Source organism: Argopecten irradians, chromosome 6 (assembly GCF_041381155.1).
Source record: "Argopecten irradians isolate NY chromosome 6, Ai_NY, whole genome shotgun sequence".
Taxonomy (NCBI): Eukaryota; Metazoa; Mollusca; class Bivalvia; order Pectinida; family Pectinidae; genus Argopecten; species Argopecten irradians.
In genome coordinates, this window is record NC_091139.1 from 16,641,475 (window position 1) to 16,696,070 (window position 54,596).

General features: G+C 34.2%; 2 protein-coding genes and 1 long non-coding RNA gene across 4 annotated transcripts; 1 reads left to right on the forward strand and 2 right to left on the reverse strand.

Annotated features, from left to right (window-relative positions):
* Positions 1-14,771: 14,771 nt before the first annotated feature.
* On the reverse strand, positions 14,772-16,276 carry LOC138326289 (uncharacterized). The gene is made up of 3 exons (XR_011208884.1): positions 16,227-16,276; positions 15,435-15,523; positions 14,772-15,027 (listed from the first exon to the last, which is right to left on the reverse strand). It is a non-coding gene; the product is annotated as an uncharacterized lncRNA (long non-coding RNA).
* Positions 16,277-21,393: 5,117 nt separating this feature from the next.
* LOC138325157 (transforming growth factor-beta-induced protein ig-h3-like) lies at positions 21,394-41,954 on the forward strand. 2 transcript variants are annotated; one of them, XM_069270631.1, is made up of 15 exons: positions 21,394-21,614; positions 32,686-32,781; positions 33,363-33,512; positions 34,545-34,639; positions 34,965-35,149; positions 35,743-35,937; positions 36,376-36,526; positions 37,825-37,962; positions 38,367-38,579; positions 39,157-39,290; positions 39,672-39,845; positions 40,214-40,303; positions 40,692-40,838; positions 41,010-41,103; positions 41,547-41,954. In XM_069270631.1, exons 1-15 carry the CDS (start codon positions 21,442-21,444, stop codon positions 41,774-41,776), a joined length of 2,265 nt encoding a protein of 754 aa, XP_069126732.1. In that variant the 5' UTR covers positions 21,394-21,441; the 3' UTR covers positions 41,777-41,954. The 2 variants fall into 2 exon arrangements, with proteins under 2 accessions (XP_069126732.1, XP_069126730.1); XM_069270629.1 differs by lacking the exon at positions 21,394-21,614 and adding an exon at positions 27,163-27,388.
* Positions 41,955-42,938: 984 nt separating this feature from the next.
* Positions 42,939-52,802, reverse strand: LOC138325158 (protein phosphatase 1 regulatory subunit 7-like). Its single transcript, XM_069270632.1, has 12 exons — positions 52,717-52,802; positions 50,290-50,531; positions 49,299-49,439; positions 48,340-48,529; positions 47,759-47,827; positions 47,455-47,586; positions 46,421-46,534; positions 45,749-45,885; positions 44,717-44,782; positions 44,499-44,595; positions 44,082-44,147; positions 42,939-43,511 (listed from the first exon to the last, which is right to left on the reverse strand). Exons 2-12 carry the CDS (start codon positions 50,445-50,447, stop codon positions 43,467-43,469), a joined length of 1,215 nt encoding a protein of 404 aa, XP_069126733.1. The 5' UTR covers positions 50,448-50,531; positions 52,717-52,802; the 3' UTR covers positions 42,939-43,466.
* Between the last annotated feature and the right edge of the window lie 1,794 nt (positions 52,803-54,596).

The following is a 54,596-nucleotide window of genomic DNA, read 5'->3' on the forward strand; positions in this document are numbered from 1 at the left end:
AAATCATGTTGACCCCTGACCCCTATACTAGGAGGTGTTACACCCTATACCATATGTCTTCTAGTTTGTATTGCCTAGGGGTACATTTGAGTAGGTAGCTATCTTAAATTAAGTCAGACGTTTTCTTTTTATAAAACTTAGAAAATCTACCACTCAATAAGACTATAGAAAAAGAGGATAAAAATCATGTTGACCCCTGACCCCTATACTAGGAGGTGTTACACCCTATACCATATGTCTTCTAGTTTGTATTGCCTAGGGGTACATTTGAGTAGGTAGCTATCTTAAATTAAGTCAGACGTTTTCTTTTTATAAAACTTAGAAAATCTACCACTCAATAACACTATATAGAAAAAGAGGATAAAAATCATGTTGACCCCTGACCCCTATACTAGGAGGTGTTACACCCTATACCATATGTCTTCTAGTTTGTATTGCCTAGGGGTACATTTGAGTAGGTAGCTATCTTAAATTAAGTCAGACGTTTTCTTTTTATAAAACTTAGAAAATCTACCACTCAATAACACTATATAGAAAAAGAGGATAAAAATCATGTTGACCCCTGACCCCTATACTAGGAGGTGTTACACCCTATACCATATGTCTTCTAGTTTGTATTGCCTAGGGGTACATTTGAGTAGGTAGCTATCTTAAATTAAGTCAGACGTTTTCTTTTTATAAAACTTAGAAAATCTACCACTCAATAACACTATATAGAAAAAGAGGATAAAAATCATGTTGACCCCTGACCCCTATACTAGGAGGTGTTACACCCTATACCATATGTCTTCTAGTTTGTATTGCCTAGGGGTACATTTGAGTAGGTAGCTATCTTAAATTAAGTCAGACGTTTTCTTTTTATAAAACTTAGAAAATCTACCACTCAATAAGACCATATAGAAAAAGAGGATAAAAATCATGTTGACCCCTGACCTCTATACTAGGAGGTGTTACACCCTATACCATATGTCTTCTAGTTTGTGTTGCCTAGGGGTACATTTGGGTAGGTAGCTATCTTAAATTAAGTCAGACGTTTTCTTTTTATAAAACTTAGAAAATCTACCACTCAATAAGACCATATAGAAAAAGAGGATAAAAATCATGTTGACCCCTGACCCCTATACTAGGAGGTGTTACACCCTATACCATATGTCTTCTAGTTTGTATTGCCTAGGGGTACATTTGAGTAGGTAGCTATCTTAAATTAAGTCAGACGTTTTTTTTTTTAAAACTTAGAAAATCTACCACTCAATAACACTATATAGAAAAAGAGGATAAAAATCATGTTGACCCCTGACCCCTATACTAGGAGGTGTTACACCCTATACCATATGTCTTCTAGTTTGTATTGCCTAGGGGTACATTTGAGTAGGTAGCTATCTTAAATTAAGTCAGACGTTTTCTTTTTATAAAACTTAGAAAATCTACCACTCAATAAGACTATATAGAAAAAGAGGATAAAAATCATGTTGACCCCTGACCCCTATACTAGGAGGTGTTACACCCTATACCATATGTCTTCTAGTTTGTATTGCCTAGGGGTACATTTGAGTAGGTAGCTATCTTAAATTAAGTCAGACGTTTTCTTTTTATAAAACTTAGAAAATCTACCACTCAATAAGACTATATAGAAAAAGAGGATAAAAATCATGTTGACCCCTGACCCCTATACTAGGAGGTGTTACACCCTATACCATATGTCTTCTAGTTTGTATTGCCTAGGGGTACATTTGAGTAGGTAGCTATCTTAAATTAAGTCAGACGTTTTCTTTTTATAAAACTTAGAAAATCTACCACTCAATAAGACTATATAGAAAAAGAGGATAAAAATCATGTTGACCCCTGACCTCTATACTAGGAGGTGTTACACCCTATACCATATGTCTTCTAGTTTGTATTGCCTAGGGGTACATTTGAGTAGGTAGCTATCTTAAATTAAGTCAGACGTTTTCTTTTTATAAAACTTAGAAAATCTACCACTCAATAAGACTATATAGAAAAAGAGGATAAAAATCATGTTGACCCCTGACCCCTATACTAGGAGGTGTTACACCCTATACCATATGTCTTCTAGTTTGTATTGCCTAGGGGTACATTTGAGTAGGTAGCTATCTTAAATTAAGTCAGACGTTTTCTTGTTATAAAACTTAGAAAATCTACCACTCAATAAGACTATATAGAAAAAAGAGGAGAAAAATCATGTTGACCCCTGACCCCTATACTAGGAGGTGTTACACCCTATACCATATGTCTTCTAGTTTGTATTGCCTAGGGGTACATTTGAGTAGGTAGCTATCTTAAATTAAGTCAGACGTTTTCTTGTTATAAAACTTAGAAAATCTACCACTCAATAAGACTATATAGAAAAAGAGGATAAAAATCATGTTGACCCCTGACCCCTATACTAGGAGGTGTTACACCCTATACCATATGTCTTCTAGTTTGTATTGCCTAGGGGTACATTTGAGTAGGTAGCTATCTTAAATTAAGTCAGACGTTTTCTTGTTATAAAACTTAGAAAATCTACCACTCAATAAGACTATATAGAAAAAGAGGATAAAAATCATGTTGACCCCTGACCCCTATACTAGGAGGTGTTACACCCTATACCATATGTCTTCTAGTTTGTATTGCCTAGGGGTACATTTGAGTAGGTAGCTATCTTAAATTAAGTCAGACGTTTTCTTTTTATAAAACTTAGAAAATCTACCACTCAATAAGACTATATAGAAAAAGAGGATAAAAAATCATGTTGACCCCTGACCCCTTTACTAGGAGGTGTTACACCCTATACCATATGTCTTCTAGTTTGTATTGCCTAGGGGTACATTTGAGTAGGTAGCTATCTTAAATTAAGTCAGACGTTTTCTTTTTATAAAACTTAGAAAATCTACCACTCAATAAGACTATATAGAAAAAGAGGATAAAAATCATGTTGACCCCTGACCCCTATACTAGGAGGTGTTACACCCTATACCATATGTCTTCTAGTTTGTATTGCCTAGGGGTACATTTGAGTAGGTAGCTATCTTAAATTAAGTCAGACGTTTTCTTTTTATAAAACTTAGAAAATCTACCACTCAATAACACTATATAGAAAAAGAGGATAAAAATCATGTTGACCCCTGACCCCTATACTAGGAGGTGTTACACCCTATACCATATGTCTTCTAGTTTGTATTGCCTAGGGGTACATTTGAGTAGGTAGCTATCTTAAATTAAGTCAGACGTTTTCTTTTTATAAAACTTAGAAAATCTACCACTCAATAACACTATAGAAAAAGAGGATAAAAATCATGTTGACCCCTGACCCCTATACTAGGAGGTGTTACACCCTATACCATATGTTTTCTAGTTTGTGTTGCCTAGGGGTACATTTGGGTAGGTAGCTATCTTAAATTAAGTCAGACGTTTTCTTTTTATAAAACTTAGAAAATCTACCACTCAATAAGACTATATAGAAAAAGAGGATAAAAATCATGTTGACCCCTGACCCATATACTAGGAGGTGTTACACCCTATATACCATATGTCTTCTAGTTTGTATTGCCTAGGGGTACATTTGGGTAGGTAGCTATCTTAAATTAAGTCAGACGTTTTCTTTTTATAAAACTTAGAAAATCTACCACTCAATAAGACCATATAGAAAAAGAGGATAAAAATCATGTTGACCCCTGACCTCTATACTAGGAGGTGTTACACCCTATACCATATGTCTTCTAGTTTGTGTTGCCTAGGGGTACATTTGGGTAGGTAGCTATCTTAAATTAAGTCAGACGTTTTCTTTTTATAAAACTTAGAAAATCTACCACTCAATAAGACCATATAGAAAAAGAGGATAAAAATCATGTTGACCCCTGACCTCTATACTAGGAGGTGTTACACCCTATACCATATGTCTTCTAGTTTGTCTTGCCTAGGGGTACATTTGGGTAGGTAGCTATCTTAAATTAAGTCAGACGTTTTCTTTTTATAAAACTTAGAAAATCTACCACTCAATAAGACCATATAGAAAAAGAGGATAAAAATCATGTTGACTCCTGACCCCTTTACTAGGAGGTGTTACACCCTATACCATATGTCTTCTAGTTTGTATTGCCTAGGGGTACATTTGAGTAGGTAGCTATCTTAAATTAAGTCAGACGTTTTCTTTTTATAAAACTTAGAAAATCTACCACTCAATAAGACTATATAGAAAAAGAGGATAAAAATCATGTTGACCCCTGACCCCTATACTAGGAGGTGTTACACCCTATACCATATGTTTTCTAGTTTGTGTTGCCTAGGGGTACATTTGGGTAGGTAGCTATCTTAAATTAAGTCAGACGTTTTCTTTTTTATAAAACTTAGAAAATCTACCACTCAATAAGACTATATAGAAAAAGAGGATAAAAATCATGTTGACCCCTGACCTCTATACTAGGAGGTGTTACACCCTATACCATATGTCTTCTAGTTTGTATTGCCTAGGGGTACATTTGGGTAGGTAGCTATCTTAAATTAAGTCAGACGTTTTCTTTTTATAAAACTTAGAAAATCTACCACTCAATAACACTATATAGAAAAAGAGGATAAAAATCATGTTGACCCCTGACCTCTATACTAGGAGGTGTTACACCCTATACCATATGTCTTCTAGTTTGTTTTGCCTAGGGGTACATTTGGGTAGGTAGCTATCTTAAATTAAGTCAGACGTTTTCTTTTTATAAAACTTAGAAAATCTACCACTCAATAAGACCATATAGAAAAAGAGGATAAAAATCATGTTGACCCCTGACCCCTATACTAGGAGGTGTTACACCCTATACCATATGTCTTCTAGTTTGTATTGCCTAGGGGTACATTTGAGTAGGTAGCTATCTTAAATTAAGTCAGACGTTTTCTTTTTATAAAACTTAGAAAATCTACCACTCAATAAGACTATATAGAAAAAGAGGATAAAAATCATGTTGACCCCTGACCCCTATACTAGGAGGTGTTACACCCTATACCATATGTCTTCTAGTTTGTATTGCCTAGGGGTACATTTGAGTAGGTAGCTATCTTAAATTAAGTCAGACGTTTTCTTTTTATAAAACTTAGAAAATCTACCACTCAATAAGACCATATAGAAAAAGAGGATAAAAATCATGTTGACCCCTGACCTCTATACTAGGAGGTGTTACACCCTATACCATATGTCTTCTAGTTTGTATTGCCTAGGGGTACATTTGAGTAGGTAGCTATCTTAAATTAAGTCAGACGTTTTCTTTTTATAAAACTTAGAAAATCTACCACTCAATAACACTATAGAAAAAGAGGATAAAAATCATGTTGACCCCTGACCCCTATACTAGGAGGTGTTACACCCTATACCATATGTCTTCTAGTTTGTATTGCCTAGGGGTACATTTGAGTAGGTAGCTATCTTAAATTAAGTCAGACGTTTTCTTTTATATAAAACTTAGAAAATCTACCACTCAATAAGACCATATAGAAAAAGAGGATAAAAATCATGTTGACCCCTGACCCCTATACTAGGAGGTGTTACACCCTATACCATATGTTTTCTAGTTTGTGTTGCCTAGGGGTACATTTGAGTAGGTAGCTATCTTAAATTAAGTCAGACGTTTTCTTTTTATAAAACTTAGAAAATCTACCACTCAATAACACTATAGAAAAAGAGGATAAAAATCATGTTGACCCCTGACCCCTATACTAGGAGGTGTTACACCCTATACCATATGTCTTCTAGTTTGTATTGCCTAGGGGTACATTTGGGTAGGTAGCTATCTTAAATTAAGTCAGACGTTTTCTTTTTATAAAACTTAGAAAATCTACCACTCATATAATAACCATATAGAAAAAGAGGATAAAAATCATGTTGACCCCTGACCCCTATACTAGGAGGTGTTACACCCTATACCATATGTCTTCTAGTTTGTATTGCCTAGGGGTACATTTGGGTAGGTAGCTATCTTAAATTAAGTCAGACGTTTTCTTTTTATAAAACTTAGAAAATCTACCACTCAATAAGACTATATAGAAAAAGAGGATAAAAATCATGTTGACCCCTGACCCCTATACTAGGAGGTGTTACACCCTATACCATATGTCTTCTAGTTTGTATTGCCTAGGGGTACATTTGAGTAGGTAGCTATCTTAAATTAAGTCAGACGTTTTCTTTTTATAAAACTTAGAAAATCTACCACTCAATAAGACCATATAGAAAAAGAGGATAAAAACTATGTTGACCCCTGACCCCTATACTAGGAGGTGTTACACCCTATACCATATGTCTTCTAGTTTGTATTGCCTAGGGGTACATTTGAGTAGGTAGCTATCTTAAATTAAGTCAGACGTTTTCTTTTTATAAAACTTAGAAAATCTACCACTCAATAACACTATAGAAAAAGAGGATAAAAATCATGTTGACCCCTGACCCCTATACTAGGAGGTGTTACACCCTATACCATATGTCTTCTAGTTTGTATTGCCTAGGGGTACATTTGAGTAGGTAGCTATCTTAAATTAAGTCAGACGTTTTCTTTTTATAAAACTTAGAAAATCTACCACTCAATAAGACTATATAGAAAAAGAGGATAAAAATCATGTTGACCCCTGACCCCTATACTAGGAGGTGTTACACCCTATACCATATGTCTTCTAGTTTGTATTGCCTAGGGGTACATTTGAGTAGGTAGCTATCTTAAATTAAGTCAGACGTTTTCTTGTTATAAAACTTAGAAAATCTACCACTCAATAAGACTATATAGAAAAAGAGGATAAAAATCATGTTGACCCCTGACCCCTATACTAGGAGGTGTTACACCCTATACCATATGTCTTCTAGTTTGTATTGCCTAGGGGTACATTTGAGTAGGTAGCTATCTTAAATTAAGTCAGACGTTTTCTTTTTATAAAACTTAGAAAATCTACCACTCAATAACACTATAGAAAAAGAGGATAAAAATCATGTTGACCCCTGACCCCTATACTAGGAGGTGTTACACCCTATACCATATGTCTTCTAGTTTGTATTGCCTAGGGGTACATTTGAGTAGGTAGCTATCTTAAATTAAGTCAGACGTTTTCTTTTTATAAAACTTAGAAAATCTACCACTCAATAAGACTATATAGAAAAAGAGGATAAAAATCATGTTGACCCCTGACCCCTATACTAGGAGGTGTTACACCCTATACCATATGTCTTCTAGTTTGTATTGCCTAGGGGTACATTTGAGTAGGTAGCTATCTTAAATTAAGTCAGACGTTTTCTTGTTATAAAACTTAGAAAATCTACCACTCAATAAGACTATATAGAAAAAGAGGATAAAAATCATGTTGACCCCTGACCCCTATACTAGGAGGTGTTACACCCTATACCATATGTCTTCTAGTTTGTATTGCCTAGGGGTACATTTGGGTAGGTAGCTATCTTAAATTAAGTCAGACAGTTTTTCTTTTATAAAACTTAGAAAATCTACCACTCAATAAGACCATATAGAAAAAGAGGATAAAAATCATGTTGACCCCTGACCCCTATACTAGGAGGTGTTACACCCTATACCATATGTCTTCTAGTTTGTATTGCCTAGGGGTACATTTGAGTAGGTAGCTATCTTAAATTAAGTCAGACGTTTTCTTTTTATAAAACTTGGAAAATCTACCACTCAATAACACTATATAGAAAAAGAGGATAAAAATCATGTTGACCCCTGACCCCTATACTAGGAGGTGTTACACCCTATACCATATGTCTTCTAGTTTGTATTGCCTAGGGGTACATTTGAGTAGGTAGCTATCTTAAATTAAGTCAGACGTTTTCTTTTTATAAAACTTAGAAAATCTACCACTCAATAAGACTATATAGAAAAAGAGGATAAAAATCATGTTGACCCCTGACCCCTATACTAGGAGGTGTTACACCCTATACCATATGTCTTCTAGTTTGTATTGCCTAGGGGTACATTTGGGTAGGTAGCTATCTTAAATTAAGTCAGACGTTTTCTTTTTATAAAACTTAGAAAATCTACCACTCAATAAGACCATATAGAAAAAGAGGATAAAAATCATGTTGACCCCTGACCCCTATACTAGGAGGTGTTACACCCTATACCATATGTCTTCTAGTTTGTATTGCCTAGGGGTACATTTGAGTAGGTAGCTATCTTAAATTAAGTCAGACGTTTTCTTTTTATAAAACTTAGAAAATCTACCACTCAATAAGACTATATAGAAAAAGAGGATAAAAATCATGTTGACCCCTGACCCCTATACTAGGAGGTGTTACACCCTATACCATATGTCTTCTAGTTTGTATTGCCTAGGGGTACATTTGAGTAGGTAGCTATCTTAAATTAAGTCAGACGTTTTCTTTTTATAAAACTTAGAAAATCTACCACTCAATAACACTATATAGAAAAAGAGGATAAAAATCATGTTGACCCCTGACCCCTATACTAGGAGGTGTTACACCCTATACCATATGTCTTCTAGTTTGTATTGCCTAGGGGTACATTTGAGTAGGTAGCTATCTTAAATTAAGTCAGACGTTTTCTTTTTATAAAACTTAGAAAATCTACCACTCAATAACACTATATAGAAAAAGAGGATAAAAATCATGTTGACCCCTGACCCCTATACTAGGAGGTGTTACACCCTATACCATATGTCTTCTAGTTTGTATTGCCTAGGGGTACATTTGAGTAGGTAGCTATCTTAAATTAAGTCAGACGTTTTCTTTTTATAAAACTTAGAAAATCTACCACTCAATAAGACTATATAGAAAAAGAGGATAAAAATCATGTTGACCCCTGACCCCTATACTAGGAGGTGTTACACCCTATACCATATGTCTTCTAGTTTGTATTGCCTAGGGGTACATTTGAGTAGGTAGCTATCTTAAATTAAGTCAGACGTTTTCTTTTTATAAAACTTAGAAAATCTACCACTCAATAAGACCATATAGAAAAAGAGGATAAAAATCATGTTGACCCCTGACCTCTATACTAGGAGGTGTTACACCCTATACCATATGTCTTCTAGTTTGTATTGCCTAGGGGTACATTTGAGTAGGTAGCTATCTTAAATTAAGTCAGACGTTTTCTTTTTATAAAACTTAGAAAATCTACCACTCAATAACACTATATAGAAAAAGAGGATAAAAATCATGTTGACCCCTGACCCCTATACTAGGAGGTGTTACACCCTATACCATATGTCTTCTAGTTTGTATTGCCTAGGGGTACATTTGGGTAGGTAGCTATCTTAAATTAAGTCAGACGTTTTCTTTTTATAAAACTTAGAAAATCTACCACTCAATAAGACCATATAGAAAAAGAGGATAAAAATCATGTTGACCCCTGACCTCTATACTAGGAGGTGTTACACCCTATACCATATGTTTTCTAGTTTGTGTTGCCTAGGGGTGCATTTGGGTAGGTAGCTATCTTAAATTAAGTCAGACGTTTTCTTTTTATAAAACTTAGAAAATCTACCACTCAATAAGACTATATAGAAAAAGAGGATAAAAATCATGTTGACCCCTGACCTCTATACTAGGAGGTGTTACACCCTATACCATATGTCTTCTAGTTTGTCTTGCCTAGGGGTACATTTGGGTAGGTAGCTATCTTAAATTAAGTCAGACGTTTTCTTTTTTTAAACTTAGAAAATCTACCACTCAATAAGACCATATAGAAAAAGAGGATAAAAATCATGTTGACCCCTGACCTCTATACTAGGAGGTGTTACACCCTATACCATATGTCTTCTAGTTTGTTTTGCCTAGGGGTACATTTGGGTAGGTAGCTATCTTAAAATTAAGTCAGACGTTTTCTTTTTATAAAACTTAGAAAATCTACCACTCAATAAGACTATATAGAAAAAGAGGATAAAAATCATGTTGACCCCTGACCCCTATACTAGGAGGTGTTACACCCTATACCATATGTCTTCTAGTTTGTATTGCCTAGGGGTACATTTGAGTAGGTAGCTATCTTAAATTAAGTCAGACGTTTTCTTTTTATAAAACTTAGAAAATCTACCACTCAATAACACTATATAGAAAAAGAGGATAAAAATCATGTTGACCCCTGACCCCTATACTAGGAGGTGTTACACCCTATACCATATGTCTTCTAGTTTGTATTGCCTAGGGGTACATTTGAGTAGGTAGCTATCTTAAATTAAGTCAGACGTTTTCTTTTTATAAAACTTAGAAAATCTACCACTCAATAAGACTATATAGAAAAAGAGGATAAAAATCATGTTGACCCCTGACCCCTATACTAGGAGGTGTTACACCCTATACCATATGTCTTCTAGTTTGTATTGCCTAGGGGTACATTTGGGTAGGTAGCTATCTTAAATTAAGTCAGACGTTTTCTTTTTATAAAACTTAGAAAATCTACCACTCAATAACACTATAGAAAAAGAGGATAAAAACTATGTTGACCCCTGACCCCTATACTAGGAGGTGTTACACCCTATACCATATGTCTTCTAGTTTGTATTGCCTAGGGGTACATTTGAGTAGGTAGCTATCTTAAATTAAGTCAGACGTTTTCTTTTTATAAAACTTAGAAAATCTACCACTCAATAAGACCATATAGAAAAAGAGGATAAAAATCATGTTGACCCCTGACCCCTATACTAGGAGGTGTTACACCCTATACCATATGTCTTCTAGTTTGTATTGCCTAGGGGTACATTTGAGTAGGTAGCTATCTTAAATTAAGTCAGACGTTTTCTTTTTATAAAACTTAGAAAATCTACCACTCAATAAGACTATATAGAAAAAGAGGATAAAAATCATGTTGACCCCTGACCCCTATACTAGGAGGTGTTACACCCTATACCATATGTCTTCTAGTTTGTATTGCCTAGGGGTACATTTGAGTAGGTAGCTATCTTAAATTAAGTCAGACGTTTTCTTTTTATAAAACTTAGAAAATCTACCACTCAATAAGACCATATAGAAAAAGAGGATAAAAATCATGTTGACCCCTGACCTCTATACTAGGAGGTGTTACACCCTATACCATATGTCTTCTAGTTTGTGTTGCCTAGGGGTACATTTGGGTAGGTAGCTATCTTAAATTAAGTCAGACGTTTTCTTTTTATAAAACTTAGAAAATCTACCACTCAATAAGACCATATAGAAAAAGAGGATAAAAATCATGTTGACCCCTGACCTCTATACTAGGAGGTGTTACACCCTATACCATATGTCTTCTAGTTTGTCTTGCCTAGGGGTGCATTTGGGTAGGTAGCTATCTTAAATTAAGTCAGACGTTTTCTTTTTATAAAACTTAGAAAATCTACCACTCAATAACACTATAGAAAAAGAGGATAAAAATCATGTTGACCCCTGACCCCTATACTAGGAGGTGTTACACCCTATACCATATGTCTTCTAGTTTGTATTGCCTAGGGGTACATTTGAGTAGGTAGCTATCTTAAATTAAGTCAGACGTTTTCTTTTTATAAAACTTAGAAAATCTACCACTCAATAACACTATATAGAAAAAGAGGATAAAAATCATGTTGACCCCTGACCCCTATACTAGGAGGTGTTACACCCTATACCATATGTCTTCTAGTTTGTATTGCCTAGGGGTACATTTGAGTAGGTAGCTATCTTAAATTAAGTCAGACGTTTTCTTTTTATAAAACTTAGAAAATCTACCACTCAATAAGACCATATAGAAAAAGAGGATAAAAATCATGTTGACCCCTGACCTCTATACTAGGAGGTGTTACACCCTATACCATATGTCTTCTAGTTTGTATTGCCTAGGGGTACATTTGGGTAGGTAGCTATCTTAAATTAAGTCAGACGTTTTCTTTTTATAAAACTTAGAAAATCTACCACTCAATAAGACCATATAGAAAAAGAGGATAAAAATCATGTTGACCCCTGACCCCTATACTAGGAGGTGTTACACCCTATACCATATGTCTTCTAGTTTGTATTGCCTAGGGGTACATTTGAGTAGGTAGCTATCTTAAATTAAGTCAGACGTTTTCTTTTATAAAACTTAGAAAATCTACCACTCAATAAGACATATAGAAAAAGAGGATAAAAATCATGTTGACCCCTGACCCCTATACTAGGAGGTGTTACACCCTATACCATATGTCTTCTAGTTTGTATTGCCTAGGGGTACATTTGAGTAGGTAGCTATCTTAAATTAAGTCAGACGTTTTCTTTTTATAAAACTTAGAAAATCTACCACTCAATAAACATATAGAAAAAGAGGATAAAAATCATGTTGACCCCTGACCCCTATACTAGGAGGTGTTACACCCTATACCATATGTCTTCTAGTTTGTATTGCCTAGGGGTACATTTGAGTAGGTAGCTATCTTAAATTAAGTCAGACGTTTTCTTTTTATAAAACTTAGAAAATCTACCACTCAATAAGACTATATAGAAAAAGAGGATAAAAATCATGTTGACCCCTGACCCCTATACTAGGAGGTGTTACACCCTATACCATATGTCTTCTAGTTTGTATTGCCTAGGGGTACATTTGAGTAGGTAGCTATCTTAAATTAAGTCAGACGTTTTCTTTTTATAAAACTTAGAAAATCTACCACTCAATAACACTATATAGAAAAAGAGGATAAAAATCATGTTGACCCCTGACCCCTATACTAGGAGGTGTTACACCCTATACCATATGTCTTCTAGTTTGTATTGCCTAGGGGTACATTTGAGTAGGTAGCTATCTTAAATTAAGTCAGACGTTTTCTTTTTATAAAACTTAGAAAATCTACCACTCAATAAGACTATATAGAAAAAGAGGATAAAAATCATGTTGACCCCTGACCCCTATACTAGGAGGTGTTACACCCTATACCATATGTCTTCTAGTTTGTATTGCCTAGGGGTACATTTGAGTAGGTAGCTATCTTAAATTAAGTCAGACGTTTTCTTTATATAAAACTTAGAAAATCTACCACTCAATAACACCATATAGAAAAAGAGGATAAAAATCATGTTGACCCCTGACCCCTATACTAGGAGGTGTTACACCCTATACCATATGTCTTCTAGTTTGTATTGCCTAGGGGTACATTTGGGTAGGTAGCTATCTTAAATTAAGTCAGACGTTTTCTTTTTATAAAACTTAGAAAATCTACCACTCAATAAGACCATATAGAAAAAGAGGATAAAAATCATGTTGACCCCTGACCCCTATACTAGGAGGTGTTACACCCTATACCATATGTCTTCTAGTTTGTATTGCCTAGGGGTACATTTGAGTAGGTAGCTATCTTAAATTAAGTCAGACGTTTTCTTTTTATAAAACTTAGAAAATCTACCACTCAATAACACTATAGAAAAAGAGGATAAAAATCATGTTGACCCCTGACCCCTATACTAGGAGGTGTTACACCCTATACCATATGTCTTCTAGTTTGTATTGCCTAGGGGTACATTTGAGTAGGTAGCTATCTTAAATTAAGTCAGACGTTTTCTTTTTATAAAACTTAGAAAATCTACCACTCAATAACACTATAGACAAAGAGGATAAAAATCATGTTGACCCCTGACCCCTATACTAGGAGGTGTTACACCCTATACCATATGTCTTCTAGTTTGTATTGCCTAGGGGTACATTTGAGTAGGTAGCTATCTTAAATTAAGTCAGACGTTTTCTTTTTATAAAACTTAGAAAATCTACCACTCAATAACACTATAGAAAAAGAGGATAAAAATCATGTTGACCCCTGACCCCTATACTAGGAGGTGTTACACCCTATACCATATGTCTTCTAGTTTGTATTGCCTAGGGGTACATTTGAGTAGGTAGCTATCTTAAATTAAGTCAGACGTTTTCTTTTTATAAAACTTAGAAAATCTACCACTCAATAAGACTATATAGAAAAAGAGGATAAAAATCATGTTGACCCCTGACCCCTATACTAGGAGGTGTTACACCCTATACCATATGTCTTCTAGTTTGTATTGCCTAGGGGTACATTTGAGTAGGTAGCTATCTTAAATTAAGTCAGACGTTTTCTTTTTATAAAACTTAGAAAATCTACCACTCAATAAACTACTATAGAAAAAGAGGATAAAAATCATGTTGACCCCTGACCCCTATACTAGGAGGTGTTACACCCTATACCATATGTCTTCTAGTTTGTATTGCCTAGGGGTACATTTGAGTAGGTAGCTATCTTAAATTAAGTCAGACGTTTTCTTTTTATAAAACTTAGAAAATCTACCACTCAATAACACTATAGAAAAAGAGGATAAAAATCATGTTGACCCCTGACCCCTATACTAGGAGGTGTTACACCCTATACCATATGTCTTCTAGTTTGTATTGCCTAGGGGTACATTTGAGTAGGTAGCTATCTTAAATTAATCAGACGTTTTCTTGTTATAAAACTTAGAAAATCTACCACTCAATAACACTATAGAAAAAGAGGATAAAAATCATGTTGACCCCTGACCCCTATACTAGGAGGTGTTACACCCTATACCATATGTCTTCTAGTTTGTATTGCCTAGGGGTACATTTGAGTAGGTAGCTATCTTAAATTAAGTCAGACGTTTTTTTTTATAAAACTTAGAAAATCTACCACTCAATAAACTATATAGAAAAAGAGGATAAAAATCATGTTGACCCCTGACCCCTATACTAGGAGGTGTTACACCCTATACCATATGTCTTCTGTTTGTATTGCCTAGGGGTACATTTGAGTAGGTAGCTATCTTAAATTAAGTCAGACGTTTTCTTTTTATAAAACTTAGAAAATCTACCACTCAATAACACTATAAAAAAGAGGATAAAAATCATGTTGACCCCTGACCCCTATACTAGGAGGTGTTACACCCTATACCATATGTTTTCTAGTTTGTATTGCCTAGGGGTACATTTGGGTAGGTAGCTATCTTAAATTAAGTTGTATGTTTTCTGCAAGAGAAATGAACCTGAGCACTTACTGGAGTTCCTCCTCTTGTACCATTGATGAGAAGTTCCATCTTCCTTGAAAACATTTCTGTGTCCTTGTGTTTAACTCGATCTTTAATAAAGATTTATGTAATTTTAATTGATAAAAATCTGTTGATTTTAATTATTAAAACTTTTTCTACAAGTATTAAGAAAATAAATATTGCTAGTATTATTAATTCCTTTAAATTTTACTCCAAACATAATTGAGGCATATGCTATTCACTAAAATTTTCACTGACTCTAATTAACTAATTATTCTCTAATCCATATACAATGATATGTAAATATATTGATACAAATTAAATTATTACATATATGCATAAAACCTAAAGATAAGTCAGTTGTTTTCTTTAAAGGTCACCTTTCTCTTTCTTTTCATAAATACAAATGTATATATATTGATATGGAAGATTTGTGAAAAGACAGGAAAGTTACAATAAAATTCAACTGTACACGTTTCGATATATCGCACCAAACCTGATTTTCATTACCACCACTGATACTGTCTCCACTGTTAATTGCCACACATCACTTCTGGCTACACTGCTAACCATGACAGGATCAGTCTATCAAAAAGGAGGGATCATTATAAATTTACTCAATAAATGATATACTGTATACAGTACAAATCTTAATATTAATAATATAACAAGTGAATAAGTGATTAAGATATTTATAAATACATGTACATGTAACCATGGTGCATTTAAATCTAAAGTATGTATTTAAAATTATTTTATGTAAAAGTAACGGCATAAATCTGATGAATTCATCAAAATTTATAAAACCTTTACTTCTATATTCTCAGAGATTTAAATATAATTATTTAAATATATTCTTAAGTAAATTTTAGATTAATTAATCATGGAATTATCTTCACTTTACCCAGAGATTTAAATATAATTACTATTTAAATCTCTGCTTTACCCTATCTATTTTGTGTCCATCCTCCAAGTATATATACATATAGGCCTATGTACAATGTAGACTGTGCCATTGTCCATTCCACTGCAGAAGTTAGTCAAAATGATAATATTCTTTGAAAATAAACAGAAATGTGGTAATAATTTAAAAGTATCTTGTTAAAGACTTTATGAGAACAGAGAAGTTGCATTTCACGAAAATTCGAAATAGGATCAATTAGTCTCAATGAAATAAAGTAAATCTGGCTTGCATAATGTAAAGTGATGTCACTTATAAGTGTTTGCTATTCAACTACATAATAAAAATAACCAAAATATCATTTTTCAAGTAATATTATTTGTTTACCTTTTACATCTCCACTTCGATTATAACGCTATATCAGACAAGAATATCCGATAAGCAAACCGCTCATACGCCCGCATGAAGAAGTACGAATAGGTCGACCAAACTAAAACTTGAGTTATTGCGGGCTAGCTACGATATCTGGAAGTTATCCTGTTTTGGACGCTGTCGAGGCTAAGAAATGGTTATCCGTGTAAAGCACGTGTGTACACAAAGTTTTCAATAATGAACAAAGAACCGGAAGTGAAAATAACCGCGCAAACACCAAACAAATCTTTACGAGTTTCCATTCCTAGTTTCTGTAGTGTGCAGGGAAAATATGTAAAATGTCAGTGTAAATAAAAATCACAATTTATTGGTATAAAAAGACGCTTTATTCTAATGATTTTAATTTTTTTTTGTTTTAAATAGTTAATACCGACCCCTAGCGGATAAACTTTAAAATGAAAAGGAGGTAACACAACTCTTTTATCATAACTCAGTAGTTTACATATTTGACGTAATAATCGGTATGTAAACTTGGTATTTATAATTATACTTTTTGATTTTGTTTTCATCTATTCAATTAATACCTATAGTATCTGTAATTCAAAAAATAAAAATATTTACAAGTACAAAAAAATGATTTTATTAGTTAATATTTTTTTAATAGTTAATAATTATTGAAAAAAATAAGGCCTACTTGTATGTATCACTATTTGAATAGATTCATTTGCTGCCTTTAAAAGTTGTTTCCAACAATAATACTTTTTGAAATATTATTAAATTATTGTCACACAGTTTTTTTCCTAAACATATAAAAACATTCCCAGGACGTCAAATGCTAATATCGTGAGGACGTTTGGAGAAAAACGTTCTCACAACATTGTCAGAATGTCCCCGACGTCGCAACCTAAATAAAACGTTGCCAAATGTTGTCCGGACGTTATGTGCCCACTGGATAAATACCTAAAAATGGTCTTTAATAAGCACTCCGTAGGAGTCCATAATTACAGAAACTAAAACTAATTATCAGTACCCTACGTGGGGAGCACAACTCAGACCTTGAGCTCAAAGGTCTCAACTAAAGGAGCCAAACATTAGGGGTATCAGGAGAGAATCGTGAATACTCATTGTACATAATTTATTTTAAGTAATTATAAATTCAAAAGCAGCAAAGTGATATTCGGTAAATAAATCTTGTTTTTGTATCATAATTTACTTTATATGTAATGAACAATATATCTCCCTATTTTTTATTTGTGTTGTGTGTTGTGTTTGGTGTTGTGTGTCTGGGGTGGGGTGAGTAATAATAATAAATTTAAAAATAAAGCTTGATAAGGTAATTACGATTAATGAGGATCGGGTGAAAATAACACCAATATGTTTTTAGTAATATGAACTATTTCAGTTTAGGGACCAATAATATTTTTCTTAATACATACATATAAAACCATTGTCAACGACATTACGACTGGCGTGTTTTCCCACGAAAAGTAGTCAGTGTTAGTGTGATATTGTTTTTTTCACTTCAAAAATAGCCAGGGGTGTAGCTTGCATTATAAAAAAAAGCACGGGCTTGCACATAAAAAATCCTAGTATGAGTTATTATCATGGCCTTGTAAAGTTAAAGGGACAATTTCAGTAAGGCTAATTCGTTACATAACCACGAAGCAAAATATGACATTAATGTATTGTTCTACATTTCTTATGAAACATATGACAAGAAATAGTGACAAATTCCACAACATTGTTAATTATTTCGATTAATATCTTTGAAATTCCAAATCGTTGATCAATACAATTAAGCAGTACAACATGTACGCTGTTCCCTTACCCGAGTCAAAGTCATGCACGTTAAACAAATGCAATACATAACCACTGAGGAGTTTGATGAAATTATGAGTTTTAGACAAGAACATGCATCTAATAATGTTAACACAACTGTAAGAGCGATTTGAGTAGTTCTAGATAAAAAAAATCCTTACTACACAGACAAGGGTCAGGGTTCGACATACAAGGCTTATGTGTAATGGCGATAGAACATTTCACATATATTTGACTGCAGTGGGCTTTTCTGCCATATCACAGTAAAACCAACTAATCTAATTTCCATAGAACTGGTTTTGTTTCCGAAATATGTGCACTAGTTTTAATATACTCTTAGAGCGAATTGTCCCCTTTAAAACATCTATGTCGATCCGTCAAAGTCTTGAATATAATGTAAAATCAAAGTAAAAAAATAACCTTAAACGTAGAATGATTTAACTAAAATTAATGATACATGAAATGTACCGGTACAGTTTTGGAAGTCCGGAAATGGAAACCTGAAGTACGATCAACCTACGGGTTCTGGGTGTTTTTATAGTGCTTGTGTTGTTTGGTGCGTTAATTCAAGCTTTAAACCGAAAATATCGAAAAGTGACACCTCGCAAGTTATAGTGACACAGAGTAGATTCTACAAAGATAGTCCGCTAAAACCTGCCTATATTATTAGGCTTTTATTTATTTATTTTTTGCCTAATAATAAGTCTATATATTTGGCCAAAAAAAATCTTATAATATAGGCATGTTTAGCGGACTAGATTCTATTCAGTCATCTAAATATCATCTTATCACTGTTCCAAAATCCGAATCCAGAGTAAATGTACAATGAAATAATTTCCCGTAAAGATAGACTTTAAGAAGACAAAATTTCGTATACTGTATTTTTCTATCAGTATGACTTTTATGCCTTATAATATGAGGCTCTGTTTTTATATTCATGTCACTTTTTTCACAAATATATATAATTCGATTTTTACACATGAAAAAAATCCGTAACGTAAGAAAGTTACGTCAAACCTCGAATCCCCTTAGAGTCATTCAAGATACATGTAGGACTTACCATGAGATTTTCATACACTTTGTACTAAACATTAACGCATAATAATCAGGTACAGGTAGAAAACAGACCTAAACATTTGATTTTAATAAATTTAGTTAAGCAATTCCAAGCATTATCAAACATCATTTTCGGGGATTAACAATTCCTTAAAACCATTCTCCGCTGCCCTGGACCCGCTGTGGGACTTGGCGGACCCATACCCCTCGCCTGGGCTTGCACATGTAAAAGCCTCTAGCTACGCCCATAATAGCTATCCTTCATCCTGACTTTCGGCAATGTTTACATACAAGTTGTGTATAACATGCATGTATGGAGATATATAACATATAGTATATAAAAAACAACTACTTAGTAAAGGAATTGTCCGAAATATATACCAGGTAACCAGAGATATATGAACGCCAGCTTATAATCAGTTTACGTTCATATCAGAATCACTACGGCAGTGAGCACATGTATTTTATAAACAACATACAAATGTACTTTAAATTTACGTTACACATTATTTGGATATGATTTCATCTCAGAATATTTTATTTCAGTATTACAATTGGGATTGGGCAACAGGCTATGCCTGAATAAGCCCTCTCTCGGATAGGATAAGAAAACACCATCAATAACAAGGGGTATTTCGTATAACAGTCATATATAATGAACCGTGAGTATACACTACACGTGCACGAGTCAGAGGTCAGTATCAGTATCACAACAACGCCAGCGGTCAGAAAATAGAACATGTTATCATGACTAACAGGTCACTCACGTGCCTTTGTACGTCACGCGGTCCGAGCGGGGAAACCCGTGTTTTGTAGTAAACATTATTCGTAAATTTCATACTTCTAATAAGGAATTCAGGGGCGTACCTTCGTGTACATGTATATGTAATTGTGTCTTAAAACAAGGAATGAAAAAAAATACTTTGCACTATTAAATTTTGTTGTACTAACGTTTAATTATGTATATTCGGTCTATATAACAATAAAATGTAGATAATTTTAGTCAGCTGTAAGTAAGATAAACAATGGAGAGAAAGGCAACTTTTATGGTCGAATTGAAACACGTATACGTACATGAGCAGCAATAAATTGGCCCAATTTCGCATGTACATGTGTATAAAGATTTTTAATTTCAAAAGAATCAAAATAATTTTCGACTACATATACATGTTAGTTTTCCTATTAAATGCGACTGGTTAATGTTATAAACATGAAAAACTGGTCAGAGTAAAATTAACTATACATGCATATGCGATTGGATTGCTTTGATAGATATGCTTTGATAGATATCGAGTTATAGGTACAACAGTATTTAGAATGAGTTATTCTCTAAAAAGCACATGTGATATTTTATAGATACACTGTAATATAAGCGAATATCGGATGAGGAAAGTTTTCTACTTTTCGTAGCTTTGCTTGATTGGCAATTGTTCTGGTAAAAGAAGACAGCAATATCCGTCAGTTTGAAATATTTAGGCTATATACGTTAATGATAAAACATCGTATACCGCCACATCGATATGCAAATACTATGTTAAAATTCTGTACATAAATGAAGTATTCGGTAAGCCTGGTATTAATTTCGTGAATTATATTTTGAGATGCGTCCACCCTTTTGAAGGATATATAAGTATAGCAATGGTTGTAAATTTTTACGTGTAAGACGTTATGCAGTTTTTGTTTTATAAGGACTTCTTATATCAAAAAATCTGATAAAATTGAATATGTTGCATCTGACCTGGTTTTCATGTTTAAATTTGTTTGACACTTAATAAATATCAAAATACATTATCATATCATACATCTTATTTTATATTTGTAAACTTATACTTGGAAGAGACATCTGCCATTTATGGTATCTTGCCGAGAAAACGACCATGACCAGTGGCGTGACTACAGGGAGGGGAGTCCGCTGGTCTTCGTGTTGGGGAGGGGGGGGGGGGGGTGACCTGTGACCTGTTTGCGGCGAGCCCCATATAATTATATTTATATAATGACGCATGTACGTATGTACTGTGGCGTGTTTTGAAGGGGGATGACTCACTTCACGAGGTCACACATGTAAATATAGCGTACCCATTGCTTCTCTGGGGGGTGCTCACTTAATTACTTTCACACAACCCTAATTAACTTATGTTAATTTTGATACCAGTAATCTAGTAACATAACACTAGGGTATTATTTGCAAAATTGACACTTTTCATGCGTGTTTGTACACAAGTACATCAATATGTAGGGAACTTACTTGACCACATAAACCCCTTTTTAAGGAACTTAAATGAACTCGCCCGCATCTGCCAAAATATCTTAAAGCTAAGCACGCGGCCGACATCCCAGTACACAAAGAATCAGCAACATGTCGAAGTACGCACTGATCTTCTTGCTGGTGCTGGTCGTGGTGTCCGTGTTGGCCGAAGCCCGTCGTGGTCATATGAATAGACGGGTAAGGCCTCAACGTAGACCAGGACGGAGGGGTCAGGGCGATCGTGCCCCGGGGTTAGCTTGGGAGTTCAGAAATTTCATGAGAAAGTAAGTATCACATTTTCTTTTCTTTAAAAATCCACCAATTAATGACCCGTATGTCACTGTATTCGTTAAATAAGGTTTGCACACACTGTCTATAATTGCATGTGTCCTTTACCCAGATTTAGATTTCATTATTGTATATTCTTTATAAAATTTCATTAGAACCAGCCGCAATCTATCCATTTTAGTTGCATGCTATGGCTAATAGTATATAGGCCATTCTTGATACTGTAAGTGCTCATCTCTCACTTTAATAGTAACCCATGGAGTTCGAGGAAGAAGGTCAAATGACCAAAGTGTATGCAACCAATTATTGATCAACTCACGATTTCTCTGATTGAAAAACGCAGTAAATTCATTATGTAATTTTAGTTTTACAAAACTTTGACTTATATCTGTTGTCGACTTAGGTATGTTTCGAGATATCTAGACCTTCATATGGTATTTCTATAGCTTGAATCCTTCGTATAGTTGTAATGCTCATGAACATTCATGTTTTTACTGCATGTCACTGGAAATTTTATGTTACTTTAAATAGAACAGGGACTTGTACCCAGCAAATAAACGAAGACAATTTTTCGTTTGAAATAGCAAAACTATTTGGTAGGCGATAAAAGTTATTTACATCAATGGCACCCATGATCGTTGTTTACAGTTATAAGTTCTAGACGATATTGAACTTCCTGTTTAGGTTTTTGTACGTGTATCATAGGTGGTTCCTGAAGTTTCCCCTGGTGCTCAATCATCTTGTCACGATCAGAATATTTACATGCATGATCAGCGTTTACAGTCTAAACTACACATCAAAACTTAATAACCGATATAACTGTTGGTGAAATGTATGAGATACATTTAACGTATATAAGATAAGATTAATAAAATCTGTTACCTGTAAGTGAACGAGATCGGGTTATCTCAGTCGAGGGCTAAGATTTTGTAACATAATCCCAACCGAGGCGTTAGCCGAGGTTGGGATGTTACAAAATCTTAGCCCGAGACTGAGATAACCCGATCTCGATCACTTAAAGGTAATAGATTTTTTTTCTCGCGCCTCTAAGATATAACAAAACCCATCTATATACGCGTTCCGAATGTAAAACTATCCCGTCATGGGCCTCCTGATTCAAAGCCGATTAACCATTACATCTGCGCTTCGATTTGGCAATCATTCCGCATAAAACTATAGTTCGATTATATCAAAGACAAACGATGATCAATCGGTAAAGATAAGCTATTATATATACATATGTATCTAATGTTACACTCAAAGTCTTTGAATTGATAATATGCGTCCTCGATACTATACCTTTATCCGTTTCTTGTCGGTGTCTTTTGGAATACGCTTCAGTGAGATAGCACTATAAATTGGATAGGAGACACAAAGCGAACATTCACCACACGCAATATACAGTTCTCAATCACGTTCAGATTTGTTCCTACAAATAGGCATAATCTTAAAAAATAAAAAATAATAAAAATAAAAACCCACATTTCGTATTACGTTCACTTCAGCCGGGTCATAGTAGCAATGGTAAAAGAATAAGACCCGTATGGCGCGTTGAATTTAGAATAAGGCGGCAGTGACGAGTGTATCCTTCGGAGTTTCAATGCGTCTTCGATGAATTCGAGTGGAAATTTTTGAAAGAACACTTGTTTTGCTGGTAGAATAAAGAGCTTTCGCTTTGTCAGGTAGGTTACATTCTTGAAAACTTTAGGTACTTATAATTAATTTGCATTAAGTTTCTTGATACTACAGGGGTAGATATTTCACCGCATGACCGAACAAAAAGCATGTTAGTTGATTCTACTAATATCACTCCAGCATCCGGACAATTTTGTCGAGTTATCTTCCCTTTTTTTGTCTAGATTTCCACCATGGTTACAGTACAATATATATCTACACCAACATAAGCCTTCACACACGAATGCACAGGCCGATTTGATATTTATCAATGTATGGACATATCTTTATTACTGTGTGATTATTGACATAGAAAAACACCAACTGGTATCAGTTAGGAAGTGTAAACTTTATAACTTAGGTACAACCTTAACCCGAAAGGGTTTGTAGTATGTTTATCATGTGAATATTACCATTAGATCTATACATTATGCCATTACTACATAAGAATATTGTACAACAATAATATAATACTTCTATTTCATTTACAGCTGTATGAGAGACAATCTCGATAATGAAGAGGTCGATGAGTTTGACGACCTGACGGAAGAGGGAGAGGAGAACGTAGAGGTAGGAGGACTTACTCCTTTGAACTCTGCCCTAGAGATTGACCCACAACCTAGGCCTGTTGATGATACCGAAATCGTCAACCCACGAAGACGCATGCGTCTCGAAAGACGCCAGCAGCGCCAGAATCGTAGAATCGCAAGACGTCGAGGACGACCAGATCGACTCAACAGACGCATGAATCGTCGACAACACAGGCAACAGCGAAGACAACAGCGACGACAGCTACGACGGACGAGATGGTGCGAAAAAGTAGAGCGGAACGGATGTGCTATTCCGGAACGCCTGGCTCCATTTTGTCAGGAGGAGGAGGAGGAGGAGGTCGAAGTCACCGCCTCCCCAGTAGTTCTGTAAAATACTGAATACATAACAGAACTCTTAATTCTTTATAAGTTGGCATTCTCATAGTTTCATCGAAAATTCCCTACCTCATTATCTCAAACTTCGAGGCATCAAAATTAATAATGGCATTCACTGAAAATATTTCACTTCATAAATTAGTTCTGCATGGAACTGGTCGAGTACTTTTCGTCGATTAAATGTAATTTTGTAATATGTTTAGTGTTTGCTTGTTTTTTAACTTGATAATTGGGTTTTTTCTTTGAGGTTACTTAAGCACTGGTTTGCATATTTTGACATGCATTGCTGTATAAGAAAGATTTCGTTATGTGTTCTCTATATGACGTTACAAACGAATTCAACGTTAATTTTTATATGAACGTCACTTTCTGACGCGTATTAATACAGTGGAGGGGAAAGAGACCAAGGCACTGATTCGGCAAATACACGCCTTTACTATCCTTATTAGAAGTCATCCCTAAAGATCCAGCTCTAATATATATATATATATATAATTGGAACATGCAAATTTCGCATAGACACCGGATAAAGGCGACGTTATTGTAGAACTCTTTTTGTTACGCTCCGGAAGATAACATAGTTTCTCGCGAAATCTTGATCGAAGGTTACATCATTCATTAAGTTCCAAGGCTATTCCATCCATGCGAATAGCTTCAAATAAATATATCATTTCGATTCAAAGCTTTGTTATGATAAACCTGTTGAAGTATAAATAGGTGTTCTAGCATATCTATCATGGCGGACTGATAGAATACTAAATGCATGTTACACACTAATGCATGTCAAAATATGACAACCAATGCTTATATGTACATTTATATAGTTATTCCCATTTATAAAGAAAAAAGAAGAAAAATAAAGAATAAAAATAAAACTAACACGTCTGCATAGAGAAAAATATCATTTGATGGAACAGCCGATGATTACAGTGTGTTACCATGGACAACCGATAAAACGGGATACGCCACGATAAATACGTCACTTCAATCCATTTAAAATATTTTACTATTGTTCAATTATTTAAGAATATATTATATTCTTCAGTTAATTATCACAATGACGTAAAACCCAGTCTTTTCTTGAACTTTGATGAATCGAGCCTAACAGCCAATGTTAAAACTGGAAAGTATTATACATCAGGCTTAGCTTATAATAGCAACATATAGGTACTGTACAGTGACAATGTAAATATTATCGATTGATATTACATGAAGCATATCCTACTGAGCGTGAACTTCTTGGCTATAGATTACTGTATATCAGTTACATTTTGTATAACAAAGGAAGAAAATCACAGACGTTAGGGTAGCGAAGCACAATAGCATAGGTACATAACAGCCTAGTCCCGAATTCTCGAAACAAACTTCAAAAAAAAAATTGAACTGAACAAAGCCATAACTTTTCACACAAGTTAAAGGAGAACACCTGAAGTCTGCACTTTTTATTCGAGAATTCGGAGCCATGCTTACGAATAGGACTAATTCACATACCACTTTATACTTGATAATGTTTGTGCATTCATGGAATTGGCAAGAGTACATCTGAGAGTGAAGAGGACGGGGTAAAGTGATCAATTCACAGTGTCCAGATGATTAGGGCACAAGTTGTGGTTTCGTTATTTATACCCCATTCCGACATGACACCCATTGTCATTCCCAAATCTACATGTACAAAAGAAAAGGAAAACGAATTGGCACGCCATTTATATAAATGACAAAAATAAAACACAGACTGGCACAGCAATATCTATATGAAAGAATTATAGGACATTATTTAAGTTGTTACGACGTGATTTAAGTGACAAGATTATAAGACACAAATTGTTATTACTTTTCTCGCTCCTGATTAACTGAAACTTTCCCGCCACGTTATCCAGCAGAAGATTCCGAACTATGCATTGTGACGTCATCCCAGGTTGATATGAGATTCCAAAACCCTCAGGTTGTACCCAAATTTAGAAATTTTGCATTATGACGTCATATAAAATGACGTCACATCACAATCATTTCACAGGTAGATATAAGATTCCAATGAGTTCAGATCGTAGGCAAATATAGCATAAAGGGAATATCCGCGATGTCAAAAAAAAACTATTGTGACGTCATCATTCAGCGAGATATGACGGAGAGCAGAGGGCTTATTGGAATCGATGTGACCCTGCTAATATTTATGTGTACATTTTTGTCAGATTTTTTCAAATATTAAGTAACATGTATTACGTGGTGTTTTCTCTATTTCATTGATATTATCAGTCTTTATTTTCTCATCGAAATTACTATTGAGTACTGGGAAGAGGGGCTACTAAATATCATGAAGGGAACTTGCATGACCCTATATACCCCATTTTAAGGAAATAAAATGTACTCAACCGCATCTCATATTATACAATTATCGACCTATTTTCAGGTGGATACGGTGAGTTATCAACCCGAGTAAGTGATATATCCCGAGGCCGGAGGCCGAGGGTTATATCATTTTCGAGGGTTGATAACTCACCGTATCCACCTGAAAATAGGTCGATAACTGTTTTATTATATGACATTTACAGGATATTAACCATGTTCTTCAAAAAGACTTAACTACAATAAACAGGATGATTTTTGCAGATGTTCCTTTTACAAAACTTCCGCCAAATATGTTGCCGACTATGTATAATGACGTCACAATAGATTAATCCGACGTATTTGAATAAGGAAACTCCCGTAACGCTATATTTGGGTACGACTCGACGTCAAAAGTGATTATGACGTCACATCTAAAGGGAGTTTCCCTCGATCTATTTTTGACACAGGTTACTGGACTCGCGAGAGGTATCTGGACTGAGTCCAGTAACCTCGCGTGCTTTTCGCCGCCGATTTCGGGGTTGATATCGCAGTTGATGAATACTTATGAGAAACGTATCAGCCAATCAAAATACAGCAAAAACACCAGTCATATAATAAAACATCTTAAAACTAAGTACGAGGCTGACATCTTAGTACACAAACAGCAGCATAATGTCGAAATATGCACTGATCTTTTTGCTGGTACTGGTCGTGGTGTCCGTGTTGGCCGAAGCCCATCGTGGTTATATTCATAGACGGGTATGGCCTCAACGCAGACCTGGACGGAGGGGTCTGGGGGACTGTACCCCGGAGCTAGCTTTGGAGTTCATAAATTTCATGAGAAAGTAAGTAACACATTTTCATTTCTTGAACAAACTTCCATCAAAGACCTATATATATATATAGCTATATGCTGTTCCATAATTGCATGTACCCATTTACCCAGATAAGCAGGTTTCATTATTGGCTTTGATTTACACACTTTGCAGCCACAGTCAAACCATGTTAGTTGCATGCCAAGACTTCATTTTATAATAATATATAGCCACCATCCTCGATACTGCAGGGGTTACTATCTCTTAACGACAGCAATTGTAACCCATGGAGATCGAGGGTGAAGACGAAACCATCGAAGTTTATGCAATCAATTATTGTCCTAGCCACGATTTCTCTGGTTGAAAAAACGCAGACTTTATCAAGTCAGACACTTTAAGTAAATTCATTATGTAAATTTAGTTTTAAAAGCTTTGACTTATATCTGTTGTTGACTGAAGTATGATTCAAGAAATCTAGGCGTTCAAATGGTACTTCTATAACTTGAATTCTTTGTATAGTTGTAATGTACGTGAAAATAAGGGTTTGGGCTACAAGGGAACGTTTTACTGCATGTCACTGAAAATTTTATGTTACTATAAATAGAACTGGGATTTAAACTAAGTAAACAAATGAAGATACTTTTTCGTTTGAATAGGAGAGCTACAAATAGCAAATCATTGATGTTATTTACATGAAACGTACCTATTATCTTTGTTTAGAGTTACAAGTTCTTGACTCTTGAACTTCCGGTTTGGGTTTTGTACGTTTATCATAAGTGGTATCTAAAGTTTCCTCGGTGCCCAATCAACTTGTCAATGTCACGATCTAGAATATTTATATGCATTATCAGTATTTACAGCCTAAACATTAAAACTTAATAACTGATATCATTGTTGGAGAAATATATGAAATACGTTTAACATAAATAAGATAAGATGAGTATGTATCTCCAATAGTACATCCATAGTCTATCAATTGATACTATGCGTCCATAGTTAACGTTCAACCCAAAAAGAGTGGGACGACTGCTTCGTCTATTGCTTGTCAGTGTCTTTGGGAATACGCTTCAGTGAGATATCACTTAATTTTACAGGAGTTCCACTATCACAAGGCGACACAAAGCAAACATACCGAAGACTCCCAAAACACACTATCACAAGGAGACACAAAGCAAATATACCACAGTCTCCAAAACACACTATCACAAAAAGACACAAAGCAAATATACCACAGTCTCCCAAAACACACTATTACAAGGAGATACAAAGCAAACAAACTGCAATCTCCCAAAAACACGCAAATCATCTCACCACACACTCTACTGACAGATCCATACAATGAGAAGTTATTACTGTGTTTACGTAATAAATGTTTTATAGTTTTTTATTCTGTATTTGCATATTACATATTTATCTGCCCTTGTGAATAGGTATTGATTGTGACGTCATGTTTTCGCAAACGTAACGTCATACGACGTGATCTTCGCTTACAAAATTATAACATCATAATAGATACCTACCAGTAACTTTGTAATTTGTAGTAAAACGGAGCAAAATACTTCACTGATGTCTTATATAAACATACGTTTTAGGATATGTAAAACCGTCACATTCAGACTTGTTTCCAAAAATAGTGCATAATCTTAAAAGCGCACTATTTATAACGTTAACTACAGCCGTTTCTATGTAACCATAGTAAGAAATAAGACCCGTATGGCGCGTTCAGTTTAGAATAAGGCGGCAGTGACGAGTAGTAGTTTCAATGAACACTTGTTTGTTAGTTATGTCGACATCTTCCCTCTATTTTATGTCTAGTTTTCCATCCTGATTACAGTACAATATATATTTAAGCCATTTAAGACATAAGCCTTCAAACACGTATGCACCGGTCTATTTATCAATGAATCTTTATTAATGTGTGATTGTTGATATATAAAGACATCAATTGGTGTCAAATATTTCAAGTTTGGCACATAATGTCTAGGACGTGTGAACTTTATAACTTAGGTACAACCTTAACCCGAAAGGGTTTGTAGTATGTTTATTATGTGAATATTACCATTAGATCTATACATTATGCCATTACTACATAAGAATATTGTACCACAATAATATAATACTTCTATTTCATTTACAGCTGTATGAGAGACAATCTCGATAATGAAGAGGTCGACGAGTTTAACGACCTGACGGAAGAGGAAGAGGATGATGTAGAGGTAGGAGGACTGACATCTTTGAACTCTGACCTAGAGATTGACCCACAACCCAGGTCTGATGATAACTTTCGCAGACGCATGCGTCTCGAACGACGTCAGCTGCACCAGAATCGTAGAATTGCAAGACGTCGAGGACGAACAAATCAATTCAACAGATGGATGAATCTTCGACAACACAGACAGCAGCTACGACTGCTACGACGGACGAGATGGTGCGAGAAAATAGAGCGGAACGGATGTGCTATTCCGGAACGCCTGGCTCCATTTTGTCAGGAGGAGGAGGTCGAAGTCACCCCTCCCCAGTAGTTCTGTAAAATACTGAATACAAAACTGAACTCTTAATTCTTTATATGTTGGCATTCTCATCATTTCATCGAAAATTCCTTATCTCATTATCTCTTAATACGAAACATCAAATTAATAATGGCATTCGCTGAAAATATTTCGCAAATTAGTTCTGCTTTGGATTGGTCAAATAAATGTAATTTTGTAATATGTTGAGTGTTTGCTTATTTACTTGTCAAAATGTGTTTTTACTATAAGGTTATTACCAATAAATACTACCTTATCTTACTGAGCGTGAACTGCTCGACTATAGATTACTATATGTCAGACATGACAAAGGAAGATATCCTAAATTCTCAAAGTTCTCGTATCATCACAGCCGAAAGGATAGCGAAGGACAAAATCATAGGTAATAACATGGCCCTGAATACTCGATAGAAATTTAAATAAAAATTGACTTACCAAAGCCGTAATTTTCAGATAGGGAACAGAATGTCACAACCAAATCTAGAAAAGAAAAGGACACAAATTGCCACGACAATTATCTAATTGACAAAATAATAGGACACAAATTGTCCCCGACAATTATCGAATTGAAAACATAGGACACGGATTGGCACAGTGTTATCTAAATGATAGGATTATATGCTATACTTTAAGTTATTACGACATTATCTAAGTGACAAGATTATAAGACACAAGTTATTACGACATTATTTGAATGACAAGAATATAAGACACAAGTTATTACGACATTATCTGAATGACAAGAATATAAGACACAAGTTATTACGACATTATCTGAATGACAAGAATATAAGACACAAGTTATTACGACATTATCTAAATGACAAGAATATAAGACACAAGTTATTACGACATTATCTAAATGACAAGAATATAAGACACAAGTCATTACGACATTATCTAAATGACGAGAATATAACACACAAGTTGTTACGGAGCTATCTCAATGACAAGAATATAAGATACAAGTCAATACGACATTATCTAAATGACAAGACTATAACACACAAGTTGTTACGGGATTATCTCAATGACAAGAAAATAAGACACAAGTTTTTGCGACATTATCTTAGTGACAAAATTATAAGACAACTCATTACGACATAATAGCGGTATGTTAAATTATTCCATAGCTGTCATAGGGCATCGATTAGCACAACAGTTATCTAACTGAGAAAAGAAAATAAGGTTATAGATTGACACAGCAGTATCTAAGTGACAAGAGAATAGGACACAAGTTATCCTCATATAAATACATCTCAAAGACATTGAATTAATGGGGTGAAATGTAATAATGAGCCACCCAAATTTATGTTAAATGCCTCATAAGTGTAACGGAGAAATACCAGTAATGAATGTTTTATTATACTTATTAACTAATCAGCGGATATAGAAACAGTTGACATTCAACTTTAATGAAAGCTGACTTAGCAAAAATATCCCCACTCGATAATATACACGTTTACTGTACAAGAAAGTTATGATGACTTACGGGAATGTTCTGTTGTTTAACTTAAGACATTTTTTCAAAGTTTTTTTTTAATGGACACGATCTGAAAAACTTATTTTGCGATATCTGCCCAAAAAGCATTTGATAATTATGACTCCCTTCTACTTTATATGAAAAGCTTTATCACAGCGTAATATTGAGTTTAGGGGGTTGTTTTCTCTGAACAGCAACAACACGAAATTTTACCCATTAAATGAACTTTACATGACCACTTCATGTAGACTTTGACCTCACTCAACCGCTTGGGGTTTTCTGCGTATATATACTAACAATGTACCTACTTGTGACCCGACACCGTCTACTCAACCAAGAACGTTAATTATTCTATATCATATATAGGATGGTATGCTAAGCATGTGCATTATATAGATTATATGTCGTTTGGTGCATCTACTTCTAAATATACAAACCCTCAAGTAATTGGCCATAATTACTTTATTTTGCTTTAGAACAATAACTCATTTCATCTTAGATTGCTTTCTGTAGAGTTGTTAAATTTCGCGGTGTAAAATTTCGCGATCTACTGTTTTCAACCTATTCGCGGGGGTTATTTTCTCAAATAATCTTTGTACCAAAAAGCGTCATTTCGACGACGGGCTACAATAAGTAAAACCATGATTTTTGATAAATTCCACGAGTTTGAAGCGATCCGTGAACATAGCGAAATTAAAATCTCTGTGAATATTAGCATTTATAAAGTACACATGTGCACATGTAAATTAAAACAACTTTTTGTGAACGCATGATCTAATTTCATCATATACAGTCAACCCTCTTATGATTCGAACACCGATGAATCGAAGTTTTAGCTGTATTGATTTTTGCTTGGTCACAAATTTCTTCACTCTATAACATTAAAAAGTTTTATGAATCTAAGTTTTCAATGTAGCGAACGTTTTCCATCAACTATTTGTTGTAGAATCATTGGTAATTGACACTCAATGAACCGAATAAAGAAATTACCTATACAGATCACTTGTAGGTGATAAATATTGTTTATACTCTGTCGGCGGTGGAACGTCTTTAAATGAAAATATCACACTTGTACTGAGGTTTAGATATTGTGATGTGTTTCTCCAAAAGAAAAAAAATATCTAAATATCTCCTGTCTTGATGTTTTATCGGTTTATAGTTACAGAACATAATCACTGAAATGCTGCAAGCGAATTTGGCAGCCTGAATTGCTCAAAGAATCAACTCTGCCCAACCAACCGAAATCGTCTTTTGCAGTAGAATACATCTTTAGATGGCAGTATATATAGTGATTAACATTAGGAGTATCATTTTAGTTTCAGATATCCCGAGTTCAAGGTCGGCGTAGACAACCGCCCAGCCTTTGAATTCAGTATCAATTTTGGTGGGAAGAATAGCAACTGGTGGGACGGGTAAGTCAAATAATTTACATTTTTATTCTATGTTGTTCGTTCAGAAAAGGATCCAAGCTTCTGATTTATATTTCATTGCAAGTGGAAAACCCCGAAATTACGTTACGTTACGTTATAATTAACATTTCGGTATAGAAAAGCATTACAGATGTCAAGGGAATATATTAAGTGTAAGTAGCTCTGAAAAGTTAAGGCATGTTCGTGAAACTGGTCCCAGGTTTTTAAAGTTTGACAAAATTATGTATTTATATGAACATGCTGTATGTTTATCTGCCTAATTTAGGTAAAACAAGGATGTGACATTATATCTTAAAGTGCACATTGAGAGATATTCCACTCACATCCTTCTTGCACTAGATTGCATCATTTTCAAACTTGAAGTGTATGAATGTATCACCAAACTTTAAAAACGAAAATAAAGTAAAAAGCATTGAGAAGTATGTATAGAAAAATTAGCCTCCTCATGCCAGTGCGTGTTGATCAATTTTATGTTAATTCCAACTTGTATTTAAGGTTACTTATGTATTTTAATAATCCCTGAACATAATATCATCCAATTTGATGCAATTATATTACTACAGCCCTAACGTATGCGAGACGACTACCAGCGATGAGCCCGAAGAGTCGGAGGAAGAGGAGGTCGCGTTAGACGAGAAGGAAGATCATCATTATATGTACAGTGTCTCCGAGTCATGTGATGTAACACAAACGGTCTATAAATGCGTCAGAAGGTAAGTAGAATGACATTGAAGTAAGCTTTGTATTTTAGTAAAGTTACACTGAAAGTGTTATGTACACGTACGTTTATTAGAATATCTGATATAATGCTCCAGTGACAGTATTACAATTCCATTGACCGATCGCCAGGTGTAATATATCCACGTTTCGTGCTCGCAAGCGGACGTGTACCTATTCATTGTCGGAGCAAACATCGTAGCATACACAATACCAAATGCAAAGTCACGCGCGGTTTGATTGACAGCTGGCGATCCGTCAATAAACTATTTGTTATGAAGTTCAGTTAATCATGTGATGGATTACTAAACACAAACATGATCTGCTTCACAATACATTGAATCTTTATTGTTTGGTAAGGGATTTTTGTTATTTAGTGATTAACTAGTAAAAGTAAACTATTAGGTGAGAAAATGTAGGTATTTCTATACATTCTCTATCTTGTCACATTAAAGAGAACAGTCGGGCAAGGATGGCTAAAGTCGGTAAAAATGGTGTGAATGTATCCAGTATAATTTCTTATGAAATAGAAAAATAAAATCTCTCGCCATCTGTCTGCGTACGAAGAAATTGATTTAAAGTATAGGAATCCTAAAACGTCCTCCCGGCTGACTATGTCCGTGGTTACATTTACACGCAGCCTCGCTTTCAACACTCTCAACTTTCCTTTACTTTAATGGTCAGAACTGGGAAACGTAAGCAGAACTTGGCCGTCGTATCAATATGTGAGAATTTTTGGAAGGCCAATGAACGCATTTAGACTGGTTTTCTTTGCCCGACTATTCACTTTAACAACAACAAAAATGAAATACATGAAATAAATAAGACATCATACCGAATATAGCATAGCATTATACTTATCAAATAAAGATAAAAATATCAAACCTAAATTCTTCTTTTCAGATTCCAAATAACGAAGTTATTTCACACATTAATTTGTAGGTGAAAGCAAAATAAACAGCCATACTATGTAATATTATCATCTTATTTCATATATTACCATTAGACGAACACAATTGATATTCCAGTAAGCGTGCGGATGGAGTTGAGACTACAACAACCGTTTCAAAGAAATGCTGTGACGGCTTCTCCAGAAAACCGTCCGACTTCGGATGTCCAAATGGTAATTAAAAAGCTCTAATAAGGTACTATTACACGAAATAGTTATGCATTTGCCAATATCTAACATTAACAAGCTTTACAGGTTATCTTACTTACCATTCTCTCTCTTTATTTTTCACAAATATTTAAGTTAGTTGAAATTTACTTTGCTGCTAGTATCACAAAATGTAATTCCTAGCGAACAAAAATATACATACAGTATGTGTTTTATAAATTAACATTTGACAAAAGCAGCATCGGAAGGATACTTTGAGAAATAAATGTTACCTTTGCTATCACGACTTTGAGAAATAAATGTTACCTTTGCTATCACAATGTATCTGCAGAGATTAACCTCCAGAGTTTACAAGAGACCGCCAACACTCTCGGACTTCAACAGTTCCTGGAAACCGCTAACAGTGTAGATCTGACTGATCAGCTCACAGCCGGAAACTTCACAGTGTTCGCGCCAACCAATGACGCCTTTAATGAATTCGGTAACGTCCTGCCGGCCTCAACTGGAATCAACCTGGTACACGAATATACTCATATACTTTAAGAGATTTTCAACGACCTATCTGTTGTAGAATCTGCTGCTTATTTTACTATAAAGTTTCTTCAGTTTTCTATCATTTTGCCACACAGCCAAGTGCTGATATCATGTAGTGACTGATATGCTTGTGTTTTACGATGAAAGATGTAGGATGAGAAATAATGAGCGGTGTGATATCATTACATACCACTGTGTTTCATTTCCCGTGTTTGTCGTGTAACATCTATATTGTGATACAAACATTTTTTTATAATATTTTGGTTCACAGTGCACTGTGTATTAAGCTGAGTTTGATGGGGTAAAACATTCGATATTGTTAATTCACTAATTCAGATGTTAAATTCACTAATTCAGATGTTAAATTCACTAATTCAGATGTTAAATTCACTAATTCAGATGTTGAATTCAACAATTCAACAATTACATTGTTAATTAAATTGTTAATTCAACAATTCAATTGTTCATTGCTCCGCGCATGTTTGCTAAATGTCATACAATATTCATTGTGTCTATTTTAAGTATAACAACTAAATCTAAAATTATTTGAAATGAATATTGTCTATTTGATCTAGGACATGGGATCGGTCCTGGTGGTGTCAGAGTCGATGATAGAAGAACTAACGTCCAAGGTGTCTAGAGTGATGCTGGGACATCTCAGTACCGACATCCTCCCGACATCGTCCATGCAGGACGAGCAGCTCATCGATACGCTTAGCCCAGTGGACTCGAAGATCCGTATCAACTTCTACGAAAACACTGGCACCAGGGTGAGCAAGGATATACCAGTCTATGACTGTGAATATTATTTTTCTTAAATGCAAGAAAAAAAAGTATCTTGTATTTTTTAGTAGTATAATTTGATAAGAGGCTTGTCAGCAAGATGCTTGTCGATAGCTGACCAACAGAATTTCTAAAAAAGTAAACCTTTATTACATGGCCCTTTCAAGAAGATAAGGATATCGAAATTCTTGTGAATTATTTTTGCTGATAATTTCTCGATTTGCTTAATAATATATATTGCAATAAAACATTTATACTTATCCCATAACCTATTCGGAAAAGTTTAATCGTCAAACATACGATGGAAATGTTTTCCAATAAATATTATTTGTTAAAATGGGGACATAAAGATGTGCAATTCACATTTTTTATTTTATTTCAAATTTTAGAATTAGCCAGTTTATTTATATACATTCGTGTTAAAGGTGATGATGGCCAACTGTCAACGAGTGACGTCATCAGACAACCTAGCCACAAACGGGGTCATACATGTGGTGGACCAGGTGCTGACCCCTGTCACCATGACAATTATTGACATCATTTCCAAGGACCCTAATCTCAGCTACCTCAAAACCGGTAAGATTGGTCTTATTGTATATAGTATGACAAGTCGCTAGCTAAACCAGATCAGGAATAAGCTAAAACTGTACGAGTACTTAGTTATTCTTGAGATTCCACAACTGTATGTTATGAGGAACAACTTCATCAATGTAACAATCATATTTTATAATTTACTTTCATATTGGTAGCCAAATTACAAAATGTCATTTTTTTTCCTTTTTTTCCACTCAGAGTTGAGAATATTAAATTTTTTGAGCATTTTCGTTTATTCTTTTCATTTTCATAAAAAATACCGATTCATGCAACATACATACATACATACATACATACATACATACATACATGTACATACATGCATACATACATGCATACACACACACATACATACATACATACATACATACATACATACACACATACATACATACATACATACATATATATATACATACATACACACACACACACACACATACTTACATACCTACACACACACCATCACACACACACACACACACACACACACACACATACATACATACATACATATTGTACACATTTATTATCTACATCTAAATACTCTATTAACATGTACATGTACAAATGTATGTAACATTTGAACATAATCACTCATTCATCAAATAATATAATTGATTAGTTTAATTTGCTCACTTAATATTCTCGTTTCATCATAGTGGGTGAACAATTATTATTTTATTTACATATTTTTCAAATATTAATAAGTAAAGAAATAATTACAATTCATCCATCATGGATGCTGATAAGTAATGTAAGCACATAACGAAAGCAGGCGGAGGCGCGCGGAGCCTGATCAATTGCACAGAGAGCCAAATTTCCGTGTTGGTCTTATCAACTCTAGCCACATCGATCTGGCTATCTGTACAATTGACCAGGCCTTTTGTAATTACTTAGTATAAATTTTGTAGAGTTGAAACGTTACTAGCTTACCGGTCACTGACTTGGATCTTTTATCTCATTTATTTGGTGCTGTAACCTCATTTTAGGCCATCAATATTAATTTCATATTTTTGGTTTTAAGAAACTTATTTTTTTGTATCGGAGAGGTAGTGTGCATTTAAACCTTAAAAATGTTATTTCACTGCTTGTCAATATATTTTTTTTTTATTTTTTTTTTTTATTTTTTTTTGCCATTTTTAATTATGACTGTATTTCAACCACAATAATTGTATTCGTATTATATACTTTTAATATATCAATATATTTTCTTAGTTTGTACTGTGCCAGTAGTGTATTATCGTTATAAAACATATTTTGCCATTTTGCATTTGCAGCTCTTGGTAGGACTGCGCTGAGTTCATTACTTCGTGAAGAAGGACAATTCACCATTTACGCACCAACTGATGCGGCGTTCAGGAAGCTGGAAAGTGGTGTTCTCAATAGGCTGTTAAACCAAACATCCTGTCTCAAAAGTAAGATATATTCCGTGAATCATGCGCTCTAATTTTGTTAATGCTGATGTTTATTTATATACCAAAATGAAATTATATGCATTACAACGTAAAGCCAGTTATTAATGATACTAGAATGTGACCAAATAAATAATAGGTTCTCACTTTGGGAATCTTTTTTTTTTTTGTTTTGTTTTGTTTTTTTTTTAATATTATTATTACTTGTACCTTTTTGCAAAGCCTTTGTTATACTCACTCATCTGCAATTAATAAATCACACAGTATTGGTTAATTCTGGATAGCATACGTGTTAAGACTTTATAATAGTTTGTTACTCTGATAATATTTAAAAGAATACATTCCATGCAATAAAAGCCACAATAAAACATTTGCAACTTCATTTGCATTAACCATTTAACTTCCAGAAGTGCTGAAGAATCACATTCTTCCCAATGTGATTTGCTCTGGTGCTGTACAGGGCCGATCTAGAACGAAGACCCTGTTAAACTCACACCTGTACCTAACACGGGACGAGGACGATAAAATATTTGTTCAGGATCATCAGGTGGTCGCCTCGGATATCATGGCCACAAATGGTGTCATCCATCTCGTCGACCAAGTCCTCTTCCTAGACAGAGGTAGAGTAACTACGATGAACCATGATATATATGACGTAAACATGCTTTTTAAACATAAATAGGTTTGTGAAAAAAGACCACATCCCTGTTAATACTGTGTTTTTTCCTTTGTCTTTGAAGATTGTTATTGATAGGGTTGACCATACTCTCATCATCTGTAATGCATTTCTATTATACTGAAAAAAACCTCAAAGCACATTATAGTAAAAGTGGCTATAGATATGGAAAATTAAATAGTATCTTAAAACACCACTTGGCTTAATTATGATTTAATGATCAATAATTCAATACAAAGCATACAGTATAACACAAAACAATTTACTTGTAGTAACCAATTATCACATATACTTTCAGTACTTATTTAAATATTACATGTAAACATCTTTACCTAAATCTGTAAACAAAATACAAAAGAAATAAAACATTTTAACGATATTCGCTTTACATTCAAATTGTACACTATTTGTTATTTTAAATTTCCATTTTCGATCAACACATACCAATGCACTTGTACTTGTAAAGCCCCTACCTTGAGTCAGTATCATCAATCTTTAACGATTTCTTGTTGCATCCACAGCTAAAGATGTGCTGGATATCGCTAGCGACCAGGTACCGGAACTGATGGACTTGGTTGTTAGGGCTGGCCTGGAAGGCGACTTACGGAATGGTGAAGGCATCACACTATTCGCTCCTACAACTGCTGCACTCGCAGTATGTCTTTGATATCTATTTAATGAATGAAGATAGTTACTAGATAACACAATAATTTTCTTTAAAAAAGAAATATGCAAAAATTCAACGAAATAAAACTACAAATGGTAAAACTGAGTTGCTTACTGTAAACGTTGATATTTTCACTACATTAGTTTTCAAATTGTTTGCGGTACAATAAATTTGCGCTGTGTATGTATAGTCTCCTTATTTGTTTATCAAAATTTGAACTTGTTGATATACATTCGAAATTAAATGAATGCAAAATAAGTGTAAGGGCAATAATAAGCTGTAACTGCATTGCAACATTTTAAAAAATTACCCTTTTCATTTAACTGGATCAGAAATGTGTATACCCTTGAATTAATCATTCATTTACAGAAAGTCGACCCAGAAACTATGAATTCTCTAATGGACAACACTTCCGCCCTGAGGGATGTCCTTGCCTATCACGTGACATCCGGTGTCCACTCGGCAAAAACGTTTTACAATGATCAACGTTTGGACTCCTTTTATGAAGACAACCAAATCCGAATTAACAAGTACATGGAAATGGTATGCAAACTTTGAAAATAATTAAACATTTAAATGAAGGAAAATATTATTTCTTAACCGATGCTACATATGATGTATGTTCCATAAATAAATAATAAGATAAGTGGTCATCTTGAATGATTAACCCTGGATAAAACAGATGCCAGGGGAAATTGACAAAAATGCATGAAATTATTGAGAGAGGAATTGGATTCGAAATCGACTAACAGGGAATGTAAGAAGTTATTTTATGTCTTAATTAAGCTTGAAAATAATATGTTAAAATTTCTGGTTGCAATTGGTGTCAAACTTTTTTTACGCTTCCTGCAAAAACTGACACATTGATGAGATACTTTAGACGACTTATGTATGTTGTTCTCTGTTCTAAGCGCCACGGTTCAGTTGGACTGGCACAATGTGTACCAATAATTAGCAGTTCGGCCAGAATCTGCAATGGCATCGTCCATTACGTCAACAAGGTATCTATGTAAATAACGACTTAAACATATTGTAACTGATGACTGGTTTGTTGTTTTTTCCTTATTTGTACAATATGTTCTCTTCGTCCAAGCCATATATTTGATACGATATTTTTTTCACTCATAAAATTAACTTCCCCTTGCAGAAGTACGTACTGTAAGCTACATGTATTTTCTTGTGTGTCTGTGTCCCTATAGCAACAGTACCATTAACTGTTGACGTCTTGTTGATAGGTACTGACTCCCCCTAGTGCAGTGCTTTATTTGCTTGTTTCCCTAGCAACAGTACCATTAACTGCTGACGTTTTACTGATTCCCCCTAGCGCAGTGTTTTGTTTGCTTGTTTCCCTAGCAACAGTACCATTAACTGCTGACGTTTTGTTGATAGGTACTGACTCCCCCTAGTGGCAGTGCTATGCAGGTTCTCCTGAGTGATCCACGCTTCTCAAAGTTCGTAGAGTTATTACGACAGACAAATATGGAGCAGATTATTGATGAAGATGACCCACTAACCGTCCTAGCGCTACCGAACGAGGTACGTTTAACTTGCAAATGCCTTGTCTTGTAGACTTTAATTTCAGAATGCCATTAACCTTGATTTTGAACGTATTATTAATGCTGTATATTGCATCAAATTTCATAAAACAGTTCTTTATAAATGTTATGAAAAATAGGCATTATCCTACTTTTCGATACAATTTTGCAGGCGTTCGCTGATCTTCCTAGAGGCATCAAAGATATCCTGCGAAAAAACGACACGAGCCAAATTGAAAAGCTGATCCAGTCAAATATCATTAGAGGTCAGTACTATTAACACGTAGTGCAAAGCAAGGCAACAGTTGCATAAATATTAAGGAGGTTCATTTTTTCGTTAATCTATTTAGTTCATTTTCTTGAAGAATATTGCAGAGAAACCGAAGAATTTTTAGATAAATCTAAAAAACCAAAATACTTATTGTAGTTGATTGACTACTGGCCATTCGATAAATTTCTAAGTTAACCTTCATTGTTTATTTCCATTCTGATCTACAAGAATTGTTTCCCATCGTTTCACTCCGTCGGTGAACTGAACTTGTGTACGAAAAGCACTGATCCACGTGACGGAGAATCGCTTCAGTTAAAGTCACCGGGAAAATCAGAGGTACAGAGACGGCGTGAAAAGAAGGGAGGTAACACTGATAGATCATAATGCGATTTTAAAGTTCGAAATCATACTAACATCACTATGTCGTAACTATTTCAGGAACCCTTTGTTGCCATGCTATCACGAACTGGTTTTACACGGGACGGTATGTACGACCTCTGGCCGGTTCGTTACTGACGCTCAGGTCCATGTACGGAACCTCGTCCATCGGCCGTGCCACCATCACAGAGTGTGATCTCACTGCTACCAATGGTGTCATCCAGGTGGTCGATGGATTCGCTGCCAGAACGCAGAACCGATGGAACTTCAACTTCTGGGACTTCTTTTAAATGTCCAATCTTGTCTTCATTGCGATCTCCAATTTCTAGTCATGCGAGTTTGAAACGTTTATTTTCTATTTTTCTATTTTATGTATACATGTATTTGTAATGATGACGATCCCATTTCTGATGATTTTTCAGAAATCATTTGTTTTGTATGTTTTGCAATTAAAATGAATTTTCATAATTGAGTGTCTGATATTTCTAGTGGGTAATTGTTCGGTGGACTAGTTTATTACGAAATGTTTCGTTAAGGTTGTGTAACTGTTGATATGTTTCGTTAAGGTTGTGTAACTGTTGATATGTTTCGTTAAGGTTGTGTAACTGTTGATATGTTTCGTTAAGGTTGTGTAACTGTTGATATGCCCAGGTTTGCATTTTTTAACTTAACCTCATAGCTATTGGAATAATCTATTACTATCATAGGATTCGACCTACCCAGTGACTCTACAGAAGATTACGTCGTTTTTGTATGACTTAGCAAGTCTTATTGACCACACAGAACTATTATCAAACTTAAACTTGGTTCAGACAATGGTTAAGATGGTGGTCGATGGTAACACCTCAGAGTCAGTTTTAAAGGACGACTCAGTCGATTGGTGCAGTTGGATTTTCAAATGTGCTTATCTTGAAAACTTTTTACTTTTATACTTCTTAATATGTAGATAAAATGTACTGCATACACGATACCTTACATTACGAGCTAAGATGTTTTCAGATCATTTATGATAGCGAAACGTTTGGGTCGGATACAACAGTGAAGAGACCGTTAAGATATGTGGATTTGCTGTATTAGATTATGACTGGGTGAAAAGACTACGCCTTATATAAGTCGGTTATAATGCCATAGTACAGATATCAATTAAAACCTCCTGATACATCCATTAGTGTCTCGCTAACATGGCCACTAGACCTTCTATCATTGCATCCATGAATGCACAATAATTTGGTTTGTTAAATGTTTGTAGTAACAATATGCATATTGCTATCACCAGGTAAGGGATTGAAATCCTGCCGACTATTTCATGTTTACATAGTCTAGTAACTGTATGGTAACAATTCAAATGTGATTCTAGATATCTTCAGCCTTAAAGATTATGAATCCATTCTACAATCTGGAGAAGATAGGAAGAAAATTTTTCTTTTCAATTCATAAAATCAACACAGAATATCATCTTTGTCAAAGTTTATTTATAGCCAACAAAAGTATATTAATACAAATGGACGGAAACGCTACTGTCGTTGTATCCAAACTACATGCATGTCATTCTACCGAGCAAAATGAAGTAGCTTCAGTACAGTACAGTACAGTAGAGAGTACACTTGAAAAATAATTCCTGTGGCAGGCAAATATCTGTACAGATCACATGTCGGGCACTAAGCAGAATGGTGTCAAACATATATTCATCAAAGCATATCAAAACGAAAATGAACCAAATGAATTTTATTTCCGATTAGAAATGGTCTTCGACACGAGAGAACTTTAATTCAAAAAAATAAGTCGATGTTGTAAGTAAAACTGTTTTGGACGGGCAGATGATAACAGTATTCTGGTATATGATGTACACAGTATAAACAACTACATATAAACATTGGTAGTAGTAACCAAATCAATAAAAAAATAAAATCCAGACGGAATGTCTTCATTGCGGTGATTGCATATACACATAATATGGAATGTTGTCACTGTACACACAGCTCATTCAGGATACTTCCCCAATTCTTGTTTGGCAAAGCGTAGTAACTGAAATGAGAATTTTGACATCATTCAGCGAATTCTCACAAAAGTTTGCAAACAAAATTCATTTCACAACCCGATGAAGTTAAAAAAAAGTGACATCAATGCTATTAACTAATTTTCCAGACTACTTAATAAAATAAAAAACATGCTGAGAATTTTCCAATCAGAAAGTCATATTTAGAATGAAAACAATTAAAAATTGATGATTTAAGAATTATTCTCAATATTTTTGGGGGTTATTTCATAACCCTACTTCATAACCCAAAAAGATACTGAGAATAATGCTTATAATTTAATTCAGATAACTCACTCAGGTACTATAATTAGGCATAAATTTCAATAATTTTACTTACTCTTTCAATAAAACAAATTGAGTTGTGGCGCAGTGATATCTTATCCAATAATTCAGTTTGGCCAATGACTGTGCTGCTTTTAAACTTCCCGCGAAACCATTTTGTATATATGACTTCATAATACTTTTCTTTTGGTCTATGGAAAGATAACCTCAAAGATCTAACCAATAGAAATGAGTGTAACATATGAAATTAAATTATTAACAGATAAATGTCTTACTTCATCAGTCTTCTTAATGTCACTGTAGTCCCTCCTCTCTTTTGGCCTTTTGCTTCTTCTACCACCCTGTAATTAAACAAGATAAAAATTAGTTACCAAGGTGTATATATATTCTCTCGTTCCTACGATTAATATTTTTTTCTCTGTTTGATTTCCTGAAAGCTTTTGTCTATGCTTGGTTTATGAGGGTGAGTATGAATGTAAGAAATTGTGTAATTACATTCACTATCATCATCATGACGACGACAATGATGAAGATGGCAGCAACAAATCAACAACATTCTCATCGATCATTGATCATGATGAGTAGACAATCTATGTAAACAGTACTTTTTACAAGCTGTTTATTACATAGTTAGTATTGCAAACCAATAAATGCTGTCTTTGAACAAGGCAGCTCTAAATAATTTAACTTACATGCCAGAATTTCCCATCCTCTGGTGAGGTTATCTCATCCCTTAGTTTGGCCTTGTCCATGTCACTGAGATCAGGGATACTTAATGAGTCCAGATATCTGTGGACAAATCAACACAATATCAAAGTCAGGTGTCATGATCAAAGAACAAACTCTCATTTCATCTTCATATAACATCAATTAGCATGACTGTATTTCATTGGTTGCTTGCAAGACTCACCTTAAGCAAGCATCCAGGTCATTACGGAGTTTGGCATCGTATGCAGTATACTCATCCTGTAGGTCTCTGCAATATCAATAATACAACTGAGAAGATGACAATACATTTTTGTATTTTAAGGACATTTAAAAACAGTTATCCGTATCAAAAATCAACAGTATTATAATACAATTCCTTGACATTATTGGAATTGAATAAGGCTTCTGAAGAACTCAATTCACAGGTGATCCTTGAGTGTCTTGGGTTAAATATGGAACTTATAATTTTTATCTGTAACTATTCTAGCCTTTAATGGAAACTGTTGGAAGTTTGGGGAATCCTTTATTGTCTCCCTTTATTGTCACCTTATTTAATCTAGAGCAACTAAATGTAATTGGAGAGTCTATGATTTTCTTTCGAGACTCTCAACCTTGATCATTCAGGAGTCCAAAATTATAAATAACATACCAAAGTCGATTTAATAAGCACCCCCATCCCTATGAGTGCCCCTCCTTACTTTTGCAATTTTTAAGCACCCAGAGTGCTAATTGGGTCAAATACAGTATTTTTTACTTCTTTTCCTAAAGATGCTCCCCTGCTGACAAATGGTATTTTTTCACTATCGAAAATAGGAGCAGACGATTTAGTATTTTTCTTCTGTTACAAAAGTAACTTACTTTACACCATTACCACCATTGAAAAGTTTGAGCTTCTAATTTTACTTCAAGTTAAAAATATGAAAAATAATTAATTGCAACCCGAAAAAATTCTGTGGCACTATATTCTATACGAAATGAAGTACTGATTGCGCACACACCAAAGGCGAAATAAATTATTTTACATTTTTTTTGTGTTAATTAGGCATATATACTGTGTTAATTAGGCATATATATACACGATTAAACACAAATTATTGTTCGAATGATGAATATCATTTATGCTCTGTCTGCGGTCAGAGATTTTTATTGTCTTCAAATGCTAACGAAAGTAACATTTTCGTACATGGTACCATTAGTACAGTCTGATGTTATGTGTATTGTATATTTAACTTACAGGATTCGTTTTTGAAGGAAGCGGACATTTTCCTGCATGTTTTGTTTGGACTCTTTCATCCTCTCCTCAAACGCCTGTTGAGCTGCCTGCTTAAGTGACTCAATGTTCTTTTTGTGTTTGACATCACTAGAGTCATACTGAAATCAAATTAATGGTATCATTCATTATCCCATTATATTATAGTTAGACAAATGTCTTGTCAGGTTAATATTATGAGTTCAAAAATGAATTAATATGATTATGTAAATATAAACTCATTCACTCCTGGAGACACATTTAGACTCTTCTAAATCAAAGACTAGACAAGTCCATTATGAATTTTCAGAGGTGAATGAGTGAAATTGGGTAATTTCATATTGTGTATATAGAGAAACATAAAAGTATTCAATTTGCATTGCAGGAATTAAAATTCCCAAAAAATCACAAAAATACTACATGATCATATCCTGTATGAATTATGATTTAATAAGTACTATAATTCAGATGAATTCAGCTTCATAGAATATGCTTTACAGAAAGGTTACAGTGTAACCTGTAAAAACTGACTCTTGTCTAATCTGAATCTCAGTCAATTCTGGCTTCATTGTGATATATTACTACAGTGCTTAGCCCAATACATGACCTGTTACATGTAAATTAGTGTAGAAGATTTTTGTCCCTGCATATACTTACACTAGGTACAGGTTGTCGTGGAAGCGGTCGTATGGGGATGTTGTCCAGTGTCATTATATTGCTGTTTTTGAGGATATCATTCTGGTACATAGGATCTCTGTCCACTACATTACCCTGTCAAGTACAAATTAAAATCCCTGAAAAACGGTTTCTTATTGGAAGATAGGACTAATCACACTCAAACTATGTCCTTGCAATATCTTTATAATGTGTACATTATTTCATTACCAAATTAATGTTATAGATCAAGCCTTGGTTTTTATTTGTCTATTTGTTATGAAATCACAGATCTGAAGGCTGCTTATCTCTACCAATTCATAAAGAAAGATTATCATGGTTTTTACAGAAATGATGCAGAACACAGGATAGAGGTATATTTAAAGGCTGTTCTGCTGAATGTATCTCCTCCTAATGAACAGCCTCATTAATTGTTAGGTTCAGTGTACAAATGTATTTTAGTGATGGCATGCAATATTCACATTGCCTGTCAATTTTCATCTTAAGCAATTAAAGTTCAGTTTCTGTCCGAAATTAGAACCTTCACAGTCATGTCTTAAAAGTCCATTTCTCAGTTTTTAGAGAAACACAATTCAACTCGCATAGGAATATCGAATATTGTCAAATCACACATACCCAGATCTGGTTTGCTATTGGCCTACTGTATATCATAACTGAATGAGCTATCAATAAGTATTTTCATATCATTTCATAGCTGAGAATATGACTACATAAAAGAAAGGATTTTGTACTTTTTTTTGTAAAATAGATCATCCCCTAAAATGTACCTTCAATATTACGAAGGAAGTAGTTTGTTTGCCAACTCTAAAAGGTCACCAGAATGTGACCTTTAATGGAATGTTGTAAGATCCTCTAACATGAACGAAAGTGAAATAAAGATCTGTGTTATAATCAGATTGTCATAACATCACCAGAGTTAAAGATGTGTGCTGAAAAGGGTAAATGAATGATGAGAGGCCAGCCCCATGTAGAGGTATAAATATAGCTGGTGTATCAGTGAAATTTAAGATACTCACATGCATGTTGAGCACCTCTAATTGTTTGAGCTGTGATAGGACTCCCACAACTGTATGTAATACATGTATACTGTTACTGGACACATTCAAAACTTGAAGGTGGAAACAGCCAGTCAATGGTAAAATATGTCTCTGAAACACAGGGAGAGAACACAGAAACGTAACACCATGGCATATTTGAGATACACAAAATAACACAATATATTTCAATTCTTATTTTTCTATAAAATATCCGAGTTAGAATCTAAAGCATCATGTGCAATTTATTTTATACTATTTTATCATGCTTTCAAAAAAAACTTACAATTTCATTACGCTGGGCATAAAGTTCCTTCAGCTTTGGAAGACCTTGGATGCCATCAAGAGATTCTAACTGAAAAAATAAGAATACTATGGAATTAAATAAATGAAGATAAAAAAAGAAAATACCAGTAGATTTAACGAGTATTTTTGTGCAAATATCATTAAGAGCACAACATCTGACTACATCTTGTATTATTTTTTGTAGACTCTAATGCATACTTGGAGAAAGACTGTGTCATTCGCAAGTTGTAAGTCCAAGTTCACCAAAATGTTTATTCAGATAAATTTTGTGCTGCAATAATAAACATATATCTGTCACTATGTCAATTTCAAGATAACAAAATAACTTGAGTGAAATACAATTTGCCATCAGTTAGACCCTCTTCTGATGATCATATTTTGACATGATTTTTATGACGTCACAATCACTAAAAGGTGGGACAAAAATTGACTGTAATTGAACTACACCCACAACGTTTTGGTATCTCAAAACCCCTGTTTATGTATATTTGTTAGAATCAAATCTTCTTCGTACCTTTTTTTGTTGCCAGGTACAACATTAAATCGTCAGTGATATCTCACCTTGTTATTGCTGACATTGAGAATCTCCAGGTTGATGAGACTGGGCATGAGAGAAATGTCCCGGAGTTCATTCATGCTGAGGTTTAGCTCCACCAGGGAAGGGATGGCAACAATATTCTCTACTCTTTTGATGGAATTGTGGGATAGGTTTAGGGTATATAAGTGTTTAAACACTTCCACTCCTGAAAACCTGTTTTAAGAATGAGTAAAACACACATGTATATTTACTGCTCAGTTTTATCTATTTGAAGAATAACAAAATAAACATTATAGCTAAGTATTAAATATCATTTCAAATATCACTGACTGATATTTTTATCTGCAAATATGCACCTTACTAGTATGTAATTCAGATTTCATTTATCAAAATAACCTTTGAATTATTTGTGCAATTTTTACCAATTTCTTCTTTATCTATTTTTTTCTATTTTTAAAGATGCTCCACCGCTGACAAATGGTATTTTTTCACTATCAAAAACAGGAACATACGATTTAGAATTTTTCTTCAGTTACAAAATTTACTTACTTTACACCATTACCACCATTGAAAAGTTTGAGCTTCTAATTTAACTTTAGGTTAGAAATATAAAAAACAATTAATTGCATCCCGAAAAAATTCTGTACCACTATATCCTATATGGAATAAGTACTGAATGTGCATGCACCAAAGGCAAAATAAATTATTTCATATTATTTTTTGTGTTAATTAGACTATTATATACACAATTAAACACCAATTATTGTTCAAGTGATGAATATCATTTATGCTCTGTCGGCGGTGGAGCATCTTTAATTGAATTATTTATGTAGGTTCTTTTTTCATTTATTTGGTTTTTTCTGTTTTGCTTTTTCCTTGTGGTAAAAATAAGTTTGAGTCTTCTTTACCTCAGCAGATATATTATTTACCTGTTAATTTGGTTACATGTAAGTTGTACTTTACCCAAAAAAATCAAACTTACTTTGTGATTCTATTGAGGGATGCATTGAGCTCTCTGACATTTTTGAAAGGCACAAAACCATCATGTTCCAGTGCTGTCAACTCATTAAGCGATAAATCTATTTTTATGATTCTTCTCTGTACATCAGCTGTAGCGCCAGCACTGAAAAACACAAATCTCTCAATAATATGATATTAAAGACAATTGATGTCATAATCAAAACTTTCTTGTATACTGTCTAAATAACACTGTGTGATAAAATCTGAATATCTATAACCTTACAGACACAGTCTAATTCATCATTAATTCTGTTTTTTTTAGGACTGTGTGTTGTCATCGAGAATTTATCACTTTCAAAGGTTGATAAAGCAATGTATCTACTTGAAATCAGGTCAATATTTGTATAATGTCTCATGTTGGAAAAAAAAACCTTCAAGGAATTTTGAGGCATTAGATTCAGAATTATACAGTATGTATATGTCTTGTAGGATTTAACTTCATGTTCTGTAAAACCTAGCTGTATAAGCAACACACACATCTGTATGAAGACCTGTTTATAAAGGCCATGTGGTTGTGAAGACATTTTCTGTCTTTTAGGTGGTCTTTTTAGATAGGTTACTGCACAATATTTCTAAGCTTCTAAACACACATATACATATTCTGTATTTGCAAATTTCAGAGTTATCTGATCTTGTGGGTAGGTATTGATTAATTGTGACATGAAGGATTTGCAGAACTTAACATATCATACTTTTCAGATAAAACAATGTGAATTTCCCTCATAAAATAATGACCAGGCCCCGATTTCTCGAAACAATAGTACAGACTTAAGTCAAATCTTAAGTTTTTCTCCTTATGTATCAAATTGACTTAAGTCGGTTTTTGACTTAAGTTTGATTTGAGAAATCGGGGCCAGGTCACTATGGATACCTACCCGCAAGGGAGGTAACTCTGTAATATACAAAGACGGAATTAGCTCAGGTGAGGTCATAAAATTTTATATAATGTTTACCTGTCTTTTGCCCAACTGAAATCATATGTCAGAGTTTTTAATTGGCACATTTTGAGATCGAGTTCGTAAAGGGCTCCCTGCAGGTCCAGTCGCCATTGTGACCTTGTGTAGGACAGCGGGTGTGTGTGATGGTCAACAAACTCCTGTGATAGGGCCATGTTGGAGGTTAAAGGTCAAGAATCTATACTCATACTGTGTGGCACATTGATTCTCATTAAAGCTGTACAGATATACGTCTTAATCTAAAAAAAAAGAAATATTCCAATAAATATTTAATTACTCATAACAATGACCAACTTTTGGCAAAATACAGGCTTTATTCTATAGAGTAAGTAAGAAAGTATAAAAAAGGAGTTAGGAGGTGGAGTCTAGGTGGGTGTCAGTCAAATGAATGTCAACAAATGAAAAGGACTACATGTACATTGTATGATATAGAGTCAGTCATGGTCACAATCTTTTTACATTCAAGTCATGAAACATTAGATGTCTGATGACATGTCGCATGTAAATATAAAAAGGAGTTAAAAGCATTGGATTTTCCTTAATGAACATGTACTTGTACATGTATTTTTACATTTAAACAAGATAATATGATAATTTAGAATAAATTGAGTTTTGTGTGTGTCTGGGGTTTCAGGCCTCTGGGGCCTTTTGCGGGCTTTGTGCGAGGATGTAAGAGTGATATCCCTTCCCGCATCATGTGCTTTTGGCGCCAAAGCTGTTGGCTTGTAGCAAGGATGCTCCCTGCTCAAAAAATTTTAAACCCTCCCTTGATCCCTCCACTAAAATTCCTGGCTACTGGGTTGCCTGCTCCTATTGCAATTAGTAGAATTACTAGATAGGTTTGCGGTGCTATCATACAATATTTACATGTTACAAATGTCAGTTATGTCTACGATATGTCTCATGATCTCCTTTCTTACAAATATTCTAGTCATTGTCAATAGGCTAGTCAAGGGGATCTATTTTACATATAATTTTTGTACTTCTATATTTTAATGATTTTTCTCTTCATGACGGTATCATAGTTTGTTATTAATTGTAATGTTATATGTTGTGATGTTATTATGTCCATGCCAGTTCTTGCTTGTTCTGTTTTTATTACTATTAGAGACAGGAAACAAAATCTTGTTAAGTGTAAAATATATATGATAACAACCTAAATATTGTATTTCATAACAGGGACATAATTTGTAATTTAATACGATTTAATACGACATATAATGGATGCAGGCTTTTAGCCTCTATATCCATATCAATATTACATGAATTCAATGATACAGTGATTACTACTTCTAGTGTAATTATAAATGTTCTTTGTATCCATATTCTTCTAATCGTTCTATGTAGAGTATACAGTATACATATAATATATACATGTAATTTAGTGTTCATTTGAGTTAATAAGCATATATAAAAGTTAAAATATTTGTTGACAGTTTCTCCAATGATTGTCTAAAAGAATTTCAAATTTCTTGACATCTGTTGCATCTATAACATGCTGGGGTAAATTGTTCCAGGTATCTACAACTGTGTGTTCTAAAATTTAAATCTTCATCCACTGTTACTCCAATATCCTTTTCTGATGTAATATTATCAAGATCTAATTGCTCGCCTGTTGTTCCAGACATACTATATACTCTCTTTTCTTTGGATTTAATCGCAAGGACTTTACATTTATTTGGATGAAATTTAAGTAACCACTTTTCAGACCATTTTTCAAGATTTATCAAGTCACTTTGCAAAATGTTTTTATCATCTATGCTTCTGATTTCTCTGTATAATTTTGTATCGTCTGCAAAAAGTGGCGACTTGGATTCTGTCAATTCTGGTAAATCATTAATGTAGAGTACAAATAAAATTGGTCCAAGGACGCTTCCCTGGGGTATGCCGCTTAATACAGGATATATCTTTGATGTTTCTAATTCAAATATTGTAACAAATACCACACGTTGTTAAGCTTTATTTATATTTCAATGGAAGTCATAATAATAAAAAGTTTATAAAAAACACATCCTAATCCGGATGTTTTATCACCGTGGTCTATGTCAGTGTATTAGAATTTAGACAGCTGTGTCACGAATATTACAACTTTCACGACAAGGATGTGAGTAAGCATATATCATAATATTGGCATATTTAATTTCGTGACATCATAAACAGACTTATAAGAAATAAGAAGATTGTTTCCTGTTTAAAGTGTGATGAACTTGGGCAAAAACGACCATGCATAGCTAATATGCAAGTGCCTGAACAAGAATGCATGTCGTCTTACAACACAACTCGTCAGCTGAGTTAGCCGGATATCATTGTGAACTTTCTACATAATTAAACAGTTTTATTTCCATAACTACAGGTATGTATTAAACATAATGAAGAACTTTGTATAACAACAATGAGGCATAGGTCAGTAAGTAGGATACGTACCTATCCGTATCATTTGACACACGAGACCCACTTCCATGTTGTTGTTGTGTTTCCAAGCATGACAGGTCAAGGGAGGCCACTCCCATAAAAATCTAGATCAAGTAGAAGCTTGTACAGCGCACACGACGGCAGAGGGACCTCCGCTTTTGACCGTTTTTATTGGCTAACTACATGTAGGTATTAATTAATTTCAATACATTTTATTTTTGAATAATTATTCAATGTGACAATGTTTTCTTATTATGATGTTTTAAATACGATTTAATTTTTTACACGCACGAAAACTTTTTATGGTAAGCAATTTTACCTGGTTTTACGAAAATTAAAACTTAATATTTTTTCCAAAAATTGTATGGATTCCACGTAATCCTATGAAAATTCTTAACTTTTATTACATTTCAAATAAGTTATCCTTTAAACTTTTAACTATTGCAATATACAAAATGTAGATTTTCGGACATTGAAATTATCATTATTACAATGGGATGAACGTTCTGGGCCTTTATAATGAAGTGTTTCTTTACTGTGCTCATTGTAATAGAAAAATTAAGCATTGATCAATTTTCCTGATTGACATTTTATCTAGAAAAACGGCTTACCATGACGCATTTTACAATTAAAATCAAGGAGTAAGGGTACCCTAGAACATGCAGTTATGAAATCGAGAAACATTGTACAGTTATAGATAGTATAGTGTTTTTTTTCTCTTTCTTACCTCTGAAAGAGTTTTCAGTTATTATAGAATAATTCATTTCTACTGCACAAGTAAGGTTATGCACTAATTATTTTCTCTTATATATGTATATGTATTTCCATATTTAGACAACATTATAATACAAGGTAAACACTTTTGAGAGCATAGGTATAGGCAATGTTCACGATTTCATTTTTGTATAAGAAAAGATAAAATAAGTTCTATTCTGGTTCAGGACTATTTTAAATCCTGTATACCAGACTCGCGTATTTATAAATGCATATTAAAACATAAGTAAAATACATAATAATCTATACACATTATACAAATTATCGTTTTCTATGATAGTGTTGCTTCCTGATTTTTCCATTGAAGTTATCTAACTTATTCTTAAACGAGTTTACACAAATTGCTGCTACTACATACATGTTGTGGCAGTTCATTTCCAATGGTTTACAGTTCTGATCGAGAAATAGTTCTTTCTGAGTAAAGTTGTTGACCGTTTAGGGAATATTTTTTTCGCCTGTCCTCTACCGCTATGGCGATCTGAGGCGTCTTTCCAAAGTAATATGGCATTAGAACATTAAAATTTGTACCGAAAAAACCAGTTCTAATGGAAATAAGATCAGTCGGTTTTACTGTGATATGCCAGAAAAGCCCATGGTGGTACGTGTGAAATGTTCAAGCACTTGTTCTTTATCATAAATATTGACTCATATTTATGTTATTGTTTATAAGAATGTAGAACAATACTTTTGCCTATTTGCTCTGTATGTAAAAGAATTACCTGAGTGAATTGCATGTCTCTTTAAGCATTCTTTATCATATATGACTCGTTATTTTATATAGATCAATCATATCTCCTCTGATTCTCCTGGAGGCCAGCGTTGATATATTTAGTTTCTTCAATCTTTCTTAGTAAGTCATGTTTTTCATTTCCGGGAGACACTTAGTGTTAATGTTGGTATCACTGAAACAAGTCCTCAGTACAAAGCGGCTCAATATGTAAAACAAAGCGTTCTCAGAGATATTTGGCTTGCTAGCTAGAAAAAAAAAACACAGATGATATCAGTTTTTGAATATGCATTATTTTTATTTCTTATTATTCTTTTTTTTTTTAAATAAAAAAATGTTAAGCCTGAAGCCAGATTTGGGAACAACACTTCCGAAACAGCGCTTTCACAAG

Coding starts and splice junctions, on each gene's coding strand:
- LOC138325158 (XM_069270632.1), bottom strand. CDS start 50,447: ATGGCCCTATCACAGGAGTTTGTTGACCATCACACACACCCGCTGTCC. Junction 48,530..49,298: donor TCCCTCAATAGAATCACAAA/GTAAGTTTGATT, acceptor TTCTTAAAACAG/GTTTTCAGGAGTGGAAGTGT. Junction 45,886..46,420: donor CACGACAACCTGTACCTAGT/GTAAGTATATGC, acceptor ATTTGATTTCAG/TATGACTCTAGTGATGTCAA.
- LOC138325157 (XM_069270631.1), top strand. CDS start 21,442: ATGTCGAAGTACGCACTGATCTTCTTGCTGGTGCTGGTCGTGGTGTCC. Junction 40,839..41,009: donor TCCTAGCGCTACCGAACGAG/GTACGTTTAACT, acceptor ACAATTTTGCAG/GCGTTCGCTGATCTTCCTAG. Junction 41,104..41,546: donor CCAGTCAAATATCATTAGAG/GTCAGTACTATT, acceptor TAACTATTTCAG/GAACCCTTTGTTGCCATGCT.